Source organism: Rutidosis leptorrhynchoides, chromosome 1, assembly GCF_046630445.1.
Source record: "Rutidosis leptorrhynchoides isolate AG116_Rl617_1_P2 chromosome 1, CSIRO_AGI_Rlap_v1, whole genome shotgun sequence".
NCBI classification, from domain to species: Eukaryota; Viridiplantae; Streptophyta; class Magnoliopsida; order Asterales; family Asteraceae; genus Rutidosis; species Rutidosis leptorrhynchoides.
Window position 1 is genome coordinate 364925203 of NC_092333.1, and position 72089 is coordinate 364997291.

At 35.0% G+C, this 72089-nt stretch overlaps 1 protein-coding gene across 1 annotated transcript; it reads left to right on the plus strand.

The window, feature by feature from the left end:
- Window positions 1–39990: 39990 nt before the first annotated feature.
- LOC139870936 (uncharacterized) lies at window positions 39991–44037 on the plus strand. The gene is made up of 2 exons (XM_071858699.1): window positions 39991–42751; window positions 43380–44037. Exons 1-2 carry the CDS (start codon window positions 40144–40146, stop codon window positions 43769–43771), a joined length of 3000 nt encoding a protein of 999 aa, XP_071714800.1. The 5' UTR covers window positions 39991–40143; the 3' UTR covers window positions 43772–44037.
- The last annotated feature ends 28052 nt before the right edge of the window (window positions 44038–72089 follow it).

Consider the following 72089-nt stretch of genomic DNA (forward strand, 5'->3'; position numbering starts at 1 on the left):
TGATGTTGTTAAATTTGGTCAAGTATTACTAGTTAAGCTTGATCTCATATTTCTTGAAACTAAAGTTAACTTTATAAGTTCAAGAACATGGAAGTATAACTTTTTAGTTATAACTTCATACACTTGTGTTGGATCTAAGTTTCTATAGCTTATGGTCTTCCAAATTGGTTGTAAACAAGAGCTTATAATCTTATATACATTTTACAAGTTGAAAATCTAAGTTTCATAACTTATGGTTTCATTGAAGTGAAGATCCAAGTTCTATAACTTAGGATCTAACTTAAGAACACTAGATCTAGATTTTCTAGTCTAGGATCTTTAAGATCTAGCTAAGATCTAATTTCAACAACTTAAGATCTTGTATATTTAGTTTACTTTCAAGTTTATAGCTTAATATTACTATTAGAACTCATGTATGTGTCGGATCTAAGATCTTGATGTAACTTTAGTTCATCAAACTACTTACAACTCTTAAGTGAGTTGTGCTACATATCTTAGACTTACATTAGTGTTATGATGGTTAAAACTTGGTAAGGATGATGCAAACACATCAACGAGTTGTACACTTGAAGCTATACGCATCAAGGATGAGAACCGTGATGAGCATCAAGCACCAAGAACCCACCAGAACACATTACTTACTGTTTTCCGGGTCTGATCAGTAACCTGGACTACTGGAAAAGTTTATTTACAGCTATATCGGTTCGAGTAGATGATTTTCTGTTTAGACCTCATCTTAATCCGAGTTACGGTTTAGGATTTATGGCCATCCGAAAGTCACTACACCCTTTTAACGTTGTGCTGAAATTTCTGACCTACTCACACTTAAACCGTCGCCACAGTCACACGAAGATGATTTTGGTTCTGAAAATTGGTCAGCCTATAGGGGACTCATATACGGAGCTATGGCCACTGGTCTCACCTCATTTCAGTTTGTATAGAGGTCGTGGCGACTGAACGAATCAGCCTTTATTTCAAACTCTATTCTTGAATGAAACTTACTTTATACTTTTTGTTTGATGATGAATGATGATGATACTTAAGACCTAATTTACATAATTTTAAACCTTTGGGAACGATTTACTGACTTAGTAACTTTTGACTTAGGTTGAGGATCTTTCGGACCAACCACTTGCTTACTTTTCCCGCGTATCGACTTTTACTACTTTCCACTGTGAGTTATAGCATCCCTTTTTACTTTAACTATTTTGGGACTGAGAATACTTGTGCATTTTATGTTTTACATACTAGGCACGAGTACTTAAACTTTATATATGTGTGGGTTATACAACGGCATAAATTTTCCCCTTCGCTCGGTAACGTTTAGTCATTGGTCTTTGAACCGGTGAACGCGAATCTTAGATATGGATCCATAGGGTTTGACATCCCCACTCGGGCTAGTAGCGCTAGCATTTAAAGGGTGTTTAATACTTCGCAAACTTACGCACTCGCCAAGTGTAAATTTAGGGGGTGTTATTTACGTTAAGTTAGTTACCAAGTGCCCACGGTTATACATATACTTTTCATACTGTTTTGAAACACTGAAATCTCGTGGCCTACCTTTCATTACTGTTATACTTAAACTATAGCTCACCAACCTTTGTGTTGACGTTTTTAAGATTGTTTTTCTCAGGTGCTTAAGGTTTGATTGCTTTCGCTGTAGTTGCCATGCTTTGTAGACTCCCGCTGCGCTTATTATAGATGTCTTCGCATGAAACGTTTATTTTGCATTCAAACTATGTTACTTTTGAAATAATGAATTTGTAACAACCATTGGGTCACGTACTATTATTATCGCCATCTATTCGTAGAGGCACATTATCGTATGTTAAACATTTGGCGTTGGTTATGACGTCACCTTTTCTTATGAATGCAAACTTATTTTAAAACAGCATATAGTGTTTGACCTTGTAATGATCCTGTTGTTGATGATCCGTACACATTAATTTTGTACGGGGCGTCACATTTGGTATCAGAGCATTGGTTGTAGGGAATTAGGTTGCATTAGTGAGTCTAGACCAGACCGAGTAGGATTCACTAATAGGACTAATCTACAACTTGCTAGTTTACTTGTTTCTGCGGAACTTGCTGAATGCTGCTGCTTACTTTTACTGCTATATATCGTATACTGCTACTTGTTTTCACTACTGCATGCTATTATCTGCTTTCGATTGCATGATACTTGTCATTTTTGCCATGCTACTTACTGCTATAGATGATCTAGACTGTTGTAGTTACTTTGCCTAATACGTGCTTGCTATATGATTTACTGACATGGAAAAAGTTATTTTTCCTTGTACAGATGTCGGATGTCCCGCCCGTTATCATTTTGGAGAGCGACTCAGACTCATCTGCCACCTCTCCTGCTACTACTTTCAACACACAGATCTTGTCCTCTTTACCCTCTAGTGACCCTGGCGCTTCATCCTCTGAAGACAGTAGCCATGCACCTGACCTAGTGATCATCTCAGACGGACATGAGGATCCACAGGAGATTCCAGCTCCACTCATCCCAGGACCCTTGGAGCCACAGCACCATTCCGGTGGTGCTGTGATTCTTGGGGAATATGGGGACGTTCCTTTCCGGAATGAGCATGGTCATTGGGCTAGACGCCTTCCTGATGGACGTGTTGTGCCGATTCCACCCGGAAGATACCGACTGATGACTACTGGCCGAGCACATCCACCTTCTGATGATTCCGACGACTCGTCATCTGACGATTCCAGCGATGAGGATTTCGACGATGATTTCGACGAGGACCCTGAGGAGGCACCCGTGCAGCCACCCTATACCCCGCCGAAGAAGCGGTATCGTTTCGACGGTACTGTTATTCCAGGGGTTAATGGAGGTAGGTCATTCGTTAACGCACGTGGACTGAAGGTTAGAGTTACCGCCCGTAAGCAGCTTGTGCCATATCCTGCTGATCCATTCATACGTAAGGCTCCCCGTTATGCAGCATCTACTTCTGGTGCCGGACCGTCTGCACCACCAGCTCCACCAGCATCATCTGCACTACTGGCACCACCTGCACCATCAGCACCAGCTGCTCCACCAGCCTCTCCCTCTGTCGAGGAACTGACGAGGGAGGTGGATACCCTCCGTACTCGGGTAACTGAGCTCGAGGACCAGATGTCCCACATAATGGACATCCTTTACCCACCGTCACCATAGGGCTTTTGTATTAGGTTTCTTTATGTAATCCTGTTTGTAGTTTCATGTTTCACTCATGTATTCTACGAATCTTATGCGAATGTATGCAACTTTTTATTAATGAATAGAACTTAGTGTTGTTTAATCTTTGTACGATGTTCTATTTACGTTACTGTATGATGATTTTGTGGTATCTTTATCTAGTTGCATTACTTAATTAGCATGTGTTGTGTTGATTCCATGTTGGTTACCATATACTATATTATTATTATTATTTGAATGATGGATTTTGACTTGAGTCAAAATTTTTGTTTAGAAGATTAACGGCCAACGGAAGATCAACGCCCACTGCAGCACAGATTGAAGAAATGATAGCTGAACGGGTAGCCGCAGCTATAGCGGAAATGAACCCCCAAGCTCCACCGGTTATCCAGCACAATTATAACGGGTGCACATACAAGGAATTCCAAAGTTGCAAGCCCCACAATTTTAGTGGTACTGAGGGGCCAGTTGGACTTACATGGTGGTTTGAGAAATTGGAAGTTGTGTTCCGTGTAAGCAAGTGTTCAGAAACGAACAAAACTAAGTTTGCCTCCTGTACACTATCGGACGGCGCCTTAACCTGGTGGAACACACTTGCTCAAGCTAAGGGTATTGATGAGGCGTATGCTACCCCGTAGGAGGAATTTAAGGGGGCCATGATTGAAGAGTATTGCCCCAGGACAGAGATACAGAAAATGGAGGCTGAGTTTTGAGATTTGAAGGTTGTGGGAACCGATCTCGATGGTTATATCCGTAGGTACCTGGAATTAGCTCTGATGTGTCCCACATTGGTTACCCCGGAATTTAAGCGAATGGAACGATATTTGTGGGGACTTCCCAAGTCCATCCAAGGAAATGTCACCTCTTCAAAACCAGCTGATGTCCTGGAAGCTATGCGCATGGCGCATACCCTAATTAACTAAATCACCAGCAAAGAACCAGAAAAGGCTAAATCTGAATCGGGTAGTAGTGAGAAGCGTAAGTGGGAAAACAACAAGGGGAGGGTCTTTAATCAAAACCCGGCTAAGCGATATGAAGGTTTCAAGGGAAACAACCCCAACCCGAACCCTAGCTCGAACTCTAACTACAAGGGTAGTCTGCCGCAGTGCAAGAGATGCTACAAGCATCACATCGGGTACTGCAATGTGGTCTGCAAAAAATGTAAAAGGACTGGGCATATTGTCAAAGACTGCAAGATCACCACCCTGAATGTTAAGACAAACCCTACTGGACCGAGGAAGTGTTATGAATGCGGACAGACGGGCCACTTCAAAAATGAGTGTCCCAACAAGCGAAAGGACAGCGGACCACCTTGTGGCAGAGCTTTCAACGTAAACGCAAGGGATGCCCGTGAGAACCCCGTCTTGGTCACAGGTATATTTACTATCAACAATCTATTAGCTTCTGTTCTGTTTGATACTGGTGCCGATAGGAGTTATGTATGTAGAAACTTTTGCTCTAAGATAAATTAGTCGTTAGTTCCTTTAAAGGAGAGTATTCTTGTAGAGGTAGCCAATGGAAAACTTGAGAAAGTTGACCAAATTAGTCAGGGAGCTATTATCAACATAGCTGGTGTGGATTTCGAGATTGACTTGATACCCATTAAGTTGGGAAGCTGTGATGTTATTGTTGGTATGGACTGGTTGACCAAGATAAGGGCTGGCATTATCTGTGGAGATAAAGCTCTTCGTATACCACACGGAGATGGTGAGCCACTGATTATATACGGAGGGAGATGTAGCTCGAAACTGAATCTCATTAGTTGCATAAAAGCGCAAAAGATCATGAAGAAAGGACGTCTTGCTGTTTTAGTACATGTGAAAACATTAGAAACTGAGGTGAAGAGCGTAGATGACGTACGAATTGTGAACGAATTTTCCGATGTCTATCTGGAAGAATTGCCTGGATTACCGCCACCGAGAGCAGTGGAGTTTCAGATCAATTTAGTGCCAGAAGCTGCACCTGTAGCTCTCGCACCTTATCGACTCGCACCTTCCGAAATGCAAGAGTTGTAGAGTCAACTAAAACAACTGCTAGACCGTGGATTTATCCAACCAAGTTTTTTGCCTTGAGGCGCACCTGTTTTATTTGTGAAGAAGAAGGACGGATCATTCCGCATGTGTATCGCCTACCGTGAACTCAACAAATTGACAATCAAGAATTGGTATCCTCTTCCCCGAATTGACGATCTTTTCGACCAGTTGTAAGGGTCAAGTGTTTACTCTAAGATCGATTTGCGATCTGGTTATCACCCGTTGAGGGTGAAAGAAAGCGATGTGATGAAGACTGCATTCAGAATTCGTTATGGTCATTATGAGTTTCTCGTGATGCCATTCGGTTTAACCAACGCACCTGCCGTGTTCATGGATCTCCTGAAACGTGTCTGCAAGCCATACCTGGATAAGTTCGTTATCATCTTCATAGATGATATCCTCATCTACTCCAAAAGCGAAGAAGAACATGAACAACATCTTCGTCTAGTGTTGGAACTCTTGAAACAAGAGCAACTTTATGCAAAATTCTCCAAGTGTGAGTTTTGGTTGAAGGAAGTCCAATTTTTGGGTTATATTGTGAGCGATCAAGGTATCAAATTTGATCCTGCAAAGATCGAAGCTATCATCAAGTAGGAAACCCCCACTACTCCGACTCATATCCGCCAATTTTTAGGCCTCGCCGGTTACTACTAAAGATTTATTGAAGGTTTCTCTCTGATTGCGCGTCCTTTTACCGCTCTGACTCACAAAGGGAAGAAGTTCAGTTGGGAACCTAAACAGGAATCAGCATTTCAAACCTTGAAAAAGAAGTTAACCACCGCACCTATTTTATCACTTCCTGAAGGCAGTGACGATTTTGTCATTTATTGCGATGCTTCGAAAAGTGGTTTTGGTTGTGTACTGATGCAACGAACAAAGGTTATCGCTTACGCCTCTCGTCAACTGAAGATTCACGAGCGAAATTACACAACGCACGATCTCAAGCTTGGAGCCGTTGTCTTTGCATTAAAGTTGTGGAAGCACTACCTTTATGGAACATAGAGCACTATTTTCACCGATCATAAAAGCCTCCAACACATCTTTGATCAGAAGCAACTAAATATGAGACAGCGTTGATGGATCGAGACCCTGAACAACTATGATTGTGAACTTCATTATCACCCTGGCAAGGCCAATGTTGTAGCTGACGCTTTGAGCCGAAAGGAGAGGATGGCACCTCTTTGAGTTCGGGCACTGAACATCACCATTCATTCGAACCTCAATAGCCAGATCCGAGCAGCCCAAGATGAGGCTCTCAAGGAGGAGAATATATCTCATGAATACTTGAACATTCTCGTCTCTCGATTCGAAGTTAAGGAGACTGGACTCCGATGCTATGCCGGAAGAATTTGGTTACCTCGTTATGTAGACCTACGGAGCCTTATACTAGATGAAGCCCACAAGTAGAGATATTCGATTCACCCAGGAGCTGGTAAAATGTACCACGATCTTAAGGAACAGAACTGGTGGCCTAATCTTAAAAAGGACGTTGCAACTTATGTTGGGAAGTGTTTGACTTGCTCGAAAGTTAAGGCCGAACATCAGAGGCCCTCTGGGTTACTTCAGCAACTGAAAATCCCGCAATGGAAGTGGGAAAGGATAACAATGGATTTCATTACGAAGCTACCAAAGAAGGTCGGCGAATACGATACCATCTGGGTTATCGTTGATCGTCTTACCAAATCTGCACACTTCTTAGCCATGAAGGAAACGGATACGATGGAGAGACTCGCTCAACTATACATAAAAAAGGTTGTATCTCGTTATGGTGTGCCCTTATCGATCATCTCAGATCGCGATCTCCGTTTTGCTTCCAGATTTTGGCGTTCTTTGCAAGAAGCCTTGGGGACTGGTCTCGACATGAGAACTGCGTATCACTCGCAGACTGACGGACAGAGCAAATGCACGATTCAGACTTTGGAGGACATGTTGCGTGCATGTGTCATTGATTTCGGAAAGGCTTGGGAAAGGCATTTGCCGCTAGCCGAGTTCTCTTACAACAACAGTTATCATTTGAGTATTAATGATGCACCTTTTGAAGCATTGTATGGCCACAAATGCCCATATCCTATTTGTTGAGCCGAAGTAGGAGAAACGCAATTCACCGGACCCGAGATAGTCCATGAAACAACTGAGAAGATTGTCCAAATTCAAGCGAGACTCAAGACGACCCGTGATCGCCAAAAGAGTTATGCCGACCTTAAACGTAAAGACTTTGAATTCAACATGGGTGACCGTGTAATTTTGAAGGTCGCGCCTTGGAAAGGTGTGATCCGTTTTAGAAAATGTGGGAAGCTCAACCCGCGATACATTAGTCCTTTCGAAATCTTAGAGCGTGTTGGACCCGTTGCTTACCGTCTGGATCTTCCAACTAAATTGAGCTCAGTTCATCCTACCTTTCATGTATCGAATTTGAAGAAGTGTCTTGCTAAACCGGAATATGTCATACCACTGGAGGAACTTACGATTGATGACAAACTCCACTTCGTAGAAGAGCCTGTCGAAATTATGGATCGTGAGGTCAAAACTTTGAAACACAACAGGATTCCGATCGTCCGAGTCCGATGGAATGCCAAACGAGGACCTGAGTTTACCTGGGAGCGAGAGGATCAAATGATGCAGAAGTATCCTCACCTTTTCCCAACTCCTCCATCTACCTCAGCTTAAAATTTCTGGACGAAATTTTCTTTAACAGGTGGGTAATGTAACGACCCTGGATTTTCCAACTTTTATTAATAATAATTTATTATTAATGCTTGCGTTTTAATAAATGTATTTTTATACATTTACTTGTTGCCGTATTTGACTTTACATGGCCCGACTTGTCTTTGTGACACACGTGCTTTACACGAATAATATTTCGAGTATTATTTACGTTCATGATTAATTATTATTAATCATTTTTAATTAACTAATATAACTAGTTAATTACTTGGGCTTTGTTTATTTATTTGTTACATACTTACACATGGACTTTTGTTAATGGTTATGGACTTGGAAGCCCACCCTACTTCTCTTAATGGACTAGTTGTGTGCCCAACATGTTACTAGTAATTCATTAAGCTTAAACTTAGATTAATTAAGCTAAGTTGGAGACAAATCTTACAGGCATGCTAGTAACTCTTTCCCATACATTTAACTTTAATCCATTTTAAGCTTACACCATTCTCCAACACTTGAAAGTTAACTTTTAACCTTGCCACTTTGGGTTTTTGGCAGTGAGCTTCCATGGGGGAGTGGGAGTTCATTTTCAAATTTTTTTGTTACTTATTCACTAGTCTCTACTTCATTTTCTCACATACATACTTACACCATTTCTTTTTCTCTCAACTTTCTCTCTAAACTTGTAAGTAATATGTTTTATTTTCTTCTTCTTTCTCCTTTAAAAACTGAAATTCATCATCATCATTTACTAGTTTGTAGTTTGTTGTTGTTTGTTGTTAAAGATCAAACTTGTTAGTTTGTATCTTCATGTAATCTTTGTTACTTCCATCTTTTGTTTGATGAAGAACCAAGAACAAGAATCTAAACTTGATAGTTTATGGTTCTACACTTAAATGTTATAAGATTTAAAGTTCATAAACTTTATAATCATACTTGTGTTCATGTTTTGTAGACTTAAATTCTTAAGATCCAAGCTTGACTTGAATCTTCTTAAGTATGAAACAAACATGAACATAATACTTGTAACTTTAGTTTATTTCTTTCTTTTTTAAGTACTTTAAGTTGTGATGTTGTTAAATTTGGTCAAGTATTACTAGTTAAGCTTGATCTCATATTTCTTGAAACTAAAGTTAACTTTATAAGATCAACAACATGGAAGTATAACTTTTTAGTTATAACTTCATACACTTGTCTTGGATCTAAGTTTCTATAGCTTATGGTCTTCCAAATTTATTGTAAACAAAAGCTTATAAGCTTATACACATTTTACAAGTTGAAAATCTAAGTTTCATAACTTATGGTTTCATTGAAGTGAAGATCCAAGTTCTATAACTTAGGATCTAACTTAAGAACACTAGATCTAGACTTTCTAGTCTAGGATCTTTAAGATCTAGCTAAGATCTAATTTCTACAACTTAAGATCTTGTTTATTTAGTTTACTTTCAAGTTTATAGCTTAATATTACTATTAGAACTCATGTATGTGTCGGATCTAAGATCTTGATGTAACTTTGGTTCATCAAACTACTTACAACTCTTAAGTGAGTTGTGCTACATATCTTAGAGTTACATTAGTGTTATGATGGTCAAAACTTGGTAAAGATGATGCAAACACATCAACGAGTTGTACACTTGAAGCTATACGCATCAAGGATGAGAACCGTGATGAGCATCAAGCACCAAGAACCCACCGGAACAACTTACTTACTGTTTTCTGGGTTGGATCAATAACCTGGGCTACTGTAAAAGTTGATTTCCAGCTAGTTCGGTTTGATTAGATGATTTTCTGTTTAGACCTCGTCTTAATCCGAGTTACGGTTTAGGATTTATGGCCATCCGAAAGTCACTACACCCTTTTAACGTTGTGCTGAAATTTCTGACCTACTCGCACTTAAACCGTCGCCACGGTCAAACAAAGATGATTTTGGTTCTGGAAATTGGTCAGCCTCTATGGGACTCATGTACGGAGCCATGGCCACTGGTCTCACCTCATTTCAGTTTGTATGAAGGTCGTGGCGACTAAATGAATTAGCCTTTATTTCAAACTCTATTCTTGAATGAAACTTACTTTACACTTTTTGTTTGATGATGAATGATGATAATACTTAAGACCTAATTTACATACTTTTAAACCTTTGGGAACGATTTACTGACTTAGTAACTTTTGACTTAGGTTGAGGACCTTTCGGACCAACCACTTGCTTACTTTTCCCGCGTATCGACTTTTACTACTTTCCACTGTGAGTTATAGCATCCCTTTTTACTTTAACTATTTTGGGACTGAGAATACTTGCGCATTTTACGTTTTACATACTAGGCACGAGTACTTAAACTTTATATATGTGTGGGTTATACAACAGCGTAAACTTTCCCCTTAGCTCGGTAACGTTTAGTCATTGGTCTTTGAACCGGTGAACGCGAATCTTAGATATGGATCCATAGGGTTTGACATCCCCACTCGGGCTAGTAGCGCAAGCATTTAATGGGTGTTTAATACTTCGTAAACTTATGCACTCGCTAAGTGTACTTTTAGGAGGTGTTATTTACGTTAAGTTAGTTACCAAGTGCCCACGGTTATACATATACTTTTCATACTGTTTTGAAACACTGAAATCTCGTGGCCTACCTTTCATTACTGTTATACTTAAACTATAGCTCACCAACCTTTGTGTTGACGTTTTTAAGCATGTTTTTCTCAGGTGCTTAAGCTTTGATTGCTTCCGCTGTAGTTTCCATGCTTTGTAGACTCCCGCTGCGCTTATTAGAGATGTCTTCACATGAAACGTTTATTTTGCATTCAAACTATGTTACTTTTGAAACAATGAATTTGTAACGACCATTGGGTCACGTACTATTATTATCTCCTTCTATTCGTAGAGGCACATTATCGTATGTTAAACATTTGGCGTTGGTTATGACGTCACCTTTTCTTATGAATGCAAACTTATTTTAAAACAGCATATAGTGTTTGACCTTGTAATGATCCTGTTGATGATTCGTACACGTTAATTTTGTACGGGGCATCACAGGATCGGTTGTGTTCTAATGCAACGAGGTAAAGTCATCGCGTATGCCTCTCGACAATTAAAGGAACACGAAATGAGATATCCGACTCATGATCTTGAGTTGGCGGCGGTTCTTCATGCATTGTAAATTTGGCGCCATTACTTGTATGATGTCAAGTGTACGATTTATTCGGATCACAAGAGTTTAAAACATCTTTTTGATCAACGGGATTTGAATTATCGTCAACGTAGATGGATGGATGTGGTGAAAGACTATGATTGTGAAATACTTTATCATCTGGGTAAGGCGAATGTGGTCGCGGATGCGTTAAGTCGAAAGAGTCAACATCCGACGATACGAGTAGGATCGTTACGCATGATTATTACTAACGATTTTCTTGTTAAGCTTGGCGAGACTCAAATCGAAGCTTTTGTTAACAATAAGCATGAGGAACGAATCGTGGGACAAACGGAGTTTATTACCTTAGGTCCGCATGGTTTGTTATCTTTTCAAGGAAGAGTGTGGGTGCCTAAAATGGGTGATCATCGACGAGTGCTACTTGATGAAGCACATAAGTTAAAGTATTCCATTCACCCGGGCGCGACAAAAATGTATCTTGATTTGAAGAAAGAGTATTGGTGGCCAGGCATGAAACATGATGTTGTAAAGTATGTTGAACAATGTGTCACGTGTTTGCAAGTTAAGGCCGAGCACCGAAAGTCGTATGGTAAGTTGCAACCGTTAGAAATTCCGAAATGGAAATGGGAGCACATTACCATGGATTTAATTACAAAGTTTTCAAAGACGGCGAGAACCCAATTTGATACGATTTGGGTGATAGTTGATCGGTTGACAAAAAGTGCCTTGTTTCTTCCCATTCGGGAAACGATATCGTCGGAGACTTTGGCTAAATTATTTATCAAGGAGGTTGTTGACATATGTTTATGTAATAGTTTAGTGGCGCACGGTTTTAATCATTGTTTGTAATGTATTTACTATTAATTACCATGGTAACAATGTAACTTTTGTAACTAGGGAGGTTGTCATATATAAACAACCTCCCCACAACTAATACAACTAGTTATCCATTTGACACTTACTCTTCTTATGCTTTTCTCTCTAGTGTTCTTGAATAACTAATACTTCCAACCCACTAATCTACTTACAAACCGGTCAATCTAGGCTTCTTTAGGGACTAACAATTGGTATCAGAGCGGGAAATGCTATCTTGCTTGTAGATCCAAGAATTGAAGCCTCTAGATTCGTGTTTTGAAGTGCTTGGTGTTATTCGGTTGAGTCTACACTCTTAGTTAAGATGGCTACTGCAAACCGTGATGCTTTGGTCGTGGGCTCGGATACTCGTCCTCCCATGCTGTTCGAGGGATTGTTTGACGAATGGAAAGGAAGATTTGACAACTTCATCGATGGAAAGGGAGAACAAACCAAATACCTCTAGGAGTCATTTCTCAATGGACCTAAGATCTCACTTCATCCTGACACCGGCGCGGTTCTAAAACTCTATGAACTCCAGGGTGAAGAAGCCAAGAGAGCTCAAGCCGATATTGATTCCAGATCCATTATCATGCAAGCTCTTCCTCATGACATGTACAAATCCGTCAGCTCTCTGAAATCCGAAAAAGAACTTCTAGATGAAATCACTCGTCAACGGGAAGGATATAGCCAATCCGACCAGATAAAACTTGACATAGCTCTCGCAACGTATGAGGACTACTTTCAGAAACCTGACGAACCTTTAAAGGACTGCTACAGATTTTTCTTTGAGGTCATAAATGAGCTAAATAAGGTTGGAGTGAAAAAGGAAAATCAAGAGCTGAACATGAAATTCCTGAAGAAACTGAACGCTACCTGGACACCATACGGAAACAACTTCCGTGCCTCCAAAAACACCAAGAAGTACAAAATCCATGAAGTTGTAGGGAAACTAATGAATCATCAACCTGATGTTCTAGTCGCCCAAAACCCTAAATCCAACCTCGCTGAAACCAGTGATCCAATGGCTCTGTTTGTTAACAAAAGCTCCACCAAAACCCCTTCCAACCGCTCTAACTCACTGAAAGCAAAACAAACCATTTCCTCTGATGAGGACACATACTCTGACGTTGATGAAGAGCATCGAGATCTCGTCAAGGCTGCCGCAATGTTCAGCAAGCAACTAAATCTCAGGAGATCATCTGGAGGTTTTAACAATAACAACAACAATCGAACCTCATCCAGCTCTTCATACTACAAAAAACCCAAAACCTCAACCACTCAATATTGGGCTCCTGACAACAAGGACCCCGATAATGTTTGTTTCAACTGTGGTAAAATAGGTCACTTTGCACGAGAATGCAGACTACCCAAACGAAAGGATGCTGAGTACTACAAGAAAAAGATGTTGCTCGCCCAAGATGCCGAAAAGGGGAAGGTCCTCAAAGCCTCAGATGATGTTTGTTTGAACTGGTCAGACAGTGAACAGGAGCCTGAACGAGCTAATGTAGTAAAACTCACCAACATGAACCGTGCTCCTGACAATGTTTCTTCCGATGATGAGGCAGAGGTACCACTTTGCACTGACATAATTCATGAATATTACAACTCTGTAAATAATAGCTTTGAATGTGTTTCTGATGTATTGCATGCACCCTCTAAGAGACCTAATGACCCACATGTCCAAATTAATGTGTCCATTAGAGATGAACCTGCTTCTAATAATCATGATAGAGTGCTCCCTGAATTGCCTGATATGTATGTTGACAACTTTGCTAAAATGAGTAAGGACCTTAGATCACTTGCTAGTCAGGTTAGTGGACTACAAAATGAGAACCATAGGTTAAAAGCTGAATTGAAAATCAAAGTGTCAAACAATGCATACCTAACACTTCAGAAGGATCTAGCTGAAAAATTACACAATTGAAGGAGCTAGAATCTAGTGTGAGACCGTTACGAATAGAAAGGACAGACTTTAGGTTAAGAAATGAAGTTCTTAGTGAGAAAGTAGACAATGCAGAGAAAGAAATTAAGAAACTCACTGCTTCTAAGAAAACTCTTCTAGATACCTTAGAAGAAAAGATAAGAGAACCCTTTTTCGATCTTGCTAAGAAAACCTCTGAATGTTCTAAACTTACTGCACATAATCTAGAGCTTCAAACTCGTCTAGGTCAATTTGAAGAAAAGCTCTACAGGACCAAATAGTCTAAGGTTGTTTTAGCATGATATATCTCGAATCAAACCCTGTTCATGAATCGACCAAAGGACTCCTTCCGTGAGAACAAAGGCCTAGGCTTTGAAAATCCTCTCACCTTGTCCAATATGGCCAAAGCTGAGCCCTATTTGTATGATAGTAGATACTTAATGATTGGCCTACCTGCACGACTCACATTTACATCCAACAGTGAGGTTGAGGAAGCATTGGCTAAAAGATCAACTAAAATGAAAAGAGAAATTGCTCTAATCTATGATAAAATCAACGCTCTTTATTTGAAAAAGAAAAACTCATTTTCATATGAAATCTCACCTGATTTGTTTAATGAGAGTGAAAGTTTAAAAGGTCAAAAACGTGTTGTCTACTTACAACCCTGGTATTAGAAAAATACATCACCAGTTTAGAAAAGGAACTTTTCGAAAATAAAATGAAATCTTTTGACAATGAACAAAAATTTCTGATGATCATAAAAGCCATACAACACCAAATCTCACTCCATGTGTCCACAAATGATCAACTTGCTCATGATGTGCATGAATTTCAAAAACAGATTGCTAGTCAAGCGACTACTTTCTGTGAAATGATTTCAATGTCCAAAGCCCCTCAGGAACAGCCACCCTGCCACCTTATAGAACCCTCAAATGTTCATACTGATTCTCTCAGGGAAGAAATCGTTGACTTAAAACTTGAACTAAAAGGATATAAGAAACATGTTGCTCTTATTGAAAAGGACAACATCAATTTGCAAGTAAAAGTTTTAATGAATCGTGATTTTGAAAAAGCCGAAAAGAATTTTGGTCCAACATTATCACAAGACTATTCACAATAAAAGGAATCAAAATCAACGCAAGAGAAATTTGTACCATGGGTACCCACTTATTCTCAACGAGTTCTTCCCCCACATCACCAAGGCTTTCCTTACACTACTGTAGTGAACTCAAGGAAACCTGTCATTCCACCTGTCACCGTCCTAAAAAACCCTAATCATGGCTCTCGTTTAGAGATGATTGTCACTAAAAGGGGTGCTGATCCCAAACCACCACATTCCGCAACCTTGATGAGAAAGCCAAACAACCCTGTTCGAAGAATAATCCAAGAACATGGTGTGTATGACCACTCAGCAAGAAAAGCCCATAACCACTCTGCACCGCCTATTCTAGACAGGAGGGGTGGTTCAAGCAGCCCTCACGTCCACCGAAATATCAACCACTCTAACTCCTTCCAGAGCAACAGTGGTAGATCATTGAAACACAACCCCGAATCCATCAGACATCCGCAACTACCAAATTTCAACTATGCTGCAAAGCGGGTATCTGATGGATTAACTAAGACTCAAAAGCGAAACCGTCGTAAAAGAGCACAAAGGGCTAGACAGTCATTACTTAAAGACATGAATCATTTTCAAACTAGGTCTAAATTTGGTGTTTTAAATTTCACAGGACCTAAACCAAAACAAAGCATTTTGAAAGCGTGGAAACCCAAGACTGAAACAGTCCAAGCATCCTCAAGTCTTGCTTCTCAGTCCGGGTCATTAATTTGTAATAGATGTAAAAGACGTCTGTATTTTGGTCACCAAACCATGATTCGTGTGTTGTAATGAATGTTCAGACCTTGTTGAATGTTTCATCTGATGAACCTAATGCTCTAAATTCTCTAAATGTGTCTGCTTACAAAGAACCCGAGATAACTGGGGTCCCTAAAACTTGTGCTTAACTCTATTTTGCAGGTTATCCCAGCATGTGTTTGGTATTTGGATTCTAGTTGTTCCAGACACATGACTGGTGATAAATCCATGTTGACAAACTATGTCAACAAGTTCCTAGGTACAGTTCACTTTGGAAATGATGAAATTGCAACCATCGAAGGGTATGGTGATTATGTGTTCAATGGTGTAACCATCAAACGCGTATCCTATGTTCGAGGCCTTGGGTGCTGTCTCTTCAGTGTTAGTCAATTCTGTAACAGTGATCTCCGCGTGATCTTTGAAAGGTCCATGTGCTGTGTTCAAACCATGGAGGGAGACAATTTACTAGAAGGAAAACGTGAATCCACTCTTTATTCTCTTGCCATGAAAAACATGTCTTCTGATCTACAACCACTCTGTCTGGCTTCCAAAGCTTCCTCTGAAACCTCATGGTTATGGCATCACCGGATGTCACACCTTCACTCTCAGAACCTCAACAAACTAGTTTCCAATAATCTTGTTGACGGTGTTCCACTCATCTCATTTGATTCCACACACGTTTGCCCTTCCTATGCTATGGGAAAGATTCATAAATCCTCCCACAAATCAAAAACCGAATTCAACACCACCAGTCCATTACATATGCTACATATGGATCTTTGTGGACCAATGCGTGTTTCCAGTCTAGGCGGTCGAAAATACATTCTGGTGATAGTTGATGACTATTCTCGTTACACCTGGGTCAGATTTCTGAAAAGCAAGTCTGAAACTCTCAAAACAATCATTGAATTCCTAAAAAGAATTCAACTCTCCATCAATAAACTGGTTCGAATCCTCAGAACTGATAACGACGCGGAATTTCAAAACTCGGTTCTTAATTCTTATCTTGACCAGGCCGGTATCACCCATCAATCCTCTGCTGCTCGCACTCCACAACAAAATGGCGTAGTTGAAAGATGAAATCGTACTCTTGTTGAAGCCGTAAGAACAATGCTTGTTTATTCCAAATTACCTCCGTCCCTCTGGGCTGAAGCTGTTAACACTGCATGCTTCACCCAAAATCGGTCCATCGTTAACCGTCGGTTCGAAAAAACTCCATATGAACTTCTTTTCAATCGTCGACCCAACATGAAGTACTTTCCATATGAACTTCTTTTGAATCGTCGACCCAACATGAAGTAGTTTCACATATTTTGATGTGTGTGCTCTCGCCCTGGTCTCAATTCTGATCCTCACTTCCAACATGTTTTACTGGCCACCTCTGATGATCTGGATGTGTTGTTTGAACCCATCATCCCTCCAATGTCGTTAAACCCCACTGTACCCTCTGAACCTGCTCCCCCCGAATCAATCACAATCGATTCCTCTACTCCAGCGGTCGTGGGCGAATCACCATTCGATGAAAGTAATTCATCCGAATTTCTTCTTCTGGATGACCTTGACACTGGAGTGTCTTCCTCAAACAATGCTCCCATTACCAACTCTCATCCTCCAGCTGTTGAATCGCCTCCTCTCGAATCTAGTGAAGATTCTCCTTCAAATGAAATAGATACTAGGTCCTTAGATGCTGCAACTCCTCCCATACTTTCCACTGAACAAAATGCAGATACTCTTGTTCCTCTGTGGGAAGAAAATGCAACCTACCCTACTGACAACACTGAACTTACTGGATCCTCATCCTCTTCGCATATCGACACCTCTCTTAATGATGGATCTAATTTACCTCTTCCACATTCCCCGAAATGGACTGCGGATCATCCAATTCATCAAATCATTGGTGATCCAGACGTTCCTGTCCGCACTCGCAAGGCTTCCAACAATGAATGCCTCTTCGCTGCCTTTCTGAGCACGATCGAACCTAAAACTGCTTTTGAGGCCCTCCAAGATCCCGATTGGTCTATTGCCATGCAAGAAGAAATTCATCAATTTGTTCGGCTTGAAGTATGGGAACTAGTTCCTCGTCCATCTGGAAAAACCATCATTGATACCAAGTGGATCTTCAAAAATAAGAAGGATCCTCACGGCATCATCATTCGTAACAAAGCACGTCTTGTAGAAAAAGGATATAGACAACAAGAAGAAATTGACTACGATGAAACATTTGCTCCTGTAGCTCGATTAGAAGCCATCCGTTTATTTCTATCATATGCTGCTCACCAGCGATTCACCGTTTATCAAATGGACGTAAAAACTGCTTTTCTAAACAGCATTCTTAAAGAAGAGGTCTATGTCAGTCAACCTGAAGGTTTTGTTGACTCCAAACGCCCCAACCATGTGTATCTCCTTTCCAAGGCTCTTTATGGTCTAAAACAGGCGCCCAGGGCGTGGTATGAAACCCTGACCGCATTTCTTATCAAGAACGGTTTCTCACGTAGAACCATTGACACGACTCTATTCAACAGAAAATAGAAAGAACACATCTTGTTAATTCAAGTCTATGTTGATGACATCAACTTCGGTTCCACTTCCCCCGCTCTCTGCTATGAGTTTTCTGAACTCATGAAAAACATCAAAATGAGCATGCTAGAAGAACTCCATTTCTTTCTAGGATTTGAAGTTAAACAACTTCCGAAGGGGATTTTCATCGGTTAATCAAAATACATTTATGATATGTTCAAAAAGTTTAACTTTCCTGAGATGAAAATCAGCCCCACTCCAATGTCAATCAACATTTCATTACATGCTGATCTGGATGGTTAATCTTTCGATCAAACACTCTATAGGAGCCTAATTGGCTCATTGATGTATCTCACTACTAGTAGACTTGACATAATGTTTGCTGTATGTCTTTGTGCCCGATTTCAAGCCAACCCTAGGTACTCTCACTACAAGGCTGTCATGAGAATATTTAGCTATCTCAAAGGCACGCCCAATCTCGAAATCTGGTATCCTTTCGGGACTGGATTCAACCTTACGGCATTCACGGATGCTGATCATGGTGGTGACCAAGTAAACCGGAAAAGCACCTCTGGTGGTCTCCAATTCCTAGGTCGCAAATTAGTCAGCTGGTCATCCCACAAGCAAAACTGCATCTCTCTTTCTACAGCTGAGTCTGAGTACATTGCAGCCGCAAGCTGTTGCTCCCAAGTGCTGTGGATGCAGTCCCAACTACTTGACTATGGATTCAAATTCCACAAAATCCCGATCTACTGCGACTCTCAGAGTGCCATTGCTATCTCTAGCAATCCAGTTCACCACTCTCGAACCAAACATATTGACATTCGCTATCACTTTATTAAGGATCATGTTGAAAAAGGGAATGTTGAATTGTATTTTGTACCCACCAAAAGTCAACTTGCTGACTTACTGACCAAGGCCCTAGATGAACCCACATTTAAAAATCTGGTTGGTAAAATTGGCATGGTTGATTTCTTTTCCATTTAGGAACCTGGCAAGTGCCTAGGGGGAGTGATGCACTTGCCAAGGGGGAGTATTGCGTTTTTCAAAATCTGATGCATCACATTTTGGGGGGGAGATGAGAACAATGGCTCTCACATAAATTACAGTGTGAGACCCGGTATCATAATTTTATTTTCAAAATCTAAACTGACTTTTATACAAATAACAATGTAAAACTCGCTCTTCAAAACTAACTCTCCTGAAACCGGCAACTGTCTAGGGGGAGTTAACCTCAAAATGTCAGCGATGACGGAGGATGTGTCCTGGTGACTGCCTCAGGAGGATGTGTCTATATGACTGCCTCAAAATCTTAGTCAACAAATGACTGAGGATGTGTCCCTGTGACTGCCTCAAGAGGATGTGTCTAAATGACTGCCTTAAAAATCTCAGTCAACAAATGACGGAGGATGTGTCCCGGTGACTGCCTCAAGAGGATGTGTCTATATGACTGCCTCATGGTTCCTGGTCTCAATAACTGTTAAAACCTGAGAAAATTAAATTTTAAAAAATAATTAAAGCTTAATCTTTAACTTGATTATTTCACAGAATTTCTTAAAATTCTTAAAGGTTATCATGATGTACCAAAATCTCATTAAAATCCAAATCTGCTTAAAGTTTTCGAGCACGTTCATATGATGAAGGTTTTCGAGCAATTGTGCCTAAAGTGTAAATTTTCGAGCAATGCATCTGGTTTTATTGTTTCTCCGGCAAAACTGACTGAAAATTGAATTTTTCAGTCATCACGTGTCTATATAAGGATGAAAGCTAACTTTTTTAACCCATCGCTTTCAAATCTCACTTTAAAATATTTATATCCAATACCCACTTGCTCTCTAGGAACACCATCGTCACCATCACTGTTCACCTTCCTCACACTTAAACCAAATCGGTATTTTTCTCTAAAATTCATGTGTTTGTGATTAAATTCGTTGTCTTGTAGAAGCTTTATAGTCTCTGTAATCACTTAAATACATAAAAATGCCATGATTTGTATGACTATTTGTTTAAATCTCTGTTTTGTGTGCACAGGGGTTTCGAACCCTAAAACCTTGAACTGATCAATTACACCTATAATGCAAACCTGTTAGGAGAAATTAACTTAGGGTTCATGTATGTGATGAATAGAACATGATTACTTCCTCTAATCCATTATTAGATGCTAGTGTCATTCCTATTTCGAAAAGAGGACAATTTTAGGGTTCATAACTATTTTTGAGCATATCAGAGGTTTAGCCTTAATTCATGCTTTTGATCGAGTTAGGATTATCATAGATTTCACTTGTTAAAACTTAATTTGGCCTAATTTGTTGATTTTTCTGCTAAGTAATAAATATGTACTCAAACAGAAAGAGTGCTCGAAAATCTCATGTTTTCGAGCGCTCGAAAACAGTGCTCGAAAAAGTTAATGACTGAAAACCTTATGTGCTCGAAAAATGACTGTATAAAATCCTCTTGTGTCCGAAAAAGTGTTTGACTGAAAATCTTATGTGCTAGAAAAAGGTCTGCTTGAAAAACTCTTTTCTGCTCGAAAATGTGTTCTGACTGAAAAACTTTGACTGCTCGAGAAAGTGTTGTCTGAAAATGTGTTGACTGAAATCCTTTGTTGTATGAAATGCTCAAAAGTTGCTTGCACGAAAACCTTCATGCTCAAAAACCTTTTTTTGTTCAAAATTGCTAAGTGTCATTGCTTTTTCAAATGTACTTTGACAAATTTTTAAACTGATTTAATTAAATGTTTTGTCACCATCTTCTCAAAAATACCAAATGAACTGTGTGTTAACTAATCATGCTCATGATATCATAGCAATGTCAAACAACTCCTTTTCACTAAGGATGTTCCTACCCCCTGTGATTACTGGATTCCTATCCTATTAAACCACCCATTACACCACCTATTCACTGAAACATAAAATGTATCTGAACGACAACTCTAATTAATGAGGGACACCATGACCTATCACCCAGCCACTGAGAATGACCCCGATCACTTCACCTTTTTAGTTGCCCGAAATCCTGATCACTCAACCTCCTTTACTCTAAGAGACATGAGACGGTACTTAGGCATTCCCAACAGACAACAATATGATGCCTTCCCTTCTGAAGATAATATGTTAGCTGCTGTTCGTCAGCTCGGGTATGAAGGTGAACTCCGAAACATAAGGGCTTTCAAGAAGCAACGCATGGCACAACGGTGGGCGGTACTGTACACTTTTATTAACCGATGTTTCAACCCGATGAAAACTGGAACCAATCACATTACAATATTCATGCTAAAGATCTTTTATGGGATTGTGTTTCTACCTAATGCTGATTTCGGCCAAGCTCTATGGGATCGGATGATTGAAATTCATACCAACCCTCCACTCCCATCTTACATCCAATTTCAAAGATTCTATGCCATTATCCTTTCATTCATCCTACATGACGCTCATCTATCTCCCAATCCTCTCCCACATGACAGGAGTAAGCCCGATGCAGAACAAGAAGGTATTTCCTTTATTCAACAACGAATCGAATCAAAGAACGTGCAAGGTGAACTAATTCCTACTCATCTGCTCAATGTTGGACCACGTGACGATCCAAGAATCATTGCATATATCAGAGAGATAGGAGCTCCTATGGATCCTCTACAACCCGGGGATCCTGCCCCAGGAGCTGATAAGACACCTGGTGAGGGGTCTAGTAAGCGAGGGTCAAAGAAAAGAAAACTTGAGGGGAAAAGAATTGAGGGTGAAAATAGGCCTAAAAGAAAGAAAAAAAACCAAAGCAGGTAACCTCTGAACAACTCCAGAAGGTTCTTCATGATATTGATCGGAGTGATAAGGATGGAAATGAGGGTGGGGTTGAAAAATCAAGAGAGAATGTGCGGATCGGGAGTGAGATGGGGCAAAAAGAAAACGTTAACCCCCCTCCCCCCAAACATTACGAAGCCACTCAGATGCACAAACATCTATTTCATATTAGTTAGAATCGACATCTCTAGATGAGATTCGCCAAAAACAATTTGAGAATGTGTCTAGTGCTCGTAAGGATTTGGTGCAGTCCTATACCGAACGTTCAGTGTCTATAGCTCAGACTGCAACAACAAGCATAGAGCTTAGCAAATCTCAAAATTGCTTCTCTAGGATCGCTTGGAAGTCCTGTTTCAGCGGGCCTCACTTCTCAGCTCTCTAGCTCAACAGTGGTGACAACTGAGTTTCGTCAAGAATCTTAGGCTGTTTTCACTAGCACTTCTTTGCAGGGCTCCGTCACATCCTCACCAATTATCTCCATGGCTCTTTCACCACCACCTGATCTCAATGCTTCCCCACCACCGTTATCACCTCTAATCATGACATCATTTCCTATCACCCAGACTGTCACTCATCAACCAAATCTCACGTACATTCAACGGGAAAACGAATTTCACGCTTATCTTCTCTCAGTTAATCTTTCTGAGGGTGACTACATCATGAAAGCTATCCTTGGTCTTCTCAACTCTCTTCAACTCATCTCGAATTATCCTCCAGTACTTGAACTAATCCCGTGTCGTGTTGATCAACCATCTTCCTCCAGGCGACATGATGGCCCCGATTCCGGCAGCCAACATGAGGGGGAGAATATTGGAGGAAGATACACTGTGCATATCACTCAAACTATCAGTCAAACACAAACTCCACCTACCTCTTCCAGGAAAGGGAAAGAAATTGTTGATGACTCTGATGTGCCTGAAGGAATGATCGAAGGGATCGAATACACAGTAGAGGAAGATGATGTTGCCCCCGAAGGACATGACGTGATCACAATCAACTCTGATGATGAAGATGATTTTGATGAAGTTATGTTTGTTGATGTCAAAGAAGAAGTAGAAACCGAAATTGTAATGTCTAAAGAAGTGGTTACCTCAGCCAAAACCAATCTTGCTATCGTAGTATACACGAGTTCTAACATCGAACCCATCACCTCCCAGTCTGAAACAATCATCTCATCCGCACCACAGCTAATCATACCAAAATCTGAAGAAGAAGAAGAGGAAGAGTACTTCAGAAACTTGAAACCCAAGCCTACTATGGTCATTGAAGGAGCATTCACTAAAGAAAATTACGTAAACTTAGAAGCTCCGGACGAGGAAGAGCTGAATGAATTTGATCAGTTTGTTACTCAGGAATACACCAGTGAACCTGCACCAAGGTTTCCCAAACCTACCGCTCAACCAACTCATGATCAATCTACGCCATCCGATCCTCAACATGGAGAATTCAACAAACATAGATCACTTCCGATCAAACTTGGTGAACCTCAATCTGAAGAGGTATTACAGGGCTGTTGGCTGGAGGAACAAGCTTATAGGATCTTCGTAAGTGAAGATAAACTCAAAAACGTGCCTGTAGCTGAAAGGTTCAAACCAATCGGGTGTTATGATTTTCTCAATGATAAGGAAAAGTTAATAATGTACCGTTACCAAAGGCGGGTTTATAAGAACTGGGATGAGTTTGATATGGAAGACCAGAAAGAGAATCCGATTATCGTCATAAACAGTGTGTTCTGCAGATCATTATCTAAGAGAGTGTATACTCCATTTTTTAGAGTGATTCATTCAAACGACCAAGAATACACGTTCTCGGAGTATGATCTAATTGAACTCAATCCGGTTGACTTATAGTTTCTATACAATTGGTTGAGAAACAAAATAAGAAAGACTTGGGTTATCGAAACAGCAATCGAAAGGGTGAGAAGGTTCATGAAAGATAGAATTAAACTGGCTTCTTAATATGATCTTCAGCTAGGTGTCGAATCAATTCGAAAGAAGATCCTGCTCTCCGCACCTAATCAAACCATCGATACTCTGGATTTGTCTCAATTCAAGATATGCTATTGCTTGGACACCCCTGAAGAAGGCTTCATTTTTCGCAACAAAATCAAAAAAACCCATATTCATTCGCATATCCGAGCTACCAAAATACTCATATGGAACCCTCAAGTGTGCTCTAAAGTTCTTCAACATTTGCAAACGAACACAGAACATAGGGAACAATCAAAAGCTGATGATGAACGAGATGGCAAATCACATCAATGAACTCCTTAAATTCAGGCTTTAAATGAGGCAATTTGATACTTCGTTAGGGATTAACAAGAAGAAGAACTACTTCACGGGTTCTCAATATGTTCCACGATTTGAATACAAAATCACCAGCCTCAAACAGTTCATCCTTCCCAAGCACTATGAAAGGAACTATATACCGGGAAGTGACGTGATTAAGACGATGAAAGCTGAGGAAGAAGTAAAGAAGAAGGCCTCAGAAGGTGCTTGCCAAAGCTGATGATCATGAAGTGATATTTTTTGAAAACCGCACGCCAATGGGGAGATTATTAACATATGTTTATGTAATAGTTTAGTGGCGCATGGTTTTAATCATCGTTTGTAATGTATTTACTATTAATTACCATGGTAACAATGTAACTTTTGTAACTAGGGAGGTTGTCATATATAAACAACCTCCCCATAACTAATGCAACTAGTTATCCATTTGACACTTACTCTTCTTATGCTTTTCTCTCTAGTGTTCTTGAATAACTAATACTTCCAACCCACTAATCTACTTACAAACCGGTTGATCTAACAGAGGTGATATCGAGGCATGGGGTTCCTATATCTATTATTTCAGATCGAGACACTCGTTTCACATCTCGGTTTTAGAATAAGTTCCATGAAGATATGGGTACACAATTGAGAATGAGCACGGCGTACCATCCTCAAACGGACGGTCAAACCGAACGTACGAATCAAACATTAGAGGATATGTTATGGGCGTGCGTTATTGATTTCGGTGGTAGTTGGGATTCGCACTTACCATTGGTAGAGTTCTCGTACAATAATAGTTATCACACTAGTATCGGGATGCCACCGTATGAGATGCTTTATGGGCGTAGGTGTCGAACTCTGATTTGTTGGGGTGAAGTGGGTCAAAGAGAAATCGGGAGTAGCGATTTGATTTTAGAGATGAATAACAAGATTGAGATGATCCGAACTCATTTGAAAGCGGCTCAAGATAGACAAAAGTCGTATGCCGACAAACGTAGGCGATTGATTGAGTTCCAATAAGGTGACATGGTGATGCTTAAGGTTTCACCATGGAAGGGTATTATTCGGTTTTGAAAACGGGGAAAGTTATCTCCTCGGTTTATTGGGCCATTTAAGGTTTTAGCTCGTGTTGGCGAAGTTGCGTATCGTTTGGAATTACCCGAAGAGCTTGCGGGGATCCATAATACATTTCATGTTTTCCATCTCCGTAGGTGTCTTGCTGATGATTCTTCTTGGATGCCTTTAGACGCGATTGAGCTAAACAACAAGTTAGAGTATGTTGAGAAGTCGATTGCTATACTCGATGAAAAGTTAAAGAGGTTGAGGCATAAAGAGGTGAGAACTTTTAAAGTTCAATGGAGTCGTAGTGAAGGTTTCGAGTTTACATGGGAACCCAAAGAGTTTTTATTGGTGTATCTTCCAATTCAAGTGGAGGAGAGTTTTAACATCCCGTTTTCTTCATACGTGTCTTAAGGTACTTATTTAATCGTTAGAATGTTTATAATTCGCTTGTTTATGTGATTAAACGATTTAAAGTGTTAACTTGATGTATACGAGATATATTTATATATTACGTTTGAGATTGGATGCATGTATAAGTACATGCATAGGTTTTGATAGTGTTAAGTCATATGAGACTTAAAGATGAAGTTTAAACGAATACAGGAAGCGTGAACGAGGTGTAAAAGTCGAATAAATCAATGTTGATTTAAAATAGTCGAAATGGTCAGTTACAGGCCATTGCCGCGCTGCGAGGCTCTTGGGCGCGCCACGACAAACAACACAAATCAAAGTTAGTAGGGGAAACAAGCAGCTCGAATTTTATTTGCATTGCCGCGCCTTGACATATGGGGTCGTGCCGCGACCCACTGGGTGAACTGGTTCCGGTTTTAGCTTTTAAAAAGAGTGAATCAAGGGTATTTTTGTCTTTTCATGTGTAGATCTGATTGAGACTTTAAATCTCAGCCACTTATCTCACTTATTCATTTTCTTTTCTCTTTTCTTCTTCTATTTACTCTCAAAACATAAAACCCATTTAAATTAAAAGTAAGATTCGAAGGTGAAGACTTGTGATTCGATCTTGGGAGCAAATAAGAAATTTGTTCTCCTCGTTCTTAGCTACGACTTGATAGTGTTAGTAAGTCTTAACTCCATGTTTTAAGTTTTAGTTAATTTATGGCTAGGGTTTGGGTCATTTGAGGCTTGTAAGACCCATTTGGGAATTTAATGGGTGAATTTGGGTTATATTAATGTAAGGAAACCCTAATAACTATAATCTAGGGTTTGGTCATGTAAATCGAGATTTGTAAGTGTTAAATTGTGTTGTTAGTCACTAATACACTTGTAAATTGATGAAAGACTTGCTAATGGGTTCGTGTTTGACCAATTTGCGAGTTTAAGTGTTAAAATGGGTCAAAAGGGGTAATGTTGACCTAGTTTGGCAAAGATGAGTATGAAAATACCCTAAAAGGTGGTAGTTATTGTTATTGGACTATAATCACTAGTTTTTAGTGATTGATGATGAGTCTTGGCCATTAATGGGCGGTTCTGGAGTAAATGGGTCATTTAATGCAAATGGGTCATTAAATGCTTAAGTGATAAATGTTGGTGTCAAGTCCAACTAGTTTGGTGTATTGAAATTGTACTTATTGTATTAGGTACTTCACTTTGAAGCTTGCGGAGTTGTTAATTCATCGCCTAGTCTATAAGGTGAGTGGAGTAATTATACGTATGTGTATATGACGTATTTATTTGTGAATGTTATGGTATGAACCATCGAGCCGGTAGTGCCATAACATATATGTAACAAGTGTCAAAGTGTGAACCATCTAGCCGGTAGCACTATAAAATAAGGCCTGAACCATCGAGCCGGTAGTGCCGAAGTGTGAACCAAAGAGCCAGTAGCACTATAAAATCATGATGTGAACCATCGAGCCGGTAGCATCAAGTGTGAACCATTGAGCCGGTAGCACTATAAAACAAAGTGTGAACCACTAGCCGGTAGCACTATAAAAGAGTATGACTCAAATGCGTATGGTGTGAACCATCGAGCCGGTAGCACCATAGCGTTTATGGTTAACCATATGGGGGTTTGTTGATTGTTTAGCATATTATATATATATACATACATATATATATACATATATATATATATATATATACATATATATATATATATATATATATATATATATATATATATATATATATATATATATATTGTGTTGAGTATATGCTAATGCGGTTTTGTGTTATTGCACAACTTGTTAGTATTACGAGTATGATGACATGCTATTTGAGTTACAAGTTTGTATACGATATTGTGTAAGTGGTTGCAAGCAAGTAGGTTATATATGTATGCGTATAACTATTTCACTCACTAAGCTTTAGCTTACCCTCTCGTTGTTTACATTTTTAGGTGCGAACACGGAGAAAGGAAAAGGGGTTATTGGGCATTAGATTCCCACGATGCTTGCTAGTTAAATTTTTTGGAAGATGACCTAATGCTTTTGGGTAGTTTAGCCCCAAACCATGCTAGGGTGTAGTTTGGATTAAAACTATCATTTCAAATGGGTCGAACTTGTATTACATTTGATTAATGGCCTTAGTGCCTTTTGTAAACATTAAACTTGTTGTACGTTTTAATGGGTTGTATGGAATGGTTTATATCATTCCAATGGCACGTTAATGATCATTACTATAAAAAAAAAATTTATCCGGTTGAATACGGGTTGGGTTGTTTCAATACACGAAAGATTAAACTCGATCTAGCAAAACCACTTGAAAAGCTTGACAAAACACCTTTCTCTCTCCAATTGAAGGAGATGAAGATAAGGTTGGTGAAAGAGGATAAATGAGAAGTGGATAAGCCTTGATCAGTTTTGTGGCCTCAAACCCGTCCCTTAGGTAAAAAGACTAAAATACCCATCCTTATAATTAAACGAAAATGAAATGTGCTGTCAGCACATTATGCGCGCCGCGCAGGCCAAAGCGCGTCGCGCTTTTCTTCAGTCAAAAATTCAGCAGCTTTTATTATAATGGAGAAATTTACATTATGTACAATTTAGTTTGGGTGTTACATATTTGAACCTTCATCTTTGATGTCTATGACCCTTCCGTCTTCTACACCTTTCTCTTTTTTTTTCTTTTATCCAGCATTTGTCTCAGATCATCCCTCTCAACACCTTTTTCTCCAATCTTCTTCTTTGATAGTTTTTCGATGGGGTCATCTTCTTCGACATTCTTTTTTGAGAGTTTTGATCTGAGATCTTCAACATGTCTTCCAATCACAACGTCGTTGTAGTCACGACCATCTGTTTCCTTTGTGTAAATCCCAAGTGTTGGAGTTTTAGGGTTTGCTCTGGTGTTTAACGTCTTTCCCATGATTCTGATATTGGATAGCACTTGTAACATCTTGTCGGTATTATGAACCTACCCAAATCTAATTAACGCGAAGGCAGCCTGTTATTAAGCCTCTTCCTTGCCATGTAAACATTCTTAAGTATCCCATACTGCTTGAAAAACCTCTACATATCCACCACCTCCAAAGTCTCCGGAAAGTTAAAGCACAAGTATGATGTCCATCGATTTCTGTCATCCTTAGAAAAGTTTCACTCGTAGTTCCCCTGTAAGAAATCCTATCTGTAAACGTGCCCCCCCCCCCCCGCCGCAATGATTTGATCTTAAAACTCTTGGATTTGTCCTCACCGAAAAATGCTCACCTCTCGCCGGAAATCGCTCTCTCTCTAATACATACGATCAGATTTGGTTGAATATCTTTGATTTAATCGTCAAATGTAGTCATCGACGTAGTTTTTAATTTATTTGTTTATTTTTTTTAGTATTGTCTCTCTTTTTTAATTATTGGTTATCTTTATTAATGAAATTTTTATTTTACAATATAAATTTATTTATGTTATTTTAAATAAAGTAAATAATAAATAAAAATTTTAAAAATAAATTAAATATTAAAAATGAATTAGACACTAAAATTAATCACTGAAAATGTTAAATTATATTATTTCAAAGGACACTAAAATTAGATACTCACTTAGGGTGTGTTTGTTTGCCTCTTAATGGAATGGTTCAGCGTTGAATGTTGAACTATTCATATAACGACCCTCATTTTTTCATTCTATATTTTTCCAATATTAATTGCCCAAACAATATAATTAAAACTTAATGATTAAACTTTAATCAATAATTGTTAAGTGTTAAGAGTTAGAAAACATATTAATTAACTTTGTGCAAATATTGACAAGTTAATAAAAGATGAAAATAATAAACTGTTAGTCGACACTCACTGCTAATTAAAATTTATGCATTTATGTAATATTATAACTAATAACCTATAAGTAATAAATAAAAAGTGACATTTATATAAATAATAAATCAATTGGGAACTAAATATATACAAGTCATGAATTAGTAAAAAGAAAATAATACTTATCATGTAGTAAATGTAAAAATAATAATAGTAATAGTAATAATAATGAGACTAAAAAAATCTTACATCCTTATGTTGACTAAAAATAAAGTGTAAACTAGTACATCCTTATGTTGACTAATTATAAACTAGTACCACCTATTGTTGACTAAAAATTATAAAACAAAACAAAATCATTAATTAGAACATCCTTATGTTGACTAACACTCGAATACTTGCACTATATAAACACCTAGTTTCTCATTCACAAATCACACCAAAATCCTTTCTCAAAAACAATCTCTCCCTCTCCCTCTCTTGTGGTATTCGAATCTTCAAGCTTGTTCTTCGTGTTCTTCAAGAATCTTCAAGGAGTTCTTCAAGATTTTCAAGGCTTTGATCTTCCATCTTCATCGTGTTCATCTTTTCTTTGTTAATTATCTTGAATCTTCAAAGGTATAACATAAACCCTAAACTATTTACATAAACTTTGATCTTTGTTAATTCATATTCATATTATAAACTTGTTATTCATAAGTATATACATGAACACACCTAGATTTATATATACATATATACATGTAAAAAAAATATATTTTTATATATATATATATATATATATATATACATATATATACGAATTATATATACATATACATATTAAAACCTTAAACCCTAATTACACCTAAACTATAATTCTTAAACCCTAATTAATTAAACTCTAAACATTTATGAAACCCTAGGACATTAATTACCAAACCCTAGTTATTAATTACTACTTTAATTAACTAACACTAATTAATGAAACCCTAATACTACTTATACTAGTACTTAACATGTATACACTATTACTATTACTAGCACCTATAACCTACTACTTATATTGTAGCACAAAAAAATTTTGGGATATGTATTAGAGATGTATAGATCTTCGAACTATCTTGACGAATGGTTTCTACGAGATTCTAGGCAGAGGGTTTGGATTTCCGATTTAAAGGGTCCTATGGCTCAAGCCCCTAGATCTAAATTAGCCATTCGAAGGGAACGAGGTGATTGGAAGCTTATCTAATACGGCAAGTATCTTAAAATGGAAAACACTCATAAAAGTAGAAACCCTCTAGTCATAGAAACTTAGTAAAATAAGAAACTTTCTAAAAATAGAAACTTTATAAAAATAGTAACTTACTAGGAATAGAAACTTAGTAAAACAAACTATACTTAAACACATACTTAAACTTAAACATGGGCAAAACACTTAACTACTCTTAAATGTCAATAGGTTGACTTTCCTGCTCACTCGTTCAACTCTCTATTCCGAGGAATAACTCTCTCTCTACTTACTAAGGTGAATTCATAGCCCCACTTTTTACTGTTTCATAACTGTTTTATAGCTTTTGGGGTAAGAATACATGCACAACTTTTATAACTATTTTACACGTATTAACTATTAAACTGTGATATGTTGGGCTATGACCAGCAAGCCCCCAACTGATAAGTATAAACGATAACTTGTTACGGGGTAAACTTGAAAGTCTAGTCTAAATATTAGTACTTACACGTATCAACTATTAAACTGTGATATGTTGGGTTATGACCAGCAAGCCCCCAACCGACAAGTATAAACGATAACTTGACACGGGGTAAACTTGAAAGTCTAGTCTAAATATCAGTACAAACTGTTAAAACTATGCTATACTCGGCTATGTCCGACTAAGTCCCTACAGTGATATTTTTAAGTGCTGCGACATGCTTATTTATTGGGGGTAGGCCTATCGGGAGTAACGTCCCCGATACATTTGACTCAGTCTTTTATTACTTGATAATGAAATTTAAATCGACAAGGACAGACACAACTTGTCATGGTTCAAACTTGAACGTTTAGTCTAAATATCATGCACTGGCATAACTTTTTGATCCTGTGGGAGATCAACGTTACAAACTAAATCTTGTGGTCTAAAACAACGATAACTACTTTTATTAAACCTATGAACTTCACTCAACCTTTTTGGTTGACACTTTAGCATGTTTTGTCTCAGGTGCTATTTGATTCAAGCTTTCTTATCTACTACTTATGTGATGCTACTTGGACATAGGATCAAGAGATATCGCATTTATTACTTCTGCATATGAACAATTACTTTATCGTTATTTCCATTATTGTAACGATATTTCATTTTCCGCTGCGTACTCAATAAAGTTAAATTTTCTCATTTAGTATTGTTCTCGTATTATAATATGTTGGTTTATTTGATATTAGTAACGTTTCTTCTAGACCCTATTGGGAGGATGTTACAGATTGGTATCAGAGCATAACCAGGCTGTTATAGAGAACCAGGATTGCATTTTTATGTGTGCCTTACTTGTTAGCTAGGGTGCCTTAGCAATCTAGGAAACTATAACCTTTCCTGCCTTAGACTTTAAAGCACTTAGGATTGCCTTGTAATCTTAAAACATATGCTTTACAATCTTATATTAAAACTGATCAAAAATCTCCTTCCTAATGTTAGGATGTCTAATTCTTACCAAGCGACCAAAATGAATCTTTTCAAGCTAACCGAAAAAGATACTGAAAGGTCTTCCACTGAAAGACCAGTCCAAAGTCCACCTTATGGCTTTGGTGGTCCTCCCTCACCAAACTATAGTCCGGATACTTTACCTAATTCTCCCAGTTATCACCTGACTCCAAGATCGGAAAGTAAAGGGAAACGCCCTGCTAATTTCAAAGAAGATGGCCCGTTAAAGAAAAGATCCCGATCCCCTTCCTACGATGAAGTTGATGCCAAGTACGAGCTCATGAATCTGCAAAAAACTACCGATGACCTAATTCGCCATATTGCAAGGATCGATGTTCAAATGAAGGAAAAAGACCTAACGATCAAGAAGCTCATGGAGGAAAATGCTGATCTAAAGAAAGAGATAAAGTTGGTGAAGTATGAAGGTGATAGAAATACTCGATGGGGGAAGCAATCTCTCTCCTACCTAAGAGAAGATGTTGACCTTAGATTGAAGATGGAGGAAAACTGCGTAAATAATCAACTTTCCATAAGGGACCACAAGTACCATGTAATCAACAATGAAGTTTCAAATCTTTATGATAATCTCGAGTTCCTGCATGAGAAACAAAAGGCAAAGAATGAGAAAGTTGAGAAGTTTATGAAGAAGGTTGAGGACAAGAAGAAGGAATATGAAGACTACTTCAATCTTAATATTTCCTAGTTATCTTTCCAAATTCTTATCCATGTAAAGGCTATGCCTTAACTATTCCTATTTTCAACTCGTGTAATAAAGGCTTTTTAATGCCTCATTCTTAATAATATGAAGTGTTTCGCTTATATCATATTCATCTTTATCTCGCTTAAAATTTTTTCAAACTTATGACCTATCAAACTTATCAGACTTCTATAACTTAAGAAGCACGGTTTGTCCAACCGCACCAACTATTACCACGATGTTTCATAACTTTCAAAGATATGAAAGTTAACCAAGTCTATAAAGACTGCAACTTAAAACTAGCCAACTATAGCTCGACAAGTTCGTAACTGTTTTCATGGAAAACATTTTGATCAGCTCCAAGAGTGAGAAAGAACATGAGCAACATTTGCAAATTCATTCTTGAACTCTTAAGAAAAAGAACAACTCTACGCAAACCTTTCCAAGTACAAGTTTTGGCTTAAAACTGACATGTTATCGATCCAGCTAAGATTACTGCTATCCTTAACACACCATATTAGAAATCATCATTGATCACATATCCTGACCTTATGGAGTGATATTGAAATGGAAATATGAATTAGTGAAATATAATGACGGTGGCCAACGTGATTATATTCCAATAATTCATAGAGATATTCTAATATCATGACATATGGAATAAAAAGTGAATCAAGGAAAAAAATTCTCAAACTATCTGTTCCAAAACCCAAATGCAAGGGCATTAAGGGTGAAAAATGATCATCTCAATATTTGTAGATATACGAAAATCTATCTCATACTCATTTAACGATCTTTCATATACCACAAAGGATGTGAACAATCAAACCTTGAGATTTTACATTCATTATCCTAAATGAATACCTCCTGATCATTGATACTTAATTATCACTTGTTATATCCAAATCCTCTCTATTAATACACTTTTGGTGTAAATTTATATATGACATTCACACCCATTTGAACCCTCAAACGTCGATATTACAAACAACATGTCCAATATTACATTATCTATGTCGAGACGACGAATATCTCATATGCATAACCTTTTGAAGAAGGGAACCTCCATACGTGTATCGTTTTGACTATTATAGTCAAGAAACTTTTGCACTCGTGCATCTACTTATAATAGACTACTTGGCACCATGCAAGTAATGGTGTCATACTCAAACAATAATCGATCATTGTCAACTCGAAAATCAAAGGTGAAATACACTATCTCAAGTTGTGGCTGGAGCTAACCTCATCACATACTGCTGTAACAACTGAAATGATTCCATCATACTTTAACGTATCCTCCTCTCAGACCAACTAAGGCTAAATTCAGACGATCATTACATAGTTGATAGTCACTGCTATAGCATTTGTTTATACTTGTCTCTGCGACTGCCAGATTATTTATGCTGAGATCTCGAACTCTCACTATCACTCGAACGATTCAAAGTTTGCAAATCTTATTTGATGTTCCTTCATACATAACTCTAAATCCGAGGGATTTACTCAATTGATGATAATCACATTATCATCCTTCTTACTTCAACGCTAACATTCCGAGTCCAAAGACTCACGCCCTGATAAAAGCCAATTCATTAGTTTTCACTACCTCGAAACAATTATTACACAATTATCTCCGGAATTTTAAAATCTTCAATCAATTTTTCTCAAACAGATAAACTCTTAAATACAAGTACCCTGTTTTCCAAAGATTTCTTACACGAGTCTTTATTTTCAAACTATCTTGGAACTTTAAAAAAAAATGATTTTTCACTTATGCGATTTATAAAATCTTATACATAAATTTAACTTTACGTACTTTGACTAGTACATATTAAATAAATACTTTCGCTTCTACAAATTTTCACTTTGATTAAATCGAAATTACTTCACAAATTTTATGAAACCCTAGTTTTACTATGGACATCATTTCGTCACCTTCTCTAAAAATTACTTTCACTAATTATAAAAAACACTTTCGCATTTTTATCAATTTACCTTTGTCTTATCAAATTAAACATTCTTTTAATCAACTCTTTTTCGTATTGGTCAAATTATTTCACGTAAATAGTACGTGATGTACATAACTCAAGTCTTACTAATAGCTCCGCTTCGTTTATATTATTATATCGAATGTCACAACTTTTCAAAAATTACTTTGGCTCATTATTAAAACTTTCGTATTTCTCTCCAATGAGTTTGGATCACCTTTATTCTCATTCTCCGTGTAAGAACGAGACTTACCTCTTTACGTACATCATCTCTTCATTTCTATGCTAATCATTAAGAAGATCCTACTTCCGGTATCTTACGGCTAAACCACAACACCCTCGTAAACATCAGTACTACGATCTTTTGAACAAGGAAGCAGAGGTTCCTTCATGATAGAAACAATATATTATAAACAATGATTCACCTTTATTCGAATCCGCGTTTAAACTCATAAGTAAATAATAGACCGACCCGCCATTGGTGCGAAAACACTTTTCTAACTCTGAAGGAGTTACCTTAAACATTTATGAAGATACTCTACACATTTCTTCCTTCTTGGATTACAACTAGATGTTATTCTAGTCAAGTCTAGATCTATGATTCGACATGAAGCTGAAATCATAAATCTTGAAGCTACATTCTGAAACTATTTCTAAAGACAAGTTCTCATGTATACTGAACGATGTCTTTCATTTAATCACTCGTATTATCCTGAGGTCAATGAATCCTCAACTAATTGCTCATTTATCTATTAGACATCTCTTGAAAACTAAAGGTATCATGGTTACTTTTCGCAACTTGAAGCTGGTACTATCCCTAACAAGCACCAGCCATACATCAAACTACGTAACTGAAATCTTTACGTACTCTACTCTATTTTATCTGCCCTACTATTGCAGCATAAACACTCAAAATCTTAATGAGCTCAATGATACATTTCATGCTGATATAGCATCATCTTTCCTTTTAAAGGAAAACTAGTCAAACGACACTCTTGTTATTCCTTGGAAAATCTCCGCACTTAATGCACTTTGTAAATGACCTAATAAGGTTAAGGATCATGAGATCAAACGTGTAAACAAAACAATATACTAATTGTTAACACTCATTGGAATTCACGAAAGGGCCCCGATTGTACTAGGGAACGTGAAAATCAAACTCTATTAAAATCCGTTGGGATTCGCGTAGCAGCCCCTAACATACATGGGAATGCGAAGACCAAACGATACGGAAATACCTCTATCTCTTCTCAACTGCTGATGCAAACGAGAGCTTTACCTAAAACTTCGGGACGAAGTTTCTAATAACGGGGAGGTACTATAACGACCCTCATTTTTTCATTCTATATTTTTCCAATATTAAATGCCCAAACAATATAATTAAAACTTAATGATTAAACTTTAATCAATAATTGTTAAGTGTTAACAGTTAGAAAACATATTAATTAACTTTGTGCAAATATTGACAAGTTAATAAAAGATGAAAATAATAAACTGTTAGTCGACATTCACTGCTAATTAAAATTTATGCATTTATGTAATATTATAACTAATAACCTATAAGTAATAAATAAAAAGTGACATTTATATAAATAATAAAACAATTGGGAACTAAATATATACAAGTCATGAATTAGTAAAAAGAAAATAATACTTATCATGTAGTAAATGTAAAAATAATAATAATAATAATAATAATAATAATAATAATAATAATAATAATAATAGTAATAATAATGAGACTAAAAACATCTTACATCCTTATGTTGACTAAAAATAAAGTGTAAACTAGTACATCCTTATGTTAACTAATTATAAACTAGTACCACCTATTGTTGACTAAAAATTATAAAACAAAACAAAATTATTAATTAGAATATCCTTATGTTGACTAACACTCTAATACTTGCACTATATAAACACCTAGTTTCTCATTCACGAATCACACCAAAATCCTCTCTCAAAAACAATCTCTCCCTCTCCCTCTCTTGTGGTATTCGAATCTTCAAGCTTGTTCTTCGTGTTCTTCAAGAATCTTCAAGGAGTTCTTCAAGATTTTCAAGGCTTTGATCTTCCATCTTCATCGTGTTCATCTTTTCTTTGTTAAAAATCTTGAATCTTCAAAGGTATAACATAAACCCTAAACTATTTACATAAACTTTGATCTTTGTTAATTCATATTCATATTATAAACTTGTTATTCATAAGTATATACATAAACACACCTAGATTTATATATACATATATACATGTAAAAAAAATATATTTTTATATATATATATATATATACATATATATACGAATTATATATACATATACATATTAAAACCTTAAACCCTAATTACACCTAAACTATAATTCTTAAACCCTAATTAATTAAACTCTAAACATTTATGAAACCCTAGGACATTAATTACTAAACCCTAGTTATTAATTACTACTTTAATTAACTAACCCTAATTAATGAAACCCTAATACTACTTATACTAGTACTTAACATGTATACACTATTACTATTACTAGTACCTATAACCTACTACTTATATTGTAGCACAAAAACATTTTGAGATATGTATTAGAGATGTATAGATCTTCGAACTTTCTTGACGAATTGTTTCTACGAGATTCTAGGCAGAGGGTTTGGATTTCTGATTTAAAGGGTCCTATGGCTCAAGCCCCTAGATCTAAATTAGCCATTCGAAGGGAAAGGGGTGATTGGAAGCTTATCTAATACGGCAAGTATCCTAAAATGGAAAATACTCATAAAAGTAGAAACTCTCTAGTCATAGAAACTTAGTAAAATAAGAAACTTTCTAAAAATAGAAACTTTATAAAAATAGTAACTTACTAGGAATAGAAACTTAGTAAAACAAACTATACTTAAACACATACTTAAACTTAAACATGGGCAAAACACTTAACTACTCTTAAATGTCAATAGGTTGACTTTCCTGCTCACTCGTTCAACTCTCTATTCCGAGGAATAACTCTCTCTCTACTTACTAAGGTGAATTCATAGCCCCACTTTTTACTGTTTCATAACTGTTTTATAACTTTTGGAGTGAGAATACATGCACAACTTTTATAACTGTTTTACACATATTAACTATTAAACTTTGATATGTTGGGCTATGACCAGCAAGCCCTCAACCGATAAGTATAAACGATAACTTGTTACGGGGTAAACTTGAAAGTCTAGTCTAAATATCAGTACTTACACGTATCAACTATTAAACTGTGATATGTTGGGCTATGACCAGCAAGCCCCCAACCGACAAGTATAAACGATAACTTGACACGGGGTAAACTTGAAAGTCTAGTCTAAATATCAGTACCAACTGTTAAAACTATGTTATATCCGGCTATGTCCGACTAAGTCCCTACAGTAATATTTTTAAGTGCTGCGGAATGCTTATTTATTGGGGGTAGGCCTATCGGGAGTAACGTCCCCGATACATTTGACTCAGTCTTTGTATTACTTGATAATGCAATTTAAACCGACAAGGACAGACACAACTTGTCATGGGGCAAACTTGAACGTTTAGTCTAAATATCACGCACTGGCATAACTTTTTGATTCTGCGGGAGATCAACGTTACAAACTAAATCTTGTGGTCTAAAACAACGATAACTACTTTTGTTAAACCTATGAACTTCACTCAACCTTTTTTGTTGACACTTTAGCATGTTTTGTCTCAGGTGCTGTTTGATTCAAGCTTTCTTATCTACTACTTATGTGATGCTACTTGGACATAGGATCAAGAGATATCGCATTTATTACTTCTGCATATGAACAATTACTTTATCGTTATTTCCATTATTGTAACGACATTTCATTTTCCGTTGCGTACTCAATAAAGTTAAATTTTCTCATTTAGTATTGTTCTCGTATTATAATATGTTGATTTATTTGATATTAGTAACGTTTCTTCCAGACCCTATTGGGAGGACGTTACAATTCAGCAATCAGCGTGTTTGTTTCTGACCTCTGAATGATATATGGTGCTGAATGGTTCAGAATTCAGTGCTGAACCATTCAGAGCTGAAATGTTCTCTTAACCATTAAGAGCCTAAATTTTCTGTGATATTTTCCTCAAATCATATTCCGAACACTTAACCAACAAGTATATTGAATTTTTTTTATTCATGTTACACGTTAATAAGTTAATTATACTCAGTTAATATCGTTCATTCCAAATGATTATCAAACAGCTCATTTTCATTCAGAACAAACATTATTCAGAGGCTTTGAATCATTCAGATTCCGAACCATTCAGCGATGTAATGACGTACGTCACGCCATGGGTGACGTCACGTGCAACGCATGGCGTCTAGCACATGAACCTGTTGGGAATCTAAGGCTGTATCACGTGTAACACACGTGATATTCAGTAAACGTTCAACTCATGCTCAATCTATCATCACGCCATGGGTCACGTGACGGACTGTCAAGGTTGACTTGGTATTGCTGAGTTGGACCACATCCCTACATTTCAGGAACGTGAAATAGGTTGTAGGCTTGATTAGGAGGTTCTAGTGGCAGTTACAAATCGTGGGTGCAATTATAATGGCTATCATGCATAACCGTCATTTATTTTCTATAAATAGCATCCTTTGGCCTCATTTAATGGCCAATCGACCAACTGATCATTTCACACACTAACCTTCCATAGCTTACCTTGGAGGCTCGGAAAAAGACAAACAACATCACCACATCCATCTCCCATTTAACCGAAGGAACCCCTTCCAAAGGTTAAACTTCCTTTTTAATTCATTTGCACTCAGACCGAACAATTTTGGTTTGATCACGCTGAATTATTCAGTTTTATTAAACGCACCCTTAGTGTCACAACTTCGAATTCTATTAACTACTATTTATTTATTTTTTTAGTAAAATAGAATTAAAGTAAAGCAAAGTGGAGTATCATCTAATCATAATTAAGTCCTCACTCCTCGTGATTTGTACCCGCAATGGACCACTGTCCCTCTTTATATCACTCACTCTGTCCCATTTTCATATTTTCATATATAACTATAAATACTTGACCTTTCTTGTTTTTTATTACTATTAGCATCACTCCGTATTAAGTTTATTCAATCACGCTTGAAAGTTAAAAATAAATAAATTCAATTTTTGATTCCCACCCTTTACTGTTGAGGTAATTTCATGATGTGGCCTGTGCGTCCATTTTATTTCACATTTTCCTTATTGGAGTTTGTTTAGTAAAATTCATGACACCATAATCATTCATTTCAAACAACTCAACCTCCTAAAAATATGTCACACTCTCTCTATCTCATCTTGTTACTCTTGTTACCATTTTCTTTTTGTTTAAATCAAGAAGCACAATATCTACAGAAATTAAAACTTGGATTTGATGACCCAGATGGGTTTTTCTCCGATTGGAATGACGCCGGCGCCGATGCTACTCCTTGTAACTGGACCGGAGTTACTTGTTCTGAACCGGGAACCGGTTTTGTTGTTTCAGTTGATTTATCGAATGCTAATATTGCCGGTCCGTTTCCGTCGGTTCTTTGCCGCCTCACCGGATTAAAGTTCATTTCTTTATATAATAATTCCATCAACGGTACACTTTCCGACGAGCTAACCGCTTGCCAGAGTCTTGTTCATTTAAATCTCGCTCAAAATTTACTCACCGGAACACTGCCGGAGAATTTATCTAAGTTACCGGAATTAAAGCACCTAGATTTAACTGGAAACAACTTTTCCGGCGACATTCCGGCGAGTTTTGGTCAGTTTCAGAAGCTTGAAGTGATTTCATTAGTCGACAATCTTATCTCCGGCAAGATTCCGGCGGTAATCGGAAACATTTCCACGTTAAAGCAGCTTAATTTGTCATACAACCCATTAGACGCCGGCGAGATTCCACCGGAGATCGGAAACCTTACTAACCTCGAAGTGCTATGGCTCACTGGGTGCAACTTAATTGGACCGATTCCTGACTCACTGAGTCGACTCAGTAAACTCGTTGATCTTGACCTTGCCATCAATAAACTCAGTGGGTCAGTTCCGAGTTCAATTACCGAGTTAAAAAATGTTGTACAAATTGAGCTTTATAACAACTCCTTAAGCGGTGAGTTACCTAAAACAGGGTGGTCAAGGATGACGTCATTAAGGTTACTTGATATATCAATGAATTTGTTTACAGGAACAGTACCTGAAGAATTGTGTTCTCTGCAGCTTGAAAGTTTAAATCTTTATGAAAATGAATTGGGTGGTAAGTTTCCTGAAATCATTTCCAATTCAAGTAATTTGTATGAATTAAGGTTGTTTGGTAATAGGTTTTCGGGTACTTTACCAAAAGAGTTAGGAATAAATTCACCTTTAATATGGATAGATGTGTCTAACAATCTGTTCTCCGGTGAAATTCCGGTAAGTTTATGTGAAAAAGGTAAACTTGAAGAGATTTTAATGATACACAACTCATTTTCCGGTCAAATTCCGGCGAGTTTAAGTAAATGTCGGAGTTTGAAACGTGTCCGGTTAGGATACAATAAATTTTCAGGCGATGTTCCGGTAGAGTTTTGGGGTTTACCTCAAGTGTCATTACTTGAACTTGTTGAGAATTCGTTCACTGGGGTTATTGGTAAAAAAATTGCCGGAGCTGGGAATTTGTCTACTTTGAATATTGCTAATAACAAATTTTCCGGTGAGTTGCCGGATGAGTTTGGGTTTTTGGGTACTTTAATTGAGTTTTCCGGTAGTAATAATCAGTTTTCAGGTTCTTTACCTTCTAGCATTGGTAATCTTGTTCAATTAAGTAAGCTTGATCTTCATACTAATAAATTTTCTGGTAAGATTCCAAGTTCAATCTATTCATTAAAGAAGCTAAACGAGCTTAATTTAGCTAATAACGAGTTTTCGGGCAATATTCCTGAAAAAATTGGTGAATTATCGGTCTTAAATTATCTCGATCTTTCGCAAAATCAGTTTTCGGGCAAAATCCCGGTTGGGTTACAAAATTTGAGGCTCAATCAGCTTAATTTATCGAGTAATGGTCTCATCGGCGATATCCCACCCGTTTACGCTAAGAAAACTTACATTTCTAGCTTTTTGGGTAACCCGGGCCTTTGTGGAGATATTGAAGGTTTATGCGATGGCAAAAACGTTACGAAAAATAGGGGTTACGTTTGGTTGCTTAGAGCTATCTTTATATTGACTGGTTGCATCCTTATTGTTGGTCTCGGATGGTTCTACTTTCGGTGCAAGAATTTCAAGAATTCTAAAGAAAGCATCGATAAGTCGAAATGGACATTAATGTCGTTTCATAAGTTGAGTTTTAGCGAATACGAAATCTTGGGTGCTTTGGATGAAGATAACGTGATTGGAAGTGGTGCGTCGGGTAAAGTTTATAGAGTCGTTTTGAGCAATGGTGATTCGGTGGCCGTTAAAAAGCTATGGTCAAGTTCAAAAAAAGGCGATGAAGATATTGAAAATGGGTCAGGGTCGGGTTTGGTTCTTGATAACGGGTTTGAGGCCGAGGTGGAGACTTTAGGAAAGATTCGTCACAAAAACATTGTTCGGTTATGGTGTTGTTGTTCGACAAAAATGTGTAAACTTTTGGTTTACGAGTATATGCCGAATGGTAGTTTGGGAGATTTACTTCATAGTAGTAAAAGCGGGTTACTTGATTGGCCGATAAGGTACAAGATTGCGGTGGATGCGGCTGAAGGGTTAGCGTATTTGCACCATGATTGTGTTCCGCCGATTGTACATAGAGATGTTAAATCGAATAACATTTTATTGGATGGTGATTATGGTGCTCGAGTAGCGGATTTTGGTGTCGCTAAAGTTGTTGATGGTAATGAAAAGGCGGGTAATTCGATGTCTGTTATTGCTGGTTCGTGTGGTTACATTGCTCCAGGTTTGACCCTTTTTGGTTTATTGCCTCTAACCATAGCCTAAAGGGTTATGTTTAAACATACCATATATAACTTAAATCCATGTTTATAACTCACAGTTTCCATGATTAAATATTGATACTAAGTTTAAATAAAGAAAGTCATTATTAAAAAAATTGACTTTACAATTAATTCAACCAAGTTTGTAAAATTAAGTATCGTAAACTTAAACCTAGCCTTAGGATCATTCTCCTGAACGTAAGGAGGCGTAATCATTTACCTTGAGTTCAAGTTTTGTTGAGACAAAATTAGTAAGATGTGTGAAATGTGTAATCAATATGTGGGCTAAGGAGACGTAATCATTTACCTTGAGTTCAAGTTTTGTTGAGACAAAATTAGTAAGATGTGTGATATGTGTAATCAATATACGGAGTAGTAAAATGTCTGAAATGTGTAATCAATATGTGGGCTAAGGCTGTCTGTTTACTTTCAGACTTTCAGTGCAACTACTACTCGCATTTACTAATGATTTTGATTAATGTACAATTTACCTTGCATGATGTACAAGTTCATAATGCGGCATGAGTTAGTATGGCAAAGTGTACAAACTTCTTAATTATAAGATAAATGTGTTATGTTCTCATCTTGCAGAATATGCATATACATTAAGGGTGAATGAAAAGAGTGATATCTACAGTTTCGGTGTAGTACTTCTTGAGCTCGTGACAGGGAAACTTCCGGTTGATCCCGAGTTCGGAGAAAAGGATTTGGTCAAATGGGTATGCACCTCGCTTGACCAAAAAGGTCTAGACGACGTGCTTGACCCAAAGCTAGACTCATGTTTTAAGGAAGAAATATGCAAAGTTCTAAATGTGGGGCTTTTATGCACGAGCCCCCTGCCCATCAACAGACCATCAATGAGACGAGTTGTGAAAATGTTGCAAGAAATTGGGTCGGTAAACCCTATGAAATTTGGCACGAAAGATGGAAAGTTAACGCCTTATTACTACGATGATGCATCCGATCATGGAAGTGTTGCTTGATATTTTGTGGCTATTATGGTGGCTTCTTTGATGCTTTGATGCATTGATCCATTGATGCCAGAACAAAAAGAAGGATGTATGATCCCTTCTTGGTTCATCTTTGGATGCATTGTTGAGTGTGGTAAGAGGGAACATGTTTTTGTGATTGGTTAATTTGTGGTGTGTTGGAATGAATATGAGTTTTGTGTTGTAAAAGTAGGTGAATTATGTAATGAAAAAGTTAGGAAATATACAAGAGTTGTTATCTATGTGTCTTTTATTGTTTGAAGCTTAGATTCCATATCTATTTTTTACTATTGCTTTATCATCTATCATCTATACATGAACATGAAAACTATGATGAATTGAATGTTAGTCTTATGACCATATCATATCAATGTGGATAAAATGCTAAAATTAACATAGGAATCCCTTTAAGATCTAGACTAGACGGCTGGATTCTTTTTATTCTTCAATAATAATTTTTATAAAAAACTATAACAATATTAAATGATATCCTCTCTTCTCGGTCTATCTTCTTAATGCCTTCTATTGAATGCCTTCGGATTGAACCGATTGGTGAGAGACCAAACACAAATAATCAATGAAATTTATAAACTATTAATGTGGAAAATACGGAGTAAAGTATTTAAAATTGACAATATATGAATGTATATAACCAGAACCAACTATACAATTAATTCAATGACATGTCCATACATAAATGCCAAACCTGGTAGTGAATTTCAATTTAATGATTACTCCGTATATTCTAATAATAGAGAAGATAGTCTAACCGTCCATAATCAACATGTACGGTATTTTTTTAAAAAAAATACTGACCAGGAGTTCACTAAAAGCATTCTTTTTATCTAGAGCATATAAGTATAGCAACGAATTTACGTTCGGAAAATTCGGTACTCTCACGGAGGTCACGTATTCGCCAACAAGACGTTGCTCGTTTGTTTTTCGAGAGCAGGGATGTGATCAAGCATATTTTCATGGTGTAAAGCTGAACCTATACTTGAGTGCTATAATGGGGTTTAACGACAAACAGGATTCGAACCTCCGACGTTAGTCGTGGATAACCCGTACCGGAATCATAAGGATTCCGACAAGGTGGCCGAATGTAAGTCAACCAATGACCTAGCAAGGTCAAGTGGCCAAAATACATTAAGGGTTTACCATTCAAAGAACATACCTGAAAGCATTGAAGAATGTCGTGAAATGTACGATTAATACTATCCCTAAGTGGACATAATCGTTTCCATAACTAACTCGCCTTAATTTAGAAACCGAATCGTGGATTGATTTTAGCGTTTCCTTGGTCAACAAGGTAAACAGAAGACCATGTCAAAAGACCGCATCCAATGGTATAGGCGCAAAGGATGCACGATTATATCCTTTATTCGTTGTAACATGAAATATGTGCGCACCTACTATTGTGTTTAGTGCGCAGATGTAGGGCTTGCATGCGCATATCGCGCAGCTATACATGTATGCGCATGATTAGGATGCGGCATAAAAAGCTATTAACGATCTAATGGTTCCAAGCTTTTTGGGAAGCCTATTTTTGTTGGAAGACCTAGGCGACAAAGGTTGAATAGTGCAGTCCTTCCAAAAGCTTTTTCAACTAACCAACTCGTGTAAATTGAAACCAAACTCCTTGTTTTCTAATAATATTAATCTTAATCTTTCTGTTTTGACAATTGATAAGGTCCCGATATTGGAAACAAAAGTTGCAGAATTTTGATTGCTCATAAAGCTCTTGTATCACATATTAGTTTGTTCGCTCATTATGGTTGCTTGTGTGATTGTGATGACTAAGAAAGCTACGATAATATCATCCATACCAGTTCTATAGAGTATGTTGTTGTATCCCCGTTTGCGGGTATGTCCGAATTCTTTTTCAGGTTTGCGTGGTTGGAAATTACGGGTATACCGATGAAATACACATCGAAGGAGAGTGTTTAAGAGGTGGCCGAACTTTTTGGAGAAGTTATAAAAGTGGATGGGGCATCCGTGTCTTTTAGTAATTACATATTTTTTTTTGATGTTTTGGTTGTCGCGATTTGGGGGATAAGGTTTGTTTAAGTGGAGAGGTATGGGTATAGGAAGTGTATGATCCTGCTAGTTTGAATCGGATTTTGAATCGTAAATTTGACGAACGACTTCTCAAGTCTACTAATTGTTTTAGTGTTTCAAGTGGGACGAGGATGGGTTTGGATTGTGTCCGTAATGAAGATGATATTTCGATCAGGAACACTAATGATTCAGTGTATCATTAATAATTTGATTCGTTAATAACATGGCTAACGACACTTGTGATGTTGTCGTTGTTCCCTCACAGGAGGTGAATACGTTATTTAAAGTGTTCGTGATCGGGATCCAAGTATCATTGCTCATTATGATTCGATGGCCGAAAGTGTTCAAATTGTACAAAGCGCTTAAATTCGATTTGGTTCTGTTGACTTTGAGGTTTTAAATTGTGTAGAGAGTTATACATTACGTTTGGTGTAATGACCCGGAAATTTCCGACCAAATTTAAACCCTAATCTATATACGTTTCCGACACGATAAGCAAAAACCCTAATGTTGAGTTTAGAAAGTCTGAAATCTATATCTGGATAATTAGTTACCCTCTTGACCAAGCCCGACGATTCACGAACAACAATTTGTAAATAAATACATATAAAATTAAATGTATATAAATAATAATAATTTAGAATATTAATTGAAATATTATATGATTTAATGGTAGGAAATAAATATGTAAAATACGATTATGTTATTAAATATATATATAGATATTTATGTTAATACTTGTAAATATATAATATTATATTTATTTGTTAAAAAAAAAGAGATATAATCAACACAATTAGTTACTTAAACTTTTTAAAAGAAAGAGCGTATATTAAAGATAAATGATTTTGAGCTTAATTGGTAAACGTCGGTAACACTCAGTTGATGTTTTGTTAGCTTTAATATAAATATTGTACATGTTCATGAAAGATTAAAAATAAAAGTTGGAGTGTAATTTGATCACGAAAATTATAGGTTTGATAAAAATATTTTTTATTTTTTTATTTTTTTTAGTTTAAGTTTTAGTACTCCGTACACGTTATTTGGAACAGACAATAAATAATTAACGAACCATTTTTGATCAGGTTTCTACCAGTTAATGAGTGAAATGATTAAATATAATTAATCTAAAAGTTTGGGATTTTTAGGAACACATTTATACACTAACTGTTTAGCAATGGACACGCTCCGTGAAAACTGTCTTAGGAAAAATACAAAGGAATATCACGAGAGTCTATACTGTTTTTTTTTCCACATGAGTAAAAGTTGATTTAGTCTATTATTATTATTATTATTATTAATTAATATTAATATTATAATTATAATTTGTATATATATATACTTTGCCTGCATATAGAAGAAGAGAGCAACCATCATCCTCCTCTCTCTCTCTCTCGATCTCTTCCCTCTCTCTCTCGATCTCTTGGGCACACCCACGGTCATCCATCACCCACAACCACAAAAAAAAAAAAAACGTCGAGTATGTTTCGATCATTAAACACAATATCTATCATCGTGAACCATCCTTATCTCTCTTTTCTCTTATCCGAAAAACCACCATTTACCACCTTCTTCATCGATCATCACCTTCCTTGTTTGGTCATCACCCTCTACAACCTTCGTGAACCAACCATCTCGACATCTAAACCGAACACTCCTATTTTTTTTTTTTTTTTTGGGTTCTTTTCTATCACGAACAACACCACCTTCTTTAACCACCACTCACGACTACCACCCTACAAACCACCATAAACCACCACCCTTGAACTACAAACAACCTTATTAAAACCGTTACGTTGATTCTATAATTGTAGTTACAGCTCCTATTATTTGTTTTCTATCTTACACCGAACCCAACACCAACTATTTAGTTTATGTAAAAAAATTTTGCTGTATTAATCCGAAGGAAAACCACAAAAGCCGTCACTTGCCACTATTGTTATTATATAATTTTTTTTTTAAAAAAAATAAAGTGTTAAACGTGCACCTCAGTTTACTTTTTTTGATGTTAACCAAAAGCATTCAGGCCACAAAAGTTTTTATGGATTTTGCTAGATAGATTTTAAAGAGTGGGCCGTAGGATTTATGAAGTTGGGCCAACACAAGCCGAATACGGGTTTAATAGATTAAAGTGGTGAGTTATTTCAGAAAAACAAGCTTGGTCGAGTGGTTTCTTTGGTGTGATGCTTAGTGAAAGGTCCTAGGTTCGATTCCAGTCTGCTGCGCCTTTTTGCCCCCTTTTCATTTAACAGCAGGCCAAATGACTTATGTGGGTCGAATTCTAGATTTCCTGTTGGGCTTATGAAATTGATGTTGGGCCGAATTAAATATGTGTAGTCTTGATAATAAAGAACTACGGATTATATTCAGTTAGTTAATGAAATAAAATAGAAAGACACACTAGCTCAATTGATTGGTGTGTTTGGGTGTGAGCAGGAGGTCACGGGTTCGAGTCCCGTCGTGGGCAAATCTTTTTAGGAGGCCTATTAAAGGGTATAACCATTTTTCTTTATCTATTATTATTATTATTATTATTATTATTATTATTATTATTATTATTGAAATTATCATTATTAATAAGTTTATCATTTTATTTAAATAATATTATTATTAAAAGTATCATTTTATTTATTTATTAAAATTATTATTATATTATTATCATTAAAGATATCAATTTTATTAAAATTAGCAATATCATTTTTACCACTAGTATTATCATTATTATTAGAATAAAAGTTAGTTATATATAAAAAATATACTTAATAAAACTATATTATATTAATTTTCTACTTAATGTATATAAAAATAAATATAGTTTATTTAATAAAACATACGAGATAATAAAATAACAATTAATAATAATATCTAAATTTGTTCGATTACTACCATATGTGTTAATATATATATAAATGATATAGGTTCGTGAATCGAAGGCCAACCTTATAAGTTACCAATGGTGTTATATGTATTTTTACTACAAAATACATTAGGTGAGTATATAGTCCCACTTTTAAACTCTAAGTATTTCGAGATGAGAATACATGTATTTTATATTTTACGTTATGGACACAAGTAACTGAAAAATATATTCTACGTTGAGTTGTACCACTGGCATACTTCCCTGTAGCTTGGTAACTGTTATTTACAGCGGTATTGTAAACGCGAATCCTGTTGATAGATCTATCGGGCCTGACAACCCCAACCGGACTGGACGACCAGTATTCAACGGTTGCACAGTACTTCGTTTCGTAACTACACTTGGTACGGTGTAGTAAGATTTCATAATAAAGGGAATATGCGACGTGATTAAATGTTAAGTATGGTTACCAAGTGCTCAACCACTTAGAATATTTTTATTAAAATGTTTATATATGAAATCTTGTGGTCCATAGTTATAACGCTGCTAGCATCAAACCTATATATCTCACCAACGTTATGTTGACATTTTAAAGCATGTTCATTCTCAGGTACGAATTAAGTCTTCCGCTGTGCATTAGCTCATACTAAAGACATTACTTGGAGTCGATCATCGCAATGGAACCAAATGTTGAAGATTTCGTCCAGGGGGATAAGGACGGGTCCTCACAGGTGGTATCAGAGCGTTGGTCTTAGTGAACCAGGCCTTGCATTAGTGTGTCTGACTAGTAGTTGTTAAGATACATCAATGAGTCTGGACTTTGACCGTGTCTACATGTTAAAATTTTTGCTTATCATATCTAGTCGGAAATCATCTGCTTATCATCCTTAGGGAATTGTATGCTTATCATTCACAAGTCTAGACACGTCTTACTGCATTTAAGTGCATCGATAGTGTATAGACAAAATTCATATCTCAGCGTAACTGATAATTCATATCTTGGCGCATCTGTAGACTTGTCTGACATATGCCGTAAATTCCTCTGTAGGCTACGAAATCTTTAGTATTATATATAGATATTCTATGAAGTTAGAATATCATCCTATATTCGAAAATCATTTCACATCGAATATCCATTCCATCCACCAAATTGCACTCCTGGCAATGAACCTGAAGCACTTACCGGCGAACCTGTTCGAGAAACCAATTTCTCTTCCCTTTTTCCGAGTATCTCGTCACGATTACATACTATCCCATATTTCGAATCTTATTCACTCGCTCGCTTCAACCGTCAATCATCCTGTAATACTAGATGAAGTTAACAAACTACGCGCTCGTGTGACGACTTTGGAGAACCTGGTGCGAAGGTTACGAACACCAGCAGCAGCACCAGCAGCATAATCAGTACCACCATCATCGACGTCGACAGCACCCTTATCATCTCCAAACCATAACCGCGCCGCAACTCTCAATATCACAATCTGTACCTCGAATATCAACATTACACGCCTCAATATCACCATCTGTACTTCGAATATGAACTTCGTTCTACACATCGATCTACATCGGCTATCTTCGCTTTACGTATCATTCTACCTCATTTTTCCTCGTTCGACATGGTGAATATGTAATTTCTAAAGTTTTAGAGATTATGTAATCTAGTATTAACGGTAAATCAGATGAGTTTTTGACTCATTAAATCCATGATTACATCCGATGAAAATATATATGCAAGTATATTTTCATAAAGATTGTAATTAAAAATTCTTTTGTACAAACTGTTAAATATTTTAACGGGTGGGTAGTACCCGAGGAATATTTAGAATTCACATTAATAAGTTACACTGTACATTCTTAGAATCTGATTCAACGATCATTTACTATCCTACTTACAACTACCGATATACGTATCCGTTCACCACAGAATAACCATTTCTATTCAAATTTCATATTTGGATTTTGACCTATCCGAATCCAACAAGTGGCATAACGAAGAAAACATTGGACAAAAATAAAAAGTGTTAGAAACAAACGAATTAATTAATTGGAATTGTGATAGGATTTCACGCTAACTGTTCCGGCTAACTGTTCCCAGCTAACTGATTAACATTTAATTTATCGCAATTTACATTCTCGCAATTTTATTTATCGTCATTTAATTTCTGTTATTTATTTTTACGCACTTTAAATAACGGGACACGTATGCAAGGTTTCGACTTATCATATCGACCCATCTATATATATATTTCGGAACAACCGTAGATACTCTATATGTGAAGGTGGGAGTTGGCTATACAGGGTTGGAGTTGATTCCAAAATATATATATACTTTGAGTTGTGATCGACACCGAGACCGGTACACGGGTCACGATACGTACTATTTAATTCGAATATTATATATTAAATTATATATGAATTTATCGGACTATTGGACAATTGGACTCTTGGACTGCTAACTTTGGAAAATTAAAATGAATTAAAATATTGATTAAAACATATGAAACTGAACATTTCTTCAAGCTTGCCACTTGATTTCATCTTAAAACCTCATTTGTATCTTGACGACTCCAATATGCGTTCGAACCCTTCATGATACCTAAAAATACCTCAATCGAGAAGTTGAACCAGCCGCACTTCGTCTACGGAAGAAAAGATTTATGCACCTGAAAAACTCTCGAACCCAAATTTGTAGTTTAACACGTATCCGTGTTGGATCCTTTACCATTTATTAGCAAAAACAACCTTAGAACTCCTTTTCAGAGTAGCCAAATTTTGTCACAGCTCCAGCAAGTTAACCTCGATTTCTCAGCAAGATTAGTCTTATCATAACCTCGATATATATATATGTCGTTCTTTCGTCATCGTAACCGGAGAAGCTTTTATATTCCATCATATTAACATCAGCATTTAATCATCTAAAACACAAATCTCCTAAAACTACCTCGGTTCGATAACCGATAACCCATATCTGTTAACTTTGAAAATGTTGACGAAGCAGCATGTTGTAGATGGTCTTAATGGCCAAAAGTTGATAGAAAATTTAGTACCGAAAGGCGGATTATGCAAAACTGTGAAGAAAGCCGTGGACAAATCACAAAGAATAAGTTTGACTTAAAAAAAAAAAAAAAAAAATCCAAACAAATTCAGTATCTGCTGAAACCATTAGTAAGAACCCTACTCGTTATTCTAAACCTTTCCAGATGATACTCTTCATCATCATCATATTTTAGATATTATAAGACATCTTCGTATCTTCCGTTATACCTATTCTTCATATTTTTGGAGATATTCTCACAACTAATATTATCATTTATCTCTCTGTAATATCTGCGTTATATCATAAAAGAAACTATTTTAGTTTCTAAATTCCGAAAACCTCTGAGTTTAAAATATGAATGTTTTGAAGTAGTGTTGGGAACTGATACATGAATTAGTATAATATAATGACACTTGATCAACGTCATTATATTACAGTAAGTCATGTTGAGTTTCTAATGGAATGTGATGATTCACAGTACCATCATCATGTGACATGTTACACGGCTCTTACATTCTATCCAATCTTTAAATATATCAAGAAAATATTCTCTTGATGATTCGGTCTTTTCCAAGATATTCTGGTAATGTGACAAATCAAAATCGTGTCATTACCATTTCCTCCTAAGAGCATTAACTATGTTCATTCCGAATTTCATACCTACGAATTTCGAACAATTGCTCGCTTGACTAGAGGACGGGAAGAAGAAACGAAGGGACAAAGCCCCAAAATAGAAATTGGGATATAGATCACAGTAAATAGGAGAAAACATTAACTGTGGATGACAATGATTATGGAAGATAGAAGTAAGGACATCGAAGTATAAGAGAAGATATGAAATCCAACAATCACCCTGAAACTACAAACCGTGCATATCAAAACGTGTTGTCACGTAAAGGCATGGGAAGATTAAAAACACTATAACCCCAAGATAATAGTAGAAGTAAATAAAATCTTCCGGTGGTAGATGGAAGAGGAGAATGACGGATGTGAAAATTAGGAGTATATCAAGAATCAGAATTTGATGGAGCATATCGACGAATGTTTTGAAATAGGAATTAAGAAGAAAGAATAGAAGATGTGAGTTGTGAAGAATAAGGAAGAGAAGGGGGTGAATTTATAGTAATATATCCGACAGAGAAATTGAAACAGATTGCCACATCAAATCAAAGAAGATCCTAATCGCCGAAAAATCAAATCTTATTACATAAGATTTTCTTTAAAATCCCATAAATTCCGGAAATTAATCCTAACCACATTATCGGTTAAAACAATTCCCTATTTACTCATTTCACTCATTTGTGATAGTTTCACTCTTACGCTTCATATAATCAAATCGTTTTATCTACATTACTCAATGATGATAAAACTCCATTATAACCTCATATTCATCATGAAAACATCCTCATTATTATCTATAATGATCTCTATCAAATTTCGAGGACGAAATCTCTTTAACGGGTAGGTACTGTAATGACCCAGAAATTTCCGACCAAATTTAAACCCTAATCTATATACGTTTCCGACACGATAAGCAAAAACCCTAATGTTGAGTTTAGAAAGTCTGAAATCTATATCTGGATAATTAGTTACCCTCTTGACCAAGCCCGACGATTCACGAACAACAATTTGTAAATAAATACATATAAAATTAAATGTATATAAATAATAATAATTTAGAATATTAATTGAAATATTATATGATTTAATGGTAGGAAATAAATATGTAAAATACGATTATGTTATTAAATATATATATAGATATTTATGTTAATACTTGTAAATATATAATATTATATTTATTTGTTAAAAAAAAAAGAGATATAATCAACACAATTAGTTACTTAAACTTTTTAAAAGAAAGAGCGTATATTAAAGATAAATGATTTTGAGCTTAATTGGTAAACGTCGGTAACACTCAGTTGATGTTTTGTTAGCTTTAATATAAATATTGTACATGTTCATGAAAGATTAAAAATAAAAGTTGGAGTGTAATTTGATCACGAAAATTATAGGTTTGATAAAAATATTTTTTTTTTTTTTTTTTTTAGTTTAAGTTTTAGTACTCCGTACACGTTATTTGGAACAGACAATAAATAATTAACGAACCATTTTTGATCAGGTTTCTACCAGTTAATGAGTGAAATGATTAAATATAATTAATCTAAAAGTTTTGGATTTTTAGGAACACATTTATACACTAACTGTTTAGCAATGGACACGCTCCGTGAAAACTGTCTTAGGAAAAATACAAAGGAATATCACGAGAGTCTATACTGTTTTTTTTTCCACATGAGTAAAAGTTGATTTAGTCTATTATTATTATTATTATTAATTAATATTAATATTATAATTATAATTTGTATATATATATACTTTACCTGCATATAGAAGAAGAGAGCAACCATCATCCTCCTCTCTCTCTCGATCTCTTCCCTCTCTCTCTCGATCTCTTGGGCACACCCACGGTCATCCATCACCCACAACCACAAAAAAAAAACGTCGAGTATGTTTCGATCATTAAACACAATATCTATCATCGTGAACCATCCTTATCTCTCTTTTCTCTTATCCGAAAAACCACCATTTACCACCTTCTTCATCGATCATCACCTTCCTTGTTTGGTCATCACCCTCTACAACCTTCGTGAACCAACCATCTCGACATCTAAACCGAACACTCCTATTTTTTTTTTTGGGTTCTTTTCTATCACGAACAACACCACCTTCTTTAACCACCACTCACGACTACCACCCTACAAACCACTATAAACCACCACCCTTGAACTACAAACAACCTTATTAAAACCGTTACGTTGATTCTATAATTGTAGTTACAGCTCCTATTATTTGTTTTCTATCTTACACCGAACCCAACACCAACTATTTAGTTTATGTAAATTTTTTTTGCTGTATTAATCCGAAGGAAAACCACAAAAGCCGTCACTTGCCACTATTGTTATTATATAATTTTTTTTTTTTAAAAATAAAGTGTTAAACGTGCACCTCAGTTTACTTTTTTTGATGTTAACCAAAAGCATTCAGGCCACAAAAGTTTTTATGGATTTTGCTAGATAGATTTTAAAGAGTGGGCCGTAGGATTTATGAAGTTGGGCCAACACAAGCCGAATACGGGTTTAATAGATTAAAGTGGTGAGTTATTTCAGAAAAACAAGCTTGGTCGAGTGGTTTCTTTGGTGTGATGCTTAGTGAAAGGTCCTAGGTTCGATTCCAGTCTGCTGCGCCTTTTTGCCCCCTTTTCATTTAACAGCAGGCCAAATGACTTATGTGGGTCGAATTCTAGATTTCCTGTTGGGCTTATGAAATTGATGTTGGGCCGAATTAAATATGTGTAGTCTTGATAATAAAGAACTACGGATTATATTCAGTTAGTTAATGAAATAAAATAGAAAGACACACTAGCTCAATTGATTGGTGTGTTTGGGTGTGAGCAGGAGGTCACGGGTTCGAGTCCCGTCGTGGGCAAATCTTTTTAGGAGGCCTATTAAAGGGTATAACCATTTTTCTTTATCTATTATTATTATTATTATTATTATTATTATTATTATTATTATTATTATTGAAATTATCATTATTAATAAGTTTATCATTTTATTTAAATAATATTATTATTAAAAGTATCATTTTATTTATTTATTAAAATTATTATTATATTATTATCATTAAAGATATCAATTTTATTAAAATTAGCAATATCATTTTTACCACTAGTATTATCATTATTATTAGAATAAAAGTTAGTTATATATAAAAAATATACTTAATAAAACTATATTATATTAATTTTCTACTTAATGTATATAAAAATAAATATAGTTTATTTAATAAAACATACGAGATAATAAAATAACAATTAATAATAATATCTAAATTTGTTCGATTACTACCATATGTGTTAATATATATATAAATGATATAGGTTCGTGAATCGAAGGCCAACCTTATAAGTTACCAATGGTGTTATATATATTTTTACTACAAAATACATTAGGTGAGTATATAGTCCCACTTTTAAACTCTAAGTATTTCGGGATGAGAATACATGTATTTTATGTTTTACGTTATGGACACAAGTAACTGAAAAATATATTCTACGTTGAGTTGTACCACTGGCATACTTCCCTGTAGCTTGGTAACTGTTATTTACAGCGGTATTGTAAACGCGAATCCTGTTGATAGATCTATCGGGCCTGACAACCCCAACCGGACTGGACGACCAGTATTCAACGGTTGCACAGTACTTCGTTTCGTAACTACACTTGGTACGGTGTAGTAAGATTTCATAATAAAGGGAATATGCGACGTGATTAAATGTTAAGTATGGTTACCAAGTGCTCAACCACTTAGAATATTTTTATTAAAATGTTTATATATGAAATCTTGTGGTCCATAGTTATAACGCTGCTAGCATCAAACCTATATATCTCACCAACGTTATGTTGACATTTTAAAGCATGTTCATTCTCAGGTACGAATTAAGTCTTCCGCTGTGCATTAGCTCATACTAAAGACATTACTTGGAGTCGATCATCGCAATGGAACCAAATGTTGAAGATTTCGTCCAGGGGGATAAGGACGGGTCCTCACATTTGGGGTTAATGATGTCGACAAAGTGGTGTTAGATTCTACTTTCGATAAAGGTGTTACTTTCGTAGATATTATGCAAAAAAAATGTCTAAAGTTAATTTGAAGTCAAATAATCTCCTAAGGACGTAGTCGATATGGCTAACGACATTTCTATTACTGCGTCAATTACTGAGTCGGAGCCGAACGATGATAAAATTACGTTTGCGGTAAGATTGGATCGACTGAAGAAGGAGAAAAAGAAAAAGGAGGAAGAATTGTTGGTAAAAAGTAAGGTAGAATCGATCGTTCAAAAGCCTAAACCGGTTTTGATTTGTCGTAGTGGAGAAGTTATTGTGATTGTGAGGTCCCCTCGTGCGAAGGTTACTGTAAAGCGTGGTTGATATAAATAGAGATGTTTTAAGAAGTTTATTGGGTGAAGCTAACCCGAAATGAAGATAGAAGGCGAACGATGTAATGACCCGTCCTAATCCACCTAGACGAAGTCTTCAACATATGGTCCCATTGTGAGGCACTGAACTCTATATGCCATGAACGACTCCATGTAATATCTTTAAAATGAGCAAATGCACAGCAGAAGATTTCCTGAGAATAAACATGTTTTTAAAAGTGTCAACCAAAAGGTTGGTGAGTTCATAGGTTTATCATAAACAATAAAATTCAGTGATTTTGATAATTTTGATAGACCACAAGATTTAAATATTGCATGGTACAAATGGGCCCGAATCCTATACCCACATGTAATGTACATGCGATTTCTTTTAAATACAGTACACATATCTCATGTACGAAACCACTTTTCAATAATTCTTTATAACCGTACACATATCTCGTGTACAAAATATCATACACGTAACCTGTGTATAAAATCATTCTCTCGATATATAACATTTACTATTCTTTGCTTGCTTGGTAACCGACCTTAACATTTAATGCGCATCATAAATATCCCCAAAATAAACATAATTTTCAGTCTGTAATAATATATAAACCTCGAAGTACTAAACACCACGCCCACTAGCTCTTCCTTCTAATGAACATTCTGGGTGGGAGTGTTAAACCCGGTAGCTACTTTTAGGATTCGCGTGAATTAGGGGCCATACCCGTTTCCTAATTCTTAGGTTACCAAGCTATAATAATCAAGGGGAAATATTCACATCAATTAGTGGAAATTATAATGTCCAACTAATTCAATAATAATAAACAGAACTTCTGTCTGTATAATAATTCATTCGAGGAATGTTTTGCTTGTGTCTATCTCGTCAAACATTTATAAAAGCATCTCATGTATTCTTAGTCCAAAAAATATAGATTTTAAAGGCATTTAATAAAACAGTTGTAAAACAGTTATAAAACAGCGCATGTACTCTCAGTCTCAAAAATGTAAAGAGTAAAAGGGAATCAAATGAACTCACGATACGATATTTTGTAGTAAAAATATGCATACGACGGAACTGAACAATGCAGGGTTGACCTCGGATTCACGAACCTATATCATTTATGTATATTAATACATATAATCGTAATCAAACAAATTTAAATATTATGTCTTAAATTATATATCTTATATATATACATTTAAAATAGTTAATATTTATATAGTTTTATATATACATACATACGATTAATATATTATATTAAAAATAAATAATTTGTTATGTGTAAATATTTATATAAATAATCCTAATATATATAATTATATGAAATATTATGATTATTGTAATAAATATACTCTTATATAGAAAATATTTATTTGTTATAATAATTTTATTAATATGAAAGTAATAATGATAATAATACTAATAATATACTAAAAATAATGTTAATAAAAATATATAAAAGTCATGTTACAGAAAATAATAATAATGTAGATGATTATTTTAATAATACTAATAATAATAATAATAATAATAATAATAATAATAATAATAATAATAATAATAATAATAATAATAATAATAATAATAATAATTTTAATAAATTTAATACTAATTGTTTTAAATAAAATGATGAAAATGTTATATATATATATATATATATATATATATATATATATATATATATATACCATCATCATTTTCATACTTAATCATTTTCATAATGATTATTCTTAATCATATTTCTATTGTATTTATTTCATAATCAACTTCAAACTTAATCATAAATATTTTTATATCATATTTATACATTTAATTATATATATATATATATATATATATATATATATATATATATATATATATATATATATATATATATATATAAGAAATCGAGATTCAATTTCAAATAATTCATACCCTTAAAGAAAGGATGTGTAACCGAGAAAACGAGCAAACGAGCGTGTGTGAGGTTCTGGTTACGATCGAAATAGAAACAGAAGGCAGGTAGCCAATATTCAGACCATGCATGTCCCATGTTATTCAGACCAGTCCATTCGAACTGTTGTTGGGCTTGGCCTTATTTGAACGGCCCAATATCAAACAAAATTGAATAATGTCTAACGAAATCGAATAGTCCAATAAGAATCCCATGGCCCATGATTTCAATCCCTTGTACAAGACTTAAGTAACAGTAACAAAAGGGCCCGACTATTGTGCTGTTAATCTAATCGAAAACCATAAAAGAAAAGATAACAGGTTTTGGTTTTTCTTTATCCCCATCATCATTTATCAAATCATAACTATCACCATAATAAACTTAATCATACATCATCTCCCATGATCATCATTATCTCGTTATCATCTCCTATCATCACCATGCATCATAAACATCATCATGTTCATGATTATTATTACCATCTTATTGTAATCACGTTATCCACATCATCCATATTACCATTGACCCAATATTATAAGAATGATTATAACAAAAATAATTAAACCTTCAATTAAAAGAATAGGTGGGCATAAAGGTGTGGGCTTTCTTGATATGGAACATCAACTTCTGGCTGAGTTTCAAGACTCAAAACATTCACGTATCCAAACACACGGTTTATAGTTTCATTATTTTCTGAGTTTAGTTCGACAAATCTGGGCCCAAAAAGAAACCCCACAACAATTGATTTGTAAACAGTTCCATATATCATTACCCTTATTTCAAATTCACCACCATCATCTCATGTATTGTTTATCATATTTTCCACCGTCACGTTATTAAAGTGATTCATATTTGTCGTCCATCAAGGGCTGCTTTTGTTCCACTAGTATTTTAATATGCACTATCTATATATTTTATCTCTATGTTGATGAATATTAAACCATAATACTGCGAACCTGTCCTTCTATTTCATTTAATTGTTCAACAATCGAAAATATATTTAACAGCAGGTGTCAAGTAGCATAAAGAAAAAAAATACCAGCGAGCAGTAGCAAGAATAAAGGAAAACGGAAGGGGTTTTAAGTAGTTTAGGGTGTTCTCGAAGAAGAAGGAAGATAGATGGTGATGTTTGTCGACATGAAACAGTAGTAGCAAAACAAGTGTTGCGAGCAACGTGTTGGGAGCTGGGTTTGTTGTTTTGTTTGTACAAAAAAAAATGTAATGGAACAGAAAGCAGATGCAACAGGTTCGTGGAGCCTTGGGGGCTGTTGTTTTTCAGGTGAAATAGAAACGTAAAAAGTAGCAGCAACATAGCGTGTAATTGGTGGTGTTTTAAATGAGTTTAAGATGGTGTCTAATTGGGTATCAAACGAAACAGAAAAAAAAATATAGTGAGTGTGTTCGTAGGTGATGGGTTTCATGGGTTTATGATGGGTGTTCAATGGTGATAGAAGGTTAGGATGGTGATTAAACGAAGCAAGAATATGAGGTGAGTTAATATTTTTTTTGTATGCTTGATTATATGTATATACATAAATCAAATGGTTCGTGGTTCTCATTGTTGGTTTTTACAGAAGAGCAGAGTGATGAATTTTTTATAGTAGTGAAGGGTTCAACAGATATATTCGAACCAGGAAGAACAAACAAAAATATATAAAGCAGAAAGTGAAGTGTAACAGATTCGTACGATATATACAGCACACGATTCGATTACAGTTTATTTCGTAGCTTTGATTGGTCGACAGAAGAATCAATGCAAAGAGATACCAACAAAATAATAAAATAAAAGAGATTGATAATGTTGTCAGAAATATTCGAGTTAGGAGGAGGAAAAAAAAACAAAAGCAGATAGGGATTGGAAACGGATTCGTACACTTATTTGATATTGATTTCCCCAAAAAAAATTTTGTATCTGCGAATGAAGATTGACGTTTTTCACTTGAGCAGACAAGAAGGACGAGTAAAAATAAAATATCAAGAAAATTGATGCTGATGCCTAACTGAATTTGATTCTTTCTTTGATTAATATCTAAAAATCTTTGTATCTTACTGAATTATTATATCTGATTTTGATTCTAGCAGATTTTGTTGTGTATCTATGATTCAATTTGATTCCTATCCAATTCAGAGACAGAAAACAAAAGTCCATACAGTTTGATGGTACATGAAACTAATTTGTACATATTTTTCTTTTTCTTTTCTATTTTTATAAATTATAAATAATATAAATGTATTAGTAATAATAATATTAATTAATAATAATTATTTTAATAATAATAATCATATTATTATTTATAAGATAATAAATATACATAAAAAAATACTGATAATAATAATATAATGATATTACTAATAACAATAATGATAATTTAAATAAGTTTACTAATAATTAATAATAATAAAAATGATAATAATAATATTACTAATAATACTAATAATAATAATACTACTTATAATAATATTAATAATACTATTGATATTAATATTAATAGTAATAATGAAAGTAGTAATAATAATATTTGTTATAACATTTATATTTTAATTTGCATTTTATATTATTAGTTATGTAATATTTAATAATTACATAATATATTATATAATAACATTTATTAAATATTTAATATCTATATATTATATATATTACTATATAATAATACTTCTATATATATATATACATACATATATATATATATATATATATATATATATATATATATATATATATATATATATATATATATATATATATATACATTTTAAAATCAACTAAACTATTTTGTATATTATTTTACCTATGTAGTTCTAATAATTAACTTGTATTTTATTATTTAAATTTATTATATATATACCTATATATATATATATATATATATATATATATATATATATATATATATATTTATATATATTTATCAACAATTGTTCGTGAATCGTCGGAAGCGGTCGAAGGGTAATTGCATATGTGAAACCCATCACCATTAAAACACCCATTAAACCACTACTACAACTCAAACATTTTCGTTTTCTGTTCGTGGGTTCACAGACCCAAACACCCTCTAAGATTACTACTGTTGTTGTGTTACTTCGAACTGCTACCTGCAAACCCTTGATTAAACGCTACTATAAATAAAATAATAACGAAGATGCAACAGTAACGATGATGATGAAGTTCATGATGGTGATGCGAGAAGATCATGATGATGATGATTACTCGATTGTGTTTCTATTTTGGTGATGTAAATGGATGATGATATTATAATCGATTAATTCTGTGAAGAAGATAAGCCAACAAGGTGACGAGATAAAGATGATGATGAGATGGTAATGATCATAATGATGATGAGATCGTGATGATCATAATGATGATGAAGATGATCGATGAACTGGAGGTAAAGATGATGATGAGATCGTGATGATAATGGCGATGATAATGTAGATATATGTGGGTTTTATGAAGAAGATGAAAGCAGAAAAACTTGTTATATATAAATAGCAAGCAGATTATTTCAGAAAAATGAACTGGCATAGATGGTTAGGAGGAGTGTTGTTAATCGAGGGGTCTCGTGTTCGATTCTGGCTAGCAGCATATTTTTTTTTAAACACCACAACAACTTGGACTAATTAATTTAGTTTTGGGCTTAATGGATTGTAACTTGGGCTTTATTAAGTAATGGACTACCAAGCCCATTTAAGGTATTATTATTATTATTAACATGATTATCATAATTGGAATGGTTATTATTATTACAACTATATTATTGTTATAAATTTTTACTACTAGTATTATTATTGTTGTTACCACAAATTATTATTTAAAAGAATCATTAATAGAAAAACTATCATTTTATTAAAAACATCCTTTTTATTAAAATTATCATAAGAACTATTATTATTATTATTATTATAAAAGGAAACAACTTTTTATTTATTATTATCAATACTATTTTATCATATAAATATTAGTTACTTAAAAATATATTTAATACACATAACATAACTATATTAAAATTTTTATAAATAAATATTAATTATTTATTTAAAAGTGTATATAAAATAAACATACTTAATTAATTAATAAAACCCATAAATTATTAAATATAACAGGTATATCACCAATAAAAATATATAAACTTATTCGATTACAATTCTATGTGTTAATGAATGTATGAATAATATAGGTTCGTGAATCCGAGGCCAACCCTACACTTGATAAATGACGTCATATGTATTTTTACTACAAAATACAGTATTGTGAGTTTCATTTGCTCCCTTTTTAAATGTTTTTGCAATATATATTTTTGGGACTAAGAATACATGCGCTGCTTTTATAAATGTTTGATGAAATAGACACAAGTAATTGAAACTAAATTCTATGGTTGAATTATCGAAATCGAATATGCCCTTTTTATTAAGTCTAGTAATCTAAGAATTAGGGAACAGACACCCTAACTGACGCGAACTCTAAAGATGGATCTATCCGGCCTAACAAGCCCCATCCAAAGTACCGGATGCTTTAGTACTTCAAAATTTATATCATGTCCGAAGGAGGATCCCGGAATGATGGGGATATTCTTATATGTATATTGTGAATGTCGGTTACCAGGTGTTCAATCCATATGAATGATATTTTTGTCTCTATGCATGAGACGCTTATTTATGAGAACTGGAAATGAAAACCTTGTGGTCTATTAAAATGATGGAAATGATTTTTTATGTTAAACTAATGAACTCACCAACCTTTTGGTTGACACTTTAAAGCATGTTTATTCTCAGGTATGAAAGAAATCTTCCGCTGTGCATTAGCTCATATTAGAGAGATTACTTGAAGTCATTCATAACATATTTCAAAAAGACGTTGCATTCGAGTCGTTAAGTTCATCAAGATTATTATTAAGTCAATTATAGTTGGACATATTATGAAATGGTATGCATACCGTCAACTTTTGATGGAAAGCAAGTTTGTCTTTTAAAAACGAAAGCAATGTTTGTAAAATGTATCATATAGAGGTCAAGTACCTCGCGATGTAATCAACTATTGTGAATCGTTTGTAATCGATATGGACTTCGTCTCGATGGATTAGGACGGGTCTCTACAGTTGGTATCAGAGCGGTGGTCTTAGCGAACCAGGTCTTGCATTTGTGTGTCTAACTGATAGTCATTAGGATGCATTAGTGAGTCTGGACTTCGACCGTGTCTGCATGTAAAAAGTTTTGCTTATCAATTTTTTCGGAAATCATCTGCTTATCATCCTTAGGAAATTACCTGCTCATTATTCTTAGTCTAGACACGTTTTACTGCATTGACTGCATGAATAGTGTCTAGACAAAATTCATATCTTAGCGTATCTGTTACTGTAGACCTTGCCTGATATCTCTCGTAAATTTCTCCGTAATTTAAGGGATCCTGGTACTATATATATCTATGCAAATTATGCATTGAAAATACCATCCAACTATCAATTGCTGTTACTAAACTCTTCATACCAAAAATCTTTCCTGAGATCGCGTAAGATGGCCTCTACGAATTGACCAAGTTCATCTGACTCCGAAGACAGCGTGACAGGAGCACACCAACCAATCAACAACCGTGATTACTGGAGAAAATGGGGGTGGGTTCGCGACATACTCACCCTATGGAGAAGGGAAGAAGGTACTCCATATCATGAAACGAATCTACCACCTAACCTTAGAGTACTTGACCCGCTCACCGGCGAACCCGTTCGCAACACCGTTTATACCCTTTTTGCAAGAATTTTTTCATCTTGAGACTACCATTAACGGAACTAGAGAAAATATCCGACCTCTACCTCACACTGATAACCAACCAGGGTTAGTAGACGAAGTTAAAGAACTCCGAGCTCGAGTGTTAACTTTAGAGAGCATGGTCCACAATTTGCAAGCACCAGCAGTATCACCAACACCAGTAACATCACCAGCCTCAGCACCAACAGCACTAGTACCACCAACAACAACATCTGCGTCACCAGATTCGACATCTCATTCTGTACCTCGAGTATAATCATCGTTCTACATAAACTATCTTCGTTCGACATGGTGATTATGTAATCTCTAATGTGTTAGAGATTATATTTTCTTGTTTTAACGGTAAATCAAATGAGTTTAATATCGTATTGACTCATTAAATCCATGATTACATCTGAAGAAAATATATATGTATATATGTTTTCATAATGATTGTAATTAAAAATTCTTTTGTACAAACTGTTAATGGTGAAAATATTTTAACGGGTAGGTAATACCCGAGGAATATTTAGATTTCACATTAATAAGTTACACTATACATTCTTCAAATCTGATTCAACAGTCATTTACTATCCTATTTACAACCACCGATATACGTATCCGTTCACCGAAGAATAACTATTTTCATTTAAATTCAATTTCATATTTGGATTTTGACCTATCAGAATCCAACAAGTGGCATAATGAAGAAATAATGGACACAATAAAAATTGATTAGAAACAGACTAATTAACAATATGAAATTTTGTTAAGAAACCACGCTAACAAGATCCTAGCTAATTGTTCCTAGCTAACTATTAATTCCGTATTACATTTTATTTTATCGCAATTTATTTATCGCAATTTAATTATCGCAATTTATTTATCGCAGTTTATTTATCGCAATTTATATTCTCGCAATTTTATTTATCATCATTTAATTTCTGTTATTTATTTTACGCACTTTAAATATCGGGACACGTATACAAGGTTTTGACATATCATATCGACCCATCTATATATATTATTTGGAATAATCATAGATACTCTATATGCAGTAATGCGGGAGTTAGCTATACAGGGTTGAGGTTGATTCTACAATAATATATATACTTTGAGTTGTGATCGAGTCTGAGACATGTACACGGGTCACGATACGTATTAATTAATTCGAATATATATATATATGAATTATTGAATTATTAACTGTGGACTATCGACTGTGGACTAATAATGTTGGACAATTAAAATGAATAAAAATATTAATTATAATATATGAAACTAAATAATTCTTTAAGTTTGCCACTTGATTTCATCTTAAACCTCATTTGTATCTTGACGATTACAATCTGCGTTCAAACCTTTCATGATTCTTGAAAACACTTCAATCGAGAGTATGAACCAACCGCACTTCATCTACGGAAGAAGACATTGACGCATATAGTTATGCACCTGAAAACACTCGGAACCAGAGTAAAACGTTTAACCCGTATCTGTGTTAGCTCCTTTAGCATTATTATTACCCAAAATAACTTGGTAATCCCTTTCAAAGTAGCAAATTTTATCACAGCTCCAGCAAGTCAACTTTGACTTTTCATTCGAAACAACCTTATTATAACCTTGTTATATATGCGTGCTCTTTTATTGTTACCGAGGAACCTTTTATATTCCATCATATTACCAGCAGACGTACCAGTAACCTCGTTGCTCCTTGGTTTAAATCTCTCCGACAAATTACTATATTTATCTATTGAAGTCTCATCATGTACTCATCCGCATCTTGTAACGAGAACTGACATACCAATTACCGGGAATCAGCAATCAGTACTTTGAAAACTCACAGCATATCTACATCAACAGTTATATGTATAAAATTCATCTCTTAGAATTATAATCTTTCATCTGAAATCCTGAAAAGCACTCAGTCTACAAATCAATACTCTGAATGTTGAAAAAGCTGAATGAAGCAGCAGAAACAGTAGACAACCGTAAATGACCTTAACCATCAGAAGTTTGATGATAAAGAATGGAGTGTTAAGAACGCTCGATAGAAAATTTAGTACCGAAAAGCGGATTATGCGAAACTATGAAAGAAGCTGTGGATAAATCACAAAGAATAAGTTTGACTTCAAAGAATCTAAATGATTCAATGTCTGCTGAAATCTTTAGCGAATACCTTGCATCTGACTCCAAACTCTTGCGGACAGATTTTCTTCACCATCCTTCGATATTAGAAATTCCAAGATATTATCGTATCTTCATTATAAATATCCTCCATATTTCAAAAGATATTTTCATAACTGTTCTTATCTAAAATCATTAATCTCTTCGTGCTATCAGTGTTACATCATATAGAAACTGTTAGTTTCTATATTCTGTAAACTTTCGAGCTTAAAATATGAATGTTATTGAAGTAATGTTGGGAACTGATGCATGAGTTAGTATAATATAATGACACTTGATCAACGTGATTATATTACAGTAAGTCATGCTGAGTTTCTAAATGGAACATGATGATTCACAGATTATAACGTCATCAAGTGCCATGTTACACGACTCTTACATTTTATCTGATATATAAACATATCAAAAACATATTTTCTTGATAGTTCTATCTTTCCCAGATATTCTGGTAATTTGACGAATCAAGATCGTGCTATTACCATTTCTTTCTTAGAACATTAACTAAGTTCATTTCGAAATTCATATCTATGAATTCTGGACCGTTGCTCGCTTTACTAGAGGTCGAGAGGATAATAAAAAGGCAAAGCGATCCAAAATATAAGAGAAAATATAAAGCCTAATGACAACACTGAAATTACAAACCGTGGATACCAGTACGTATAGCAATATAAAGACACGGGAGGATTATAAATACAATAATCCCTAGAGCATAATAGAAATAAGCAAATTCTTCAGATGGGAGTTGGAAAAGAAGAACGATCATTGCAATAATTGGAATAAGAACAAGGATCAGAACAGGGTTAAGCATTTTCATAAATCTTTTGAATTTGGGAATTGAGTATAGAAGTGGTAAAAACTAATGGAACGGAAAAGGTAAATTTATAAAGGAAATATCAGACAAAGCAATCGAGGCAGATGGTCGCATTTAATTAAAGAGATTCTATTTTCCTTATTGCCGAAGAATCAAATCTTTTAGATTTCAAAGATTTTCTGTGAATCCCTTGAATTCTGGAATTCGAACGTGACTACGTCAAAAGTTAATTCTCTATCTCAATCTTTTGTGACAGCTTCACTCGTACGCTTCACATAATCGAATCGTTTTATCTATATTAATCAATAATGATAAAACTCTATTTATCAACTCATATTCATCATGAAAACATACTTATTGTCAACCATGATGATTCCACTCAAATTTCGGGACAAAATTTCTTTAACGGGTAGGTACTGTGATGACCCAGAAATTTTCGACCAAATTTAAACTTAGTCTTTATATGATTTCGATACGATAAGCAAAGTATGTAATGTTGAGTCTAGAAAATTTTGAAACGATGTTCATATATTCAATTGACCTTCGACTGCTCTCAACGATTCACGAACATTTAATTGTAAATAGATATATATATATATATATATATATATATATATATATATATATATATATATATATATATATATATATATATATATATATATATATAATAATTCAAAATATAATTTGAAGTATTATATGTTATTGTTATTAAAAATTAAAAATAAAATAAAAATAGGATATTATAATAATTATTATTTAAAATATATCTCTATATATAAATAAAGTATATTAAAAATAAATATTAATAATTGTAATACTCGTTTGATGTTTTGATTGATATTAAGCAAGTTAAGTTCAAACTTAGGTGATTTTAAAATAAACGGTGTTACGAAAATGAGTTCTATAAAATTTAGGCTTACTAAAAATGTATTTAAGACCTAGTTATTAAGTTTTAACACTTTTTATATTTTACCCATAAATGAGAGGGACAGCTGATGTAATTTTCATTTAATGAATTAATGATCGAATTTTATACCATAATGATCAAAATAAATAAATATAGTTAATCTAAAAATATGAGATTTTTCTGAAGACCTTTTTATCCGCTACTAATTATCAACGGAGTACGAAATAATATCCCTATTAAACTGTCGGTAGCTAAATGCCAATTACATGGCTGTTATACTATGTCTAATTGAATTCCTAATTGAATTATTATTACTGTATGATTTTTGTTTTTCTTTCAAAAAGGATCCAAGTTTATATTTATATATACATTAAACGTACAAATTGGTTACATATATCAATCAAAGTACTGTATCCTTGATAGCACACCATAATTATTCTATGACTTTTGCAACTTGCACATTTAAAGAAGACTAATTATTAATTAATATTCTAATTATAGTACACTTACTTTTTGGTTCACTATCCATCTATCTTCTATTATATATATATATATATATATATATATATATATATATATATATATATATATATATATATATATATATATACTTACCATACAAATGACAACCACATAACCACCGAGCCACTACCTTGATCACATTTCCATCTACTACCAAGTATTTATTATTATATATTTATATATGCATGCTATGATAAGATGAACATATATATGCACTCTTAACATAATTAGAACCACACACCACATCCTTCTTCTTAAACCATCTTTCTAATTTTTTTTTATCTCTGTTCGTAACTAACCCATAAACCAAACTCATTAACCATCATCTTAATTATAGATACATATGTAGCTACTGCTATAACTCTTCGGTCTTCTGTTTCATCACCACTACCAAACTGTCATACCTACTACTGCTTACTTGCTGTTTCTATTCTTGTGTTCGAAAACCACTCAATAACACCATCGAAAACCTTTTAAAACTGCTCACTGTATGTTTAACTTCAACACAAAACGAATACATGTTTAATGCTATTCGATGGTGATCAACAGCCCTCTTGTTTCGACTACTTCCAATTCTGTTTTCTATTCACAAAACCCATCACCATTAAAACACCCATTAAACCACTACTACAACTCAAACATTTTCGTTTCCTGTTCGTGGGTTCACAGACCCAAACACCCTCGAAGATTACTACTGTTGTTGTGTTACTTCGAAATGCTACCTGCAAACCCTTGATTAACAGCTACTATAAATAAAATAATAACGAAGATGCAACAGTAACGATGATGATGAAGTTCATGATGGTGATGCGAGAAGATCATGATGATGATGATTACTCGATTGTGTTTCTATTTTGGTGATGTAAATGGATGATGATATTATAATCGATTAATTCTGTGAAGAAGATAAGCGAACAAGGTGACAAGATAAAGATGATGATGAGATCGTAATGATCATAATGATGATGAGATCGTGGTGATCATATTGATGATGAAGATGATCGATGAACTGGAGGTAAAGATAATGATGAGATCGTGATGATAATGGCGATGATAATGTAGATATATGTGGGTTTTATGAAGAAGATGAAAGCAGAAAAACTTGTTATATATAAATAGCACGCAGATTATTTCAGAAAAACGAACTGGCATAGATGGTTAGGAGGAGTGTTGTTAACCGAGGGGTCTCGTGTTCAATTCTGGCCAGCAGCATATTTTTTTTTTAAACACCACAACAACTTGGACTAATTAATTTAGTTTTGGGCTTAATGGATTGTAACTTGGGCTTTATTAAGTAATGGACTACCAAGCCCATTTAAGGTATTATTATTATTAACATGATTATCATAATTGGAATGGTTATTATTATTACAACTATATTATTGTTTTAAATTTTTACTACTAGTATTATTATTGTTGTTACAACAAATTATTATTTAAAAGAATCATTAATAGAAAAACTATCATTTTATTAAAAACATCCTTTTTAGTAAAATTATCATAAGAACTATTATTATTATTATTATAAAAGGAAACAACTTTTTATTTATTATTATCAATATTATTTTACCATATAAATATTAGTTACTTAAAAATATATTTAATACACATAACATAACTATATTAAATTTTTTATAAATAAATATTAATTATTTATTTAAAAGTGTATATAAAATAAACATACTTAATTAATTAATAAAACCCATAAATTATTAAATATAACAGGTATATCACCAATAAAAATATGTAAACTTATTCGATTACAATTCTATGTGTTAATGAATGTATGAATAATATAGGTTCGTGAATCCGAGGCCAACCCTACACTTGATAAATGACGTCATATGTATTTTTACTACAAAATACAGTATTGTGAGTTTCATTTGCTCCCTTTTTAAATGCTTTTGCAATATATATTTTTGGGACTGAGAATACATGCGTTGCTTTTATAAATTTTTGACGAAATAGACACAAGTAATTGAAACTACATTCTATGGTTGAATTATCGAAATCGAATATGCCCTTTTTATTAAGTCTGGTAATCTAAGAATTAGGGAACAGACACCCTAACTGACGCGAACTCTAAAGATAGATCTATCGGGCCTAACAAGCCCCATCCAAAGTACCGGATGCTTTAGTACTTCGAAATTTATATCATGTCCGAAGGAGGATCCCGGAATGATGAGGATATTCTTATATGCATATTGTGAATGTCGGTTACCAGGTGTTCAATCCATATGAATGATATTTTTGTCTCTATGCATGAGACGCTTATTTATGAGAACTGGAAATGAAAACCTTGTGGTCTATTAAAATGATGGAAATGATTTTTTATGTTAAACTAATGAACTCACCAACCTTTTGGTTGACACTTTAAAGCATGTTTATTCTCAGGTATGAAAGAAATCTTTCGCTGTGCATTAGCTCATATTAGAGACATTACTTGAAGTCATTCATGACATATTTCAAAAAGACGTTGCATTCGAGTCGTTAAGTTCATCAAGATTATTAATAAGTCAATTATAGTTGGACATATTATGAAATGATATGCATACCGTCAACTTTTGATGTAAAGTAAGTTTGTCTTTTAAAAACGAAAGCAATGTTTGTAAAATGTATCATATAGAGGTCAAGTACCTCGCGATGTAATCAACTATTGTGAATCGTTTGTAATCGATATGGACTTCGTCCAGATAAATTATGACGGGTCTCTACAAGGGCGTTTTCTTTTAAAAAATGACCTCAATGCTATATATATGAGTATTCGTTATTTTTGAAAAAAGAAGGTATAACAACGACTTCCTTAGTCTGATGATGGGGGGGTGTTATTTCTTTACACTCGGCTAGAAGAATGACAATCTACTTCTCACTTGAATTGGAGATTGCTATTGTTGAACTCTTTTAAATATATAATAAATTAAATTAATATAATATATATATATATATATATATATATATATATATATATATATATATATATATATATATATATATATATATATATATATATATATATATATATAGGCAATAGGTGCATTCCCCCTTTGCAATAACTCATTTGCAGTTAGTTGACTACTATTTCGCATGTGGGTGTGAGTTGTTGGATGTTTTACCATAGTTGGTAACACTATAATTAGACTATTATTAGTGGTAACACTATATATATATTGGACCAATCCATGGATAAGCACTAAATGAGGTACAAACTGAATAAGTAAAATTTCAAAAAAAAATTTTTAAAAAAAAACGATCCTTTAATATACAAGTAGA

Excerpts from the sequence above, each read along its gene's own strand:
- LOC139870936 (XM_071858699.1), top strand. The coding sequence starts at position 40,144 with ATGTCACACTCTCTCTATCTCATCTTGTTACTCTTGTTACCATTTTCT. Across the intron at positions 42,752-43,379 it reads GTGTGGTTACATTGCTCCAG|AATATGCATATACATTAAGG; the intron begins GTTTGACCCTTT and ends CTCATCTTGCAG.